At 46.7% G+C, this 70946-nt stretch overlaps 2 protein-coding genes and 1 long non-coding RNA gene across 3 annotated transcripts in view; 2 read left to right on the top strand and 1 right to left on the bottom strand.

Moving 5' to 3' along the window:
* Window positions 1–13914, top strand: part of LOC125507619 (CCR4-NOT transcription complex subunit 1-like) — a 16166-nt gene extending 2252 nt beyond the window's left edge. The window contains exons 5-36 of the mRNA XM_048672149.1: window positions 60–173; window positions 251–379; window positions 461–637; window positions 723–914; window positions 1218–1355; window positions 1866–1988; window positions 2079–2323; window positions 2841–2944; window positions 3546–3640; window positions 3727–3963; window positions 4161–4358; window positions 4721–4811; window positions 4921–5018; window positions 5113–5258; window positions 5340–5448; window positions 5530–5676; window positions 5932–5979; window positions 6050–6178; window positions 6266–6496; window positions 6592–6750; window positions 6838–6923; window positions 7002–7107; window positions 7185–7280; window positions 7406–7558; window positions 7867–8043; window positions 8140–8360; window positions 8448–8565; window positions 8652–8768; window positions 9567–9611; window positions 9990–10067; window positions 10148–10240; window positions 13834–13914. Of these exons, the coding sequence (XP_048528106.1) occupies window positions 60–173; window positions 251–379; window positions 461–637; window positions 723–914; window positions 1218–1355; window positions 1866–1988; window positions 2079–2323; window positions 2841–2944; window positions 3546–3640; window positions 3727–3963; window positions 4161–4358; window positions 4721–4811; window positions 4921–5018; window positions 5113–5258; window positions 5340–5448; window positions 5530–5676; window positions 5932–5979; window positions 6050–6178; window positions 6266–6496; window positions 6592–6750; window positions 6838–6923; window positions 7002–7107; window positions 7185–7280; window positions 7406–7558; window positions 7867–8043; window positions 8140–8360; window positions 8448–8565; window positions 8652–8768; window positions 9567–9611; window positions 9990–10067; window positions 10148–10240; window positions 13834–13914 (4281 nt within the window). The remainder of the gene's footprint in view (window positions 1–59; window positions 174–250; window positions 380–460; window positions 638–722; window positions 915–1217; window positions 1356–1865; window positions 1989–2078; window positions 2324–2840; window positions 2945–3545; window positions 3641–3726; window positions 3964–4160; window positions 4359–4720; window positions 4812–4920; window positions 5019–5112; window positions 5259–5339; window positions 5449–5529; window positions 5677–5931; window positions 5980–6049; window positions 6179–6265; window positions 6497–6591; window positions 6751–6837; window positions 6924–7001; window positions 7108–7184; window positions 7281–7405; window positions 7559–7866; window positions 8044–8139; window positions 8361–8447; window positions 8566–8651; window positions 8769–9566; window positions 9612–9989; window positions 10068–10147; window positions 10241–13833) is intronic.
* A 5786-nt stretch (window positions 13915–19700) lies between these two features.
* LOC125506458 (transcription factor WRKY45-2-like) lies at window positions 19701–36073 on the bottom strand. Its single transcript, XM_048671269.1, has 4 exons — window positions 35787–36073; window positions 35584–35706; window positions 20873–20923; window positions 19701–20370 (listed from the first exon to the last, which is right to left on the bottom strand). The coding sequence occupies exons 1-4, from the start codon at window positions 36071–36073 to the stop codon at window positions 19701–19703; spliced, it is 1131 nt and encodes a 376-aa protein (XP_048527226.1).
* A 9593-nt stretch (window positions 36074–45666) lies between these two features.
* On the top strand, window positions 45667–46705 carry LOC125506457. Its single transcript, XR_007282665.1, has 3 exons — window positions 45667–45747; window positions 45829–45910; window positions 46444–46705. It is a non-coding gene; the product is annotated as an uncharacterized LOC125506457 (long non-coding RNA).
* Window positions 46706–70946: the final 24241 nt, after the last annotated feature.

Genomic DNA, 70946 nt, shown 5'->3' with positions numbered 1-70946 from the left:
TATTCTTTTCCTTTGCCTCATGCTTTTGCATTTTAACTTGGTTGTTCTTTCCCATGTAGGCCCCAAGTACTAATTGGGTGCATGTTATGGAAAGCCTTGATCATGAGGGTTTCAGTATTCCTGATGAAGCAGCTTTCTGTTTACTGATGAATATATATGGCCGCGCTTGCAAGGTAAACATATATGTGCTCATTTTCAGGCATTTCAACAGACACACATGCTTGGCTGACAAATTTCTTGAATAATACAGGATCCCTTTCCGCTTCATGCTGTTTGTGGGTCAATGTGGACAAATACAGAAGGCCAGATATCATTTTTAAAGCATGCAATTTCTGCCCCTGCTACTATTTTTACATTTGCACATAGTTCGAGGCTGCTGGTACTATTTTCATAACATGTGGCTTTACTCATGACAAGATCGTGTACAATTCATACATCTAACAGTTGTAATTTCTTGTAGGCACTTCCGGACTTTGCAAGTCTTGGTCCAGGTAATCATGCTTGGTTTTGCCTTGACCTTCTAGAGGTTTTGTGCCAGCTTGCTGAAGTTGGACACACTGTGTCGGTGCGGTCCATGCTCGATTATCCTTTGGGACATTGCCCTGAACTCCTACTTGTTGGTCTTGGACACATCAACGTATGACATTCTTCTAGTCCTACTTAACAAGCTACATTCAGTTCAATCATTTTACTACTGTTAATTCCCATGCTCTGCTATGCAGACTGCATATAATCTCCTCCAATTTGAAGTGCTGTCCTGTGCATTTTCTGCTATTCTGAAGGACACCACAAAGAGAAATGTGGTGAATTATCTCTGGCATATTAACCCATGCCTCACCCTTCGAGGATTTGTTGATGCTCATTCTGATCCAAGTTGTCTCCTGAGAATTGTGGATGTGTGTCACGACCTGAAGGTTTGTATAGACACAGTAACATTGACAGTTGTCAAAGTTATTGTTGCAACTTCTTCAGTGTTAATTTTATTTCTGGAAGTTAGGGGTAATATTGGGCTCTTTACAACTACAACAAATAGTAAGCTTTTCCTGAAGAAAGAAACCATTAATGTTGCTGGTGTACCTTGCACGATGATCATTCCATACACTTCTGATATAGAATATTTGGTTATTGCCACCATTTGAAACTGTAATGTTGTAATGTTATCTCTATTTTGTCATCTTGTGTGTCATTCATCCACATTTTATTTCCATTTGAAACAGATCCTATCTGCTGTCCTCGAGTCCACTCCATTCGCATTTAGCATTAGATTGGTGGCTGCTGCTTGTAGGAAAGATCATAGCCATCTTGAGAAATGGCTCACTGAGAAGTTAACTGTATACAAGGACGGTTTTGTCGAGGTAATATGCATGATTATATGCCTAAATTACTATCTCTTGATGGTGCATGCTTAGCCATTTTCCATACTCGTTCAGGAGTTTTAAATCTGCTATTGTATTCTTCAATACTTGCCCCCATTTTTATTAGATCTCGTTCTAGTACGCGTGCAGTCAATGTTTTTTTTTTTCACTTTGATGGCTAATTTCTTTATTTTTCATTTGCAAATGCTATTGTTAGGCTTCTCATAAAAATCTCTTTTGAATCAGTACAGTATTCATGCTTTCCAAACTGTGATTCAAAGAGTTGTGTTCAGATGTGTATAGCTAATGTTTATACTTTATATGTATTTGTTAAAAGTGTGATTCAAAGAGTTGTGGTCAAATATGTATATTGAGACTGTTTTCTTTAAACTTGAGTATATTGAGACTGTTGATGTCCAAAGCGACAAGTAAAAAAGAATGAATTTAGTCTTTTCATTGCCATCTAAAGTTTTAGTTTCCCCTATTTACACTCTGAGCTCTGACTCCCAGGACTGCGTTAATTTCCTGAAAGAAGCTATGAATGCCGCATCTTATGCAGTAGAGGGTACCACGGAACAACCTCAATTTAGTGTTGTGGACACGTATTGGGAAGCTTGTCCTCCCTTTATAAAGGTTTGACCGATTCTTGGTTATTGTGCTTCTGCAATTTGTTAGTAGCTCTATCTTTCTGCGACTCGTAAATATTGTCACACGCATTTGCAGGTTCTCCAGTCTCACTTGGGACAGCTCTTATCCAACCAACTCTCGGATGAACTAAGGGAGTTGTGTGCTCTGTATGAATCGAGAAATCAGGGTCCTGTAGCAAGGGACATACCTACCTCGGAGGGAGGTTCAGATGATGTTGAAGTAGAAGCAAATGCGTATTTTCACCAGATGTTTTCTGGACAGATAAACATTGATGTGATGATACAAATGCTCACTCGCTTCAAAGAATCTCCAGATAAGAGGTGCATTTCTGAGATCAATTTGAAAATGACTTGTTATTGCCTGTTTAACTCAACTTGTGGTTTACGTAGTCACATAGAAACACTGCAAAAAACTGTATGCACAAGGAACTTACAAGCAACTGATGGTAATAAGCTGAAGTGTTGGATATTCAAGATTATAGCTAACCCAAGCACGGAAATACAATATTATTGGTCTCTTTTACAGTGTAGGACATGATTTAATTACACCATCCTGTCTTTTAGTTATCTGGCTTTCTAGAAATTATTGTTATTTTAACTTGTTTAGTTCAGTTTTGGATAGACAGCCCGCGCAACATTGATTGTTTTGAGAAGTTTTCTGATTGAACCACTGACTGCATTTATTTCCTCCAAAGTTTGTTTTGCCAACGTTGTATGAGATGATAAACACACGCCACTAACTAGTATGCTCTGTTTGTTCTCCAACCTCGTCTAGCAAAGTTTTTCCTGCACTGATAGTTGTTGACAAATGGGTTACATGAATGTTATGGATTTCCAGGGAGCAATCAATTTTTAATTGTATGATCTCAAATCTGTTTGAGGAATACAAGTTCTTTACGAAGTATCCGGATAAGCAGCTTAAACTAGCTGCTGTGCTATTTGGTAAGTATATCTTCACTTTGCTACACCTTCATAAGCCACTTATTATATTGAATCGTGACCTGAGGTTACCTTTCTCATTAAAGCACTGTTTTCTGGTTCTCTATCTTGTTGCTTAAACTGCTCGTGACTTAGCTGGGCTTGATATAACATAATCTTTTTCCACACAAGTACAGATCTACTACCCAGTCTTGAAAATTACAGCTTGAAAGGGTTGCTGTGTTTTAGGCTTTAACTGTGTTAGATTTGGTTAGAACAATTCACACGTTCTTCCATCAAGACCTTATATTACTTTGCTATTTGATGCTATCCAAACAATACAAGCTTAGGTTGCATTGTATTTTTATGGGGGTTATGATAACTCTCTGACTGCAAAATGCCCACATGTTCTACGTTATTTCATTATGGATCCATGTTTAGTTGCCTGTAACGTACAATAGTGTTCCACACTCTGTTTGTTTCTGCTACATCAAGATTTGAATTAAGGTTATAGTAGTCCATTAGTAGTCTATATGCCTGGAACATGCTCAGCTGAGGCGCAAAAGTCATCATCTGCTCCACTCAATTGTGCTGTTGTCTAATCCAATTCCATCTTTTGAAACAGGATCCCTTATCAAACATGAACTTGTGGCCCACCTCGGACTTGGGATTGCTCTACGCGCTGTTCTTGATGCCTTACGCAAGTCTGTTGATTCAAAGGTAGCTCAAATCTGTTTTATTTTGGTATCCACATATGTTCACTGATCTGTGCAATCTGTAGTCCTGATCGTGTTATTTGGATGCAGATGTTTATGTTTGGTACGACAGCATTGGAACAATTCATGGATCGTGTAATAGAGTGGCCACAGTACTGCAATCACATATTGCAGATTTCACATCTTCGAGCTACTCATGCTGAAATGGTCTCTGCAATTGAGCGAGCACTTGCCCGAATTTCATCAAGTCAAAATGAGCCCAACGCTGGCAACTTGCTTTCTACGGAGCAGCTTGTTTCTGGATCGTCATCTATTGAAGCCATGGAGGTAAATCATCACAAAAACTTAAATGAGGGTAAATAATCTTGGCAACTGTTGAATCGGAACTGAAGGTGGATTGGCCACCAGGAATGTATTGTTCGGCAATTTTCAGGATAATAAGATCCTGCCACTTTCCTACTGTTTTGATATGTTCTGCTGTGACCTAATCCCTTTTCATCATTGACATGGTTGGATTTCTTTAGGCATCTGAACCATCATGGCAGTTAATGGGTACATCTCCAACTCAGCTAGGAAGGACACCTTACCCGTTGCAGCAAAGGCAACCAAGTGTCCTTGGAGACAGGTCCAAGATCTCCATCGGCACCTCTCAGAATAAGAGCATTTTACCTAGTCAGCCTTCGGTTCCTTCAGCATCTGCTGATTCAGCCTTTAATTTAAAGGTACTTTTCTAAGGCATCTGGGGGTATTAAAGATTTTCTACTCCCTACGTTCCTAAATATTTGTCTTTCTAGAGATTTCAACAAGTGACTACATACAGAGCAAAATGAGTGAATCTACACTCTAAAATATGTCTATATACATCCGTATGTGATAGTCCATTTGAAATCTCTAAAAAGACAAATATTTAGGAATGGAGGGAGTAGATGCTTTCCTGTTACCTTGCCTGTTCATATTTCCAAAAGTGAGATGCTTGGATGCAGTGCTGGTTTCTGATCTTTTTTTCTTTCTTTTATGTTATTTGTGTAACTTAGCCACCAGTAACTGTCTCTCTTTGACCTACTGTGAAAATATTCAATTGCAGACTACTGTTCCACCTTCATTAGCTCACTCTATGAGCATGTCAAATAGTGCTCATTCCACTAGTTTTCTGCGCCCCCGGAATACCTCGACAGGTGACTTGATTACTTGTTATTTTCACAAGAAGAGTGGTGATTACATTTTATTTGTTCTATAATCTCTATGCTACCGCTCCATGAATTATTTTCTGGTCCCTTTTTATAGTTTTGCCCCGGCAACATTCCTACACTACGGGATTTGGAAATGCTTTAAATATTGAGACACTTGTAGCTGCAGCGGAGCAAAGAGATAATCCAATTGAGGTTGGTATTGGCGTATCACTATTGTTTTCCATGGTGTGCTCTCATGGGAGAATACACAATGTGGTTGGGCTAATTGATTTTCCTCTCCATCTAGACTCCCCCATCTGAAGTTCAGGACAAGATCTTGTTTATGATTAACAATATATCCACCTCTAATATGGAAGCCAAGGCGAAAGAATTTAATGAAGTGCTTCAGGAACAATATTATCCTTGGTTTGCACAGTACATGGTCATGAAAAGGTACAATACCCATTCATTTCCTCTCTTTTTTGCACCAGTTTTTCTAACGTTGAAGCACTAATTCCATGTCCATCTTTGCAGGGCAAGCATCGAGCCAAATTTTCATGATTTATACCTGAAATTCTTTGACAAACTTAACTCAAGATCCTTGAGTAAGGAGATGCTGAAAGCTACATATGAGAACTGCAAGGTTGTGGTCACTCTAACTTGTCTACCTTTTCTGCCTTGACCATAAAACAAGCTTGTTGAACCTTAAGATTTTCCTGTGCAGGTTTTGTTAAGATCAGATCTTATCAAATCTAGTTCCGAGGAACGTTCCTTGCTAAAAAATTTGGGCAGTTGGTTGGGAAAATTTACCATTGGAAGAAACCAGACATTAAGAGCCAAGGAAATTGACCCGAAATCTCTTATTGTGGAGGTACTTGTTTTGTACCAGATTCTGCATTTTAGATCTTTTTTGACTGCATACTCTGCCAAATATTCTTTGCTGAGTTCAGTTTCTGAGTTCTCCCTCCCTTCTACAGACCGTTCGGCCATGCCTGACTTGTTTTGGGTCTTATTTATTTCTAAAACTTGCATTTTACCTATATTTGCGTGCATGTATCGGTGGCGTGATTCTGCCAAGTGGTATTAAGCAATTATGCTTGACAATCTTTTGAAATTATCATTTCAGGCTTATGAGAGAGGACTTATGATTGCTGTAATTCCATTCACTTCAAAGGTGTGTATTTGCAGCATTCTCATTTGTATAAAACATGCTGCCTGGTATCTGACCAGTGCTTGCTCTGCAGATTCTCGAACCTTGCCATTCAAGTATAGCATATCGTCCTCCAAATCCGTGGACAATGGGAATTCTTAGTCTACTTTCTGAGATCTATAATCTACCAAACCTGAAGATGAATCTAAAATTTGACATTGAGGTTGTCAACTTTTTTGGTTAGACTGTCTTGTTGACTATCTTTTGTTCTATTGTTACACTCTATAACTCTTATTATGTGGGATTTTAGGTCCTGTTTAAGAACCTCAGTGTGGACATGAAAGATGTGAAACCGACTTCCCTTCTTAAAGATCGAGGACGTGAAGTTGAGGGAAACCCAGATTTTTCAAACAAAGATGTTGCTTCGTCCCAAACCCCAGTGGCTGCAGAAGTCTCTTCAGGTGTCAACCCCCCAATAAAACATGTAGACCTGCAGCCTGAGGTCAATAGCACTTCCCGTACCCTGAGCCTTCCAACTTTGGTGAGTCAAGATGGCTTGGGCATGCGTTATCAATTCAATCATGTTAGGGGGTGCAGTCTTGTTCTATTATATTTACACATTTTTTATGCATGCAGTATACTGCTCCTGTTCGTCTCCCTCCTAACAGTATGGTGGAGGATGATAAAATTGCTCTAATGATGCCTGAGCAAGTTCCCTCTCACACCTTGACCCAGGTCTCATCTTCACAAACACCATTAGTATCACTATCGCCATCGCCACTCTCTCTAACTCAGGTGTGCCATGCTACCATTTTCACCCATCTTTTGCTGGGTTACTAGATTTTATATGTTATTGTGCAATTTCTCATCTGTTGTTTGCAGCTTTTGTCGCTGATTCCACATGATGAGATACGCTTCAAAATAAGCTCAAAACTTTTGCCTTTTGGCTCACAGTTGCAGTTCAGCAAGTATGTTTGATGCTTCTAAACATAAATATCTGACACAATTTGGATTTGACTAGCTGATAAACTCCTGTTATTCCATAGAATCATGGGTGTGGCTTTGGATAAGGCTATCAAAGAGATAATACTCCCGGTCATTGAAAGAAGTGTCTCAATAGCAAGCAAAACTACAAAAGAAATTATTCTAAAGGTTTCCTTGTGTTCTTTCTCAAAGTTTTTTGTCATAGTGAAATTGTTGTTATGTTACTGATATTTTAATTCCTGAAGGATTATGCAACGGAATCTGATTACAGTGCCGCAAATCGCTCGGCTCGTTTGATGGTCGGAACATTAGCTGGAAGTCTAGCCCATGTTACTTGCAAGGTACCTCTTGCTTGTTTTTAAGCCCTATAAGCAGTGACGTTCTTCTGTTTTGTCTTGTGGTTGTTTTTATTGTTTTTAATCTTTTGTGCAACCTATTATATTATTTCCTTTTCCCTCTCGTGTAGGAACCGCTTCGTGTTGCGCTACTGTCTCATCTCCGAAGCCTTACTCAAAACCTTGCTAGCAACAGCGAAACTCTTGAGCAAGTAGTACAGGTTCTGATCAACGACAATTTGGATCTTGGCTGTGCAAGTATCGAGTCTGTAGCGGCGCGCAAGGTAGCTCTTTGACATGCTATCGTGTCCCTTGTCCTACTCAACAAGACAGTAACATATACTTTATTTGCTGTTTCTTAAAAGTCTAGACACATTTTCTTGAGTTTCCATGCATTATGTGATCTTCTATAGTCTAGTTCAGCAATTTGAGTGCCAATATCTACCAGTGATTTACTTTCATACTGTGGAACTTGCCTCCTCTCCTTTTCTAATCACCCTGAGCATGTCCCCATTAGCATTTTGCCAACAATGAGCTACAATCGCGAAGTTGGTCAAGTTCACTGCCTCATGACATGTACGCCATTTTGCAGGCTGTTGATTCGATTGAGGGTGAAATAACTCAATCCTTTTCACAACAAAGGAAGAAAAGAGAGGCAGCTGGTCCTACATATTATGACTCTTTTACTTATGCTCAAGGTCCATTTGCCCCTGTACCTGAAGTATTCCATACCAAGGCAGAGTCTCCTGCCCAACAACGAGTATATGAGGTGTAGCACCAGGACTTCAAATTGTCAATTGGAATTAACACACGATGTTTCTGTACTGTACATGTGACTAGCTGCATCTTGTGTTGTTGATTTCAGGAGTTTGGTCATGTATGGCAGAGTCATGGCCAAAGTGTTGGTGCTGCAGGTTCTGGTACAGCTGCTGTATCGAGCAATTTTGGTGTACCTCGAGCTTACAGCCCAAGTTTAGCACAAGCTTCCAGTGCTTTCTTGTCTGCTCAAACAGCTCCACTTACATTAACTCAGCCTACAGAGCTGGTGTATGAGGAATTGATTCCTGGCGCTGCACAACTTTCTAGGTACACATACTTTGGTACCTTTTGGTTTTGAAATGTGGTTTGCTCGAACTGCTATCCCTAGATTGATGAACACCTTGTGCCTCGTAGTGATTCTCCTGCTCAAGTTGGGATCAGCGACTCTTCTGGCTGGCTTGGTGGAACCATTGGTGATGCATCCACATCTCCACCCTTGATGTCTAATGACTTACCTGCGGGTGGAATAATGGTCACGACCAACATAACATTTCTTCTTCACTTCATGTGTACATGATATATGACAGACTTCTGAAACCTGTTTCAATCATGTACCAGGATTTAAATGTTATGACGCCACCTCCAGCTACATTTTCTGACAATCTAGGATCTGGTTTACCTGATACTTTGAGCACTGGTGATGCTATGGAGAGATACGAACAGGTTTCACAAAAGGTAAATTTGGAGATATATATATGCGAACTGATAATCAGCAACACATGAACTATCATTCAATTTTGTCATGATTTGATGGCTGCTTTCTATCAGAATGAATACCTAAATTTATATTCTATGATCCAAAGGCCAACATATAACAGACAGGTCTGGGTAATAACAGAAAACACCTTATATTTTAAAATGTATTAGCCATGTGAGTCAGTAACTCTATTGTCTTTTATTTAGGACTTGTTATCATATGTTCTATTAATTTTATTATTATCATGTGGAGTTTTTGTTGAATGTATCTGATAATTTATCTTAGTTTCTAACCAAAGCAGCCCTGTTCTTCGCTTCGGATACGAGTATATAAACTGGCTCACTAGTCTGGTTCTGCCTAGGCATGTATATGCCTCCACTTTGTGCTTCGTCTACAGACTGCCCACACCACACGTGCTTCTTTGTCACCTGTGCCATGCTTCATTTTTGTTGGAGACTCTTTAGTAGTTGGTTTGTTGGAGACTCTTTATTTATTTAACAGTAGATAGAAATATTTAGGTTAGTTTCATTTTGAAGATGCCATCACGTACATGTGGGGTTGTCAAGTGGGCCCACATTTCAGTGGCACATTGTTGATATGTCTTTGTGATGGTGCAGAGCGATCTGCATTCATTTTGTTTCTTATGTTTATATATCTCATAGTGTAAATAATTTGAACTTCACTATAAATTCCGACCTTCTGTACTTTCTGATTTAAAATCTCAATTCCATGTACATATCTCTGTTTTGCTTAACTGATTTGTTGTTACCCTCCAGCTGGAAGTCTTGATTGCCAAGGATGGTAAAGATGTGGAAATCCAGGTTAACCCTCATTACTTCCCTCATTACTTCTACTCTGTAGGAATTCAGTGCTTCCACTTTAGGCAACGTGTGGCCTCTGCCACTGCTCCTGTAGTCCTGTGTTGTGAACCAAAACAATAGGTGTGAATACTGTGGCAAGAGAAACAATATGTCATCATCCCGTGTAGCAACTAAGAAGTGTAGGAACTATCGAGTGTGGTGCACCACTGTGTTTTTAGGCAATATTTGCTGTGAACCAAACAGCTCATCGATCTGTCGCTGTAACATTTTGTGAAGTTAATCACACCGTGCATGGTTTCATTGTTTAGTATATTAAAGACTCATATACCTTATCTAATTGTTACTAACATGTCTTCTTCATTGTGTTCTCTTGTTCAGTCTGTTGTAGCGGAAGTTCCTGATATCTTACTCAAATGTGTTAACCGGGATGAGGCTGCATTAGCTGTTGCACAAAAGGTAAATCATGGTCATTTGTTATTCACAATACTCTGTCAATTGTTCTTCTAACATATTTTTCTTGGTGTCTTTGGTCTCAGGTTTTCAAAAGTTTGTATGACAACACATCAAATAGCGGTTTTGTCATGTGGTCTCTAGCAACCTTAGTTGCGATAAGAGATGTATGCAAGCTTGTGCAACATGTTCATGATCAAGTTGCTTAAAATTTATAATATCGTTTCTAAGGGAGATGATCTTAGCGGGAGGAAAATACTTAGAGATAAAAGCATCTTTGCACTTATTTCATGAATCAATACTATTTTTAGGCAAAGACAAAAACCAAGCTTTAGCACGATCTCTAAGCGAAAAAGGAAATAGCTTCAATTTAACAATATTGTTATCCACATCTTTCTTATTTTGCATATCACACAAATCAACGAAGCTATTTAGATGGGTAGCGGCATCTTCACTAGGAAGGCCGGAAAAAGGATCTTTCATGACAAGATTTAGCAAGGCAGCATTAATTTCACAAGATTCAGCATCGGTAAGAGGAGCAATCGGAGTGCTAATAAAATCATTGTTGCTGGTATTGGTAAAGTCACACAATTTAGTGTTAACTTGAGCCATCGTGACAAGCAAGCAATCCAACACACAATCAAACAAATATCAAGAGGGCAAAAAGAGACAAGTAGAGAAAGAGAGGGAGGATAGAGAGAGGGAGAGAGAGAGGGTGAATAAAACGGCAAGGGTGAAGTGTGGGAGAGGAAAATGAGTTGCAAATGGTAAATAATGTAATGCATGAGATAAGGATTGTGATGGGTACTTGGTATATTGACTTTTGCGTAGACTCCCCGGCAACGACGCCAGAAATACTTCTTGCTACCTCTTGAGCACTGTGTTGGTTTTCCCCGAAGAGGAAGGGATGATGCAGCAAAGTAGTGTAAGTATTTCCCTCAGTTTTTGAGAACCAAGGTATCAATCCAGTAGGAGGCTACGTGCGAGTCCCTCGCACCTGCACAAAACAAATAAATCCTCGCAACCAACGCGATAAGGGGTTGTCAATCCCTACACGGCCACTTACGAGAGTGAGATCTGATATATATGATAAGATAATATTTTTGGTATTTTTATGATAAAGATGCAAAGTAAAATAAAAGCAAAGGAAATAACTGAGTATTGGAAGATTAATATGATGAAGATAGACCCGGGGGCCATAGGTTTCACTAGTGGCTTCTCTCAAGAGCATAGGTATTTTACGGTGGGTGAACAAATTACTGTTGAGCAATTGACAGAATTGAGCATAGTTATGAGAATATCTAGGTATGGTCATGTATATAGGCATCACGTCCGAGACAACTAGACCGACTCCTGCCTGCATCTACTACTATTACTCCACTCATCGACCACTATCCAGCATGCATCTAGAGTATTAAGTTAATGAAAACAGAGTAACGCCTTAAGCAAGCTGACATGATGTAGAGGGATAAACTCATGCAATATGATGAAAACCACATCTTGTTATCCTCGATGGCAACAATACAATACGTGCCTTGCTTCCCCTACTGTCACTGGGAAAGGACATCGCAAGATTGAACCCAAATCTAAGCACTTCTCCTGTTGCAAGAAAGATCAATCTAGTAGGCCAAACCAAACTGATAATTCGAAGAGACTTGCAAAGATAACCAATCATACATAAAAGAATTCAGAGAAGATTCATATATTGTTCATAGATAGACTTGATCATAAACCCACAATTCATCGATCTCAACAAACACACCACAAAAATAAGATTACATCGAATAGATCTCCACAAGAGAGGGGGAGTACATTGTATTGAGATCCAAAAAGAGAGAAGAAGCCATCTAGCTAATAACTATGGACCCGTAGGTCTGAGGTAAACTACTCACACTTCATCGGAGGGGCTATGGTGTTGATGTAGAAGCCTCCGTGATAGATGCCCCCTCTGGCGGAGCTTCGAAACAGCCCCCAAGATGGGATCTCGTGGATACAGAAAGTTGCGGCAGTGGAATTAGGATTTTGGCTCCATATCTGATCGTTTGGGGGTACGTATGTATATATAGGAGGAAGGAGTACGACAGTGGAGCAACAGGGGGCCCATGAGGGTGGAGGGCGCGCCTGGGGGGGTAGGCGCGCCCCCTACCTCGTGGCCTCCTCCTTTGTTTCTTGACGTAGGGTCCAAGTCTCCTGCATCATGTTCGGTGAGAAAATCACGTTCCCGAAGGTTTCATTCTGTTTGGACTCCGTTTGATATTCCTTTTCTTCGAAACACTAAAATAGGCAAAAAAACAACAATTCTGGGTTGGGCCTCCGGTTAATAGGTTAGTCCCAAAAATAATATAAAAGTGGATAATAAAGCCCAATAATGTCCAAAACAGTAGATAATATAGCATGGAGCAATCAAAAATTATAGATACGTTGGAGACGTATCAATTATAAAGGTGCTCTACAGGTGTCTCCAATGGTATTTGTTGAGTTGGCATAGATCGAGATTAGGATTTATCACTCCGATTGTCGGAGAGGTATCTCTGGGCCCTCTCGGTAATGCACATCAATATAAGCCTTGCAAGAAATGTGACTAATGAGTTAGTTGCGGGATGATGCATTACAGAACGAGTAAAGGGTCTTGCTGGTAACAAGATTGAACTAGGTATTCAGATACCGATGATCGAATCTTGGGCAAGTAACATACCGATGACAAAGGGAACAATGCATATCATGCAGTTTGACCGATAAAGATCTTCGTAGAATATGTGGGAGCCAATATGAACATCCAGGTTCTACTATTGGTTATTGACCGGAGACATGTCTCGGTCATGTCTACATAGTTCTCGAACCCGTAGGGTCCGCACGCTTAATGTTCGGTGACGATCGGTATTATGAGTTTATGCGTTTTGATGCACCAAAGGTAGTTCGGAGTCCCAGATGTGATCACAGACATGACCAGGAGTCTCGAAATGGTCAAGACATAAAGATCGATATATTGGATGACTATGTTTGCACATCGGAGAGGATTCGAGAGAGTTCGGGCATATACCGGAGTACCAGGGGGTTACCGGAACCCCCCGGGGAGTCAATGGGCCTTAATGGGCCATAGTGGAAAGGAGGAGGAGGTGGCCAAGGTGGGGGCACCCCCCCCCATAGCCCAATCCGAATTAGGAGGGGGGGCGGCCCCCCTTTCCTTCTCTCCCTCTCCCCCTTCCTTCCCTCTCCTACTCCAACTAGGGAAGGGGGGATCCTACTCCCACCGGGAGTAGGACTCCCCCCTTGGGGCGCCTAGGAGGCCGGCCCTCTCCCCCTCCTCCACTCCTTTATATACAGGGAGGGGAGCACCCCATAGACACACATGTTGATCATTGATCCCTTAGCCGTGTGCGGTGCCCCCCTCCACCATAATACACCTCGGTCATATCATCGTAGTGCTTAGGCGAAGCCCTGCGCTGGTAGCTTCATCATCACTGTCATCACGCCGTCATGCTGACGAAGCTCTCCCTCGACACTTAGCTGGATCGAGAGTTCATGGGACGTCACCCAGCCGAACATGTGCAGATCATGGAGGTGAGGTACTTTCGGTACTAGGATCGGTCGGATCGTGAAGACGTACGACTACATCAACCACGTTGTCATAGAGCTTTCGCTTACGGTCTACGAGGGTACGTGGACAACACTCTTCCCCTCTCTTTGCTATGCATCACCATGATAGATCTTGCGTGTGCATAGGAATTTTTTTGAAATTACTGCGTTCCCCAACACAGATGACGGATCCCAGGAGCCAGATGTCACCACCGCCGACTACTACTACCCTGACGGAGCCTACTACTACATGGAGACCGTCGACGACCAAGAGTAGTTAGGAGGCTCCTCGGCAGGAGGTCTTGCCTTTTTGATCGTTCCTTCATTTTTGCTAGCCTTCTTAAGGCATCTTGTTTAACTTATGTCTGTACTTAGATATTGTTGCTTCCGTTGACTCGTTTGTATTCGAACTGATAATTCGAGCCGTCGAGGCCCCTGGCTTGTAATATGAAGCTTGTATGACTTTAATTTGTGTCTAGAGTTGTGTTGTGATATCTTCCCGTGAGTCTCTGATCTTGATCGTACACATTTGCATGTATGACTAGTGTACGATTGAATCGGGGGCATTGCATTCGTATTTTTTTCGCCCTCTCGTAGCCAGGTAAATCTTGATATTTGGCGCGATATGATTTCCTCTCTGTTCAGATATTTATCTAGCTCAAGAGACTTCCTACGAATCAGTTTGTTTCTCTAGGCCGAAGGAGCTCTGTCCCATAAGTTGGAGAGTTTTTTCCAAAGGAATTGCACATGCCTGGTAATATACCCCTTTTTTACTGCTCCAGTACTGAAGGCCTCACTTCACATTAGTCAAATTCTAGGCAACCCCCTGCAGACCCGAATTTGGCACATTATTCTTCTTCCAAGCTTATTCAATTTCAGCTGAAAGTGTTTTATTTCTCTCACACATGGCATCATACCAGAATAATCTTGAGATTCTTCACCTTTCAGGTGTGCCTTCATAGTTTGTAATAACTTAAAGTGATCAAATCATGAGGAAATAATATGTGTGAGCTGAGTGTTTTTGAATATGTCACTCTAACAGGGAGAGCCCATAACTCTATTAATTCTGGCTTTAACATTCTTCTGCCCATCCCTTTTATTGTCATTAAGTCCAGGGCTTTCCTTTTGATCTGATATCATGAAGATTGGGGCATCTCCAACGTTGACCCGCAAATAGACACCATAAATGTTCGTTTTTATGTGTGGACGTGGTCCGCGAACATGATGTGGGAGAGAGCCATCCAATGCTATTCACAAATTAATCCAGTTGGGAGGAGAGATAGTAGAGAGGGACCATGCATATGGTGGGATATGTGGTGTGGTGTCCGTTTGAGAGGAGAGAGAGGAGATCGGGACCGTGCATGAAAAGAGAGAAAAGAGAGGAGGACTATGCAGAGGCTTTGTGTTGGTCAAATGGAAGTCCGGACTCCGCAAAACTCCCCATGTATGTTACTAGGATACCGGAATTTGTACGTCCAGACTGCTAAGGGAATCTCCAATGCTGACCCGCAAATTTGCTCCGGCATCCGTCCATGGACAGAGGGGACCAGTCCGTAGACACGGATGCGGGAGCCGACCATCCAACGCCTCCCACATATATTTCAACCACGGTTTGAATCAATCGGACAAAAATCATGCAAACAGTGCAGCTTTCATAAAACCGGACGAAATTCATGACATATTGGACTTTCATATAAACTGGATGAAATTCATTACATTTCTCATATAAACCAGACTAAACCCTACACTAAACCTAATCTAAATGATTGCTAGCGCCTGTTCCCCATGTCTAGCCATGTGCCCCGAGAAATAAAGCTCCAGCTCTTGCCTTCGTCTTCTCCAGTTCTAACCCGGCACTCTCCAGCTCTGCCTCCGTAACATCCGGCTCCGGAACCCAGGAAGTGAAGTTGTCCGCCTCCATGTCGCTGCTAAGCGGCTAATCGACTGTCAATGTTCAGCCTGCCAATCTTGGCTTAATTGGGAGGGGAGCAACGGTGGCCTTCTTAGGACCCGAGAGGTGGGGACCTACCATGCACTACTATTCCCCGCTACCGGCTGTGCCCGCGGACATGTCGGCTTCATGGTCTTGGTGGCGAGGCACGCCCGGGGCGGAGCTGGCGATCGCCTCCTCCTTGTCGCTATTGCCCCACACCTCATCCTCCTCCTCGTCGAACTCCTTGTAGGCGATGTCCAATTATGCTTGATAGAGGCGATACCGCCAACGGTCACGGCAGATGTCGCGGGTGGAGCGGTAGGAGTTGACCAGCGCTTTCTACTCCGCCACGTCCACGTCCGGCACGATGGCCGTGTTGGCCACTAGTTGCTCCTCCACACGCCAGTGCTCCTCGAGGAGGATGAGGTTGTAGGCCTGGTTGGCCTGCACCTGTCGAAACTTGGCCGCCTGCTCCTGTCGCAGAATGTCAATGTAGTGTGCATGGACCTCACTAATGGTGAGGTCGGCATGCACCGACGAGGAGGGTGGCACCGACTCATCCTCCATTGTGCCATCGTCGTCCTCTATCTGTTGGCTGACCTACCAGCTGGTACCAATGGCCGGTCATCTCCTTCTATGCTCCGAGGAGAGGGTGTACCAGAGGGATTTGGAGTGTGATGAGGCCATGGCAGGCGTGATTTAGAGAGGAGGAAGGGATCAAAGGAGGATGACTATGGCTATGGTCGGGCCTGGAGTTTATATAGTGGGCAGATGGCAATGGGGTGCGGTGGTGTGGTTAATGGTGGGCTGCAGACGGATGGGTGGCGTCGGAGTAAGTTCCTCGGCCACCACATATCATTAATGTAGGGCAATGGACTGACGGGGTGTCATTTGAACACAAAGCAGTTGCCTATACCGGGAAGCGGCGCAGGCGGCGCTCCATCGGTCGACGCGCCGCTTTAATGCTGAGAGTAGTGAGAGGTCGCGTCCGCTCTGGTCCAGCATGAATGCGGCATTGCCACTCTGGAGCGGTGCTGAATGTTTCAAGAAGGAAGCACGCATGGGCTAGGGAGTGGGTTAATGATGAGCCAGGGCAGTGAGAAGAGGATATGGTAGCGGTCTGGACCGTCGAGCAGACCGATACAGACCCGCATTGGATGGCACAACACGTCCGGACCGCGCGGTCCGGACGGTTGCAGATGGTTTGAGGGTTGATGTTGGAGATGCCCTAAATGGACATATAAGGGTCCTCATTGGATGGAAAAAGTGGTATGGACAGTGTGTCCGCTTTGGAGATGCCCTTGCAAAAATATAACATATCACTGAACCTAGCCATTTGCCCTTCCGATCTTCGGGAACACGAGAATGTTCAGCTTGCCACATGGTTTCATTAAAATCCCCCATCGCCATCCAAGGTTCACTCGCAACCTAACTGTTTTATGGCTTGTTTGCTAACCAAGTAACTAAATAAACTCAACACAACTCAGTTCAACTTCAACACGACAAAGAATATCTAAGGCAAACTTCTCTTGTGTCTGATAATTTATCCATGCCACCCTTCACAGTGTTATCATTTTGATTTTCTCCATTTCATGACTTTCTAAATATTGTGGTCTTATGTTACATTTACGGTTTAGCCTTCATCAAACACTCGGTCACGCACTGTCTAGTTTCTCTAAAAAAAGCCATGACAAAGAATATTAAGACCGGAATGAAAATGATGCGTACTGTTGGAAATATGCCCTAGAGGCAATAATAAAATGGTTATTATTATATTTCCTTGTTCATGATAATTGTCTATTGTTCATGCTATAATTGTGTTATCCAGAAATCGTAACACATGTGTGAATACATAGACCACAACACGTCCCTAGTGAGCCTCTAGTTGACTAGCTCGTTGATCAAAAGATGGTCATGGTTTCCTGACTATGGACATTAGATGTCATTGATAACAGGATCACATCATTAGGAGAATAATGTGATGGACAAGACCCAATCCTAAGCATAGCTCAAAGATCGTGTAGTTCGTTTGCTAAAGCTTTTCTGAATGTCAAGTATCATTTCCTTAGGCCATGAGATTGTGCAACTCCAGGATACCGTAGGAGTGCTTTGGGTGTGCCAAACGTCACAACATAACTGGGTGACTATAAAGGTGCACTACGGGTATCTCCGAAAGTGTCTGTTGGGTTGGCACGAATCGAGACTGGGATTTGTCACTCCGTATGACGGAGAGGTATCTCTGGGCCCACTCGGTAATGCATCATCATAATGAGCTTAATGTGACCAAGTGGTTGATCACGGGATCATGCATTACGGTACGAGTAAAGTGACTTGCCGGCAACGAGATTGAACGAGGTATTGGGATACCGACGATCGAGTCTCGGGCAAGTAACGTACCGATTGACAAAGGGAATTGTATACGGGATTGATTGAATCCTCGACATCGTGGTTCATCCAATGAGATCATCAAGGAGCATGTGGGAGCCAACATGGGTATCCAGATCCCGCTGTTGGTTATTGACCGGAGAGTCGTCTCGGTCATGTCTGCGTGTCTCCCGAACCCGTAGGCTCTACACACTTAAGGTTCGGTGACGCTAGGGTTGTTGAGATATTAGTATACGGTAACCTGAAAGTTGTTCGGAGTCCCGGATGAGATCCCGGACGTCACGAGGAGTTCCGGAATGGTCCGGAGGTGAAGATTTATATATGGGAAGTCAAGTTTCGGCCATCGGGAAAGTTTCGGGGGTAATCGGTATTGTACCAGGACCACCGAAAGGGTCCCGGGGGTCCACTGGGTGGGGCCACCTATCCCGGAGGGCCCCATGGGCTGAAGTGGGAGGGGAACCAGCCCCTAGTGGGCTGGTGCGCCCCCCCTTGGGCCTCACCCTGCGCCTAGGGTTGGAAACCCTAGGGGTGGGGGCACCCCACTTGGCTTGGGGGGCACTCCACCCCCCTTGGCCGCCGCCCCCCTTTGGAGATCCCATCTCCTAGGGCCGGCGCCCCCCTAGGGGTCCTATATATACTGGGGGGAGGGAGGGCAGCCGCACCCTAGCCCCTGGCGCCTCCCTAGCCCCTGGCACCTGTATGTGGTGCGCCATTCCTATATAGCAATGGCGCACCACATACGTGATGCGCCATTAGTGTCCATATTATCTTTAGCCCTTTTCCTAGTAGTGGGATCACGACGAGTACGACTCCATCAACCTCGTTCTCTTGAACGCTTCCGCTCGCGATCTACAAGGGTATGATGCACTCCCCTCTCCCTCGTTGCTAGATGACTCCATAGATTGATCTTGGTGATGCGTAGAAAATTTTAAAATTCTGCTACATTCCCCAACACGTACCCCGCATCGTCCTCAATCGGGCGACACGAGGGAACCCAATCTCCACTCGCTGGCGGCCCCTCCCTCACCTCCTTCCCTACCCTTGTTGCCGCCCGAGGAGGTCGTCCTCAGTTTTTCCTTCCTTTTTTCTCTCGCCCTTGCTCATTCTCATATCCCTACATTCGTTGTTGATCTGATTTGATCTGCCGAGACAACATGGACAAGATCGTGGCACCGATCACGACGTGTACAACGGCGTTCGGTCACAATCTAGCGAGGCGTGCTCCCCTCCAGCTCCGGTCGTACACAGTGAGGCGAGGGGCGTGATGCCATCCATGGCTGCCCCCTAATGTTCCTTGTCTAGTACCGTTGTCTGGCCATTACCCGAGATCTTCGGCGCTGCGCACGGATCAACGTGACGAGGTACAAGCAGCTGCGCCACCACATCGCATTACCCACCTCAAGTTGAATTCATCAACATCAAGTTTCATCACGAAAGTAAAGTTTTCATCACTAAAGTAAAGCAGGACACCCTAGCTAGCTAGCTACTTACGAGCTAGTCACAGACTATGAGTCGCCGTTTAAGCCGTGCGTCTGAACAAAGATCTGTATCTGAACTCACTGCATATTACGACTAACTTTCACACGGAGATGCACGTCCCTTCCATGTGACTAATCACTAATTACTGTATGTTTTGCTTGTACCACTCACTGCTCGCTTGTACTCTGGCCATGCTGACGCTGTGTCCATGAACCGGCCGGCGACACCGTTGGGCGCCGTGGCTGATTGGCTGCGCTGCAGCTGCGTCAACGTGGAGAAAATAGCGGGCTGCTCCAGAGAAAAATCTCCGCCATCGTCATCGCGTCCAGGCTCAGTGAGTGTCCACCGCGGGACGGCATGTACGCCGCCGGATCAATCGAGCTCGCTTCTATGGGCGGCGGCGGCGGCGGTGGCAAGGACGACAACGACCATGGAGCTGCGGGTGCCTCGACCGGACGAAATGGCGAACCGCACGAGAAATACATCTCGTCCATCATCGTCTCGTCGAGGCACATGCTCAAGTCCAGCAGGCTCGGCGACTGTCCGCCACCCGTGTCGTACGACGCCGGATCGCTCGGGCTCGCTTCCACGGGAGGCGGCGACTGCAAGGGCGACAACGACGGAGCAGCAGGGGCAGCTCCGCCGATGACCGTGCTGAAGGTCGAGGTCATGATTCTGTCCTCTAACTCGCCGTTCCCGCCGACGTGGAGGTGGCGGCGTGCATGATCAAAGTCGGCGCCGTTCCTTGTCGTAGTGCTCGTCGCGGGTACATTTGCATTGGTGATGTTCACGTTGGGAAACGCTTGGTGGCATGTGTGCTCGTTCAGGTAAATGACCTTGTACAATGGAGGACTGCCGATGCTGCTATCCTGCTGCTGCACCTGCTTCTTCGCCCTGCAGCCGCGCTCATGGCTATGCATGCATCGGAAGTACAACCTGCATTGCATATACAGGTAGAGAGTCGGTCGATCAGCTGGGCCACGCAAAGAACGTACGGGTACACGAATGTGAGGAACTGACGACGAGGATGTAATTATTGCCTGGTCCCAATCAAAATTATTGTACTGTATCTACATGTACCATCCTTTTTTGGACACCGGTACGCTGTTCACGAGCTTAATTAGCTATCTTGACGTTTTTGGCAAGTCGTTGGCATGGCGCATGCATGTCATTCGTTCCTGAAAGCGATTCATGCAACTTGCTCGCTGAGTTTAGATTCCATTGTACTCACTCAGATTGGCAGACTAGCAAATTCATTACTCTGAGGTGGCTTGGGCACCATGTTGCAGCTCCTAGGACGTAGGTGGCCAGTCTAGCTAGCGGGCGAGGCCGAAAATAAGGCACATGCATGCATGTTCATTTGCTACATATACTTATTCCGGGTAAGCAAATCCATCGCAAAAAGGAAGCGTTTTTTGTGTCTTGATTTCCCATGTACCTTTTGTTGGTTGACAGCTTATTGACTATGAAGTCATTACTGAATATACCGCTGTTAGTTGAAAATACCATTTTACTCTCAGTATTTCCACAACATTCTGGCAACATTTCAGCATCATTAAGTATGTACTTTGATAGCTTTTGTTTGTATTTTGAAACAAGTCAACATTATTTTTAAATATGAGAAATTTCCCACTCACACAAATATCTGTTACGAGAATGCGTGAGTATCTTAAGGTTTCTAGATAACTTATAAGGTTCGACCTCAATAAAGAAATATTTGCATATTGGGAGTAAATGAGGAAACTTTGATGGCACATTCGGATCTGGATAAAAAAATCTATCACACACGAGTCCCCTCAATTAATGGATTTGGCGGAAATATAAACGAACACAAGTTTATAGAATTGTAAGTTGAAAATTTTCAAGAAATACCTAAGATAATGAGATTTGCGCAAGCAGGGGTGTTATGTTCCATGTCTCCATGAAATTCCCTAACCATTGGCAACATATGAAAAGGACTACAAGGTTCTTTTAACGCTACTGTTTTATTTTAACTTTTATAAATAAATGAATGATAATACATAGAAAGGGCATGTTATCTTTAGCAAGATGATTCTAATTCACTTCGCCAAAAAAAGATGATTCTAATTCACTCTTGGTCCGTAAATCAATGTGCTCTGTGAAGTTAGCTATAGGTCCAGCCCTCAACTCTATCTTAGTTCACACCTCATCCAAAAGTGCTGGTCTTCTATGATATGAATGGGGTATTCGGAAAACTATTTGCGGTAAAAAAATTTGTTAGAGTTTGGTCTTGACGTTTTGTCGGGTGGTAGGTGGGACATATGCCAGCGCGTGGCTTATCATTGTGGGAGCCAGTAAAATATCGCCGGTGCCTGGAAACGGGATGAGGCGAAGACATGCACGCCGGCGAATCTTACCCAGCTTCGGGGCTCTCCGTGGAGATAACACCCCTACTGCTGCTCTGCGGGGTCTCCGCATGATCACTAGATGAACAAGTAGCTACACGAATGCTCCTTGAGCTGTTTGGCGAGAGGAGGAAGAAGGGCTCTGCTTGCTCTCTTCTCCTCCCTACGTGGTGTCTAAAACTAGCAGGGATCCACCCTTTGCATGGGTGTCCCGGGGGGTTTATATAGGCCTACCCCCCGGGGGTACAACGGTAATCCGGCTGGGCGTGGGGCCCAGCCGTCTGTGTCTTCGCTCTCCGCCTTCTGCGCCGGCTGCTGGGGCCCGCCGGCTGCCGGCTCCCTGGTCGATAGGCAGGCCCCACTGTCCAGGGCCTTGTCGGTGGCTAGTTACTGTTGCTCAATCTTGATGACGAGGGCTTCGTCGAGGTAAGCATGGCTACAGTGCTGCCGTCCGGCGGGTGACCACTGTAGCCTCACCGCGTATTGTCTCCTTAATGGGGCGTCTCCTTTGAGGGGGTGGCAAGCCGGCTGGAGAGAGCCGGCTCCATCTCGGGCCGACTGGGGGAGGCCAGGCCACCTTCAGGTGTCTCTCTGACTGAAGGGGCCCACCGCCCGTGGGCCGTACTAGGAGCCCGTCGTGGATGACATCAGGGTCAGTGTGGCAACAGTGCCGCGCCGGACGGGTCATGGCCACCCGTATGGCGCACTGTGCCAGGCGCACTCCGCGATTCGGGGGTGGCAGGCTTCACTGCAGCCACGCCCCGTCACATCGCCGTTATGTGGATGCAGACTTCGGGGGTACGGTCTTGACCTCTTTATGGGAGCCGGCTCCTCAGAGTCGGCCTTCTCGCAGCCGGCTCCTTGGAGCCGGCCCTCCTGCGGCTTTCTTCATGAGGGCTGAAGTCGGGCCGCCTTCCAATAGCCGGCCTGGGAGACAGCCGGCCAGGGGAAGGCGGCCCCATGTCTTGGATTCTTAAGAGCCGGATCGGCTCGTAATTTTTTCAGAAAGGCCAGGGGGAGCCGGCTAGGCTACCCGTGGTCACTTACTCCGACAGTAGTCCCCGAAGCTGAGCGAGCTTCGAGGCTGATAAAGGGACGAGAAGCTTGGTCAGCTTCCTATCCTGAGGGGCCGGCTTTGCTTGTGCGCGCCGACTTCGGAGAGCTCCGTTTCTTGTAGGCGGGAACGCGGGCCTACCAACGCACGCGCACGACGGGATGCCGCCGCAGGCCCGGGCCCGCCACTCACAGGCCTCGGTCCGAGCACGGATCTTCCGCGGCCCACATGGACCGCTCGCCTTCCCGCGGCGGTTTTATTCTGCCATCAAGGCACAGTAATAGCGGGACATGGGGGAGTGGGCGCAGTTGATCCCCACGTTCCCCCACGCCGCGCCTCGTCGGCTCCGCCGTGCGGTCTATAAGTAGGAGGAGGAGGGGGAGCGGCAGAGGCTCGCGCGCTCTCCCTCACTCCGCCCCCTTCTCGCCCTCCTTCTTCTTCTCTTCCCCGCAGCAGCTCTTTGCCGCGCCGTTCCGCCGCCGCATCGTCTTGCTTCTCGCCGCGCTGCCCCATGGCGCTGTCAAGCTCGTGGGATGGCTCCAACGTCCATGAGGACCACGTCGCGTTCCTCCGCCAGACGCGATGCCTGCCCGGCGAGAACTTCGTTCGGGTTCGTCTAGCGCCGGAGAAGGAGATTTTGCCGGCACCGGAGGAAGGCGAGCGGGTGATCTTCCGCTCGCACTACCTGCGCGGCTTTGGCCTTCCGGCGAGCGGGTTCCTCCGGGCCTTCCTCGAATTCTACAACCTCCAGCCGCATCACCTCACGCCCAACGCGGTGATGCTGCTGTCGGCCTTCGTCACGCTGTGCGAGGGCTTCCTTGGGGTCCTCCCCACGCTCGAGCTCTGGGCGGAATTCTTCCAGAGCAAACTCGGCACCGTCGTCGCGGGCGTGCCCGCCCCCTGCGGAGCCTTCATCGCCATGAGGCGGGCGAGCGAGAACAATCCGTTCCCGTCCATTCCACTGATCCAGTCGGTGAAGCTTTGGCAGAAGTCTTATTTCTACGTGAGGAACGTCGCCCAGCAAGGCGACTACGTCAACCTGCCGGATTATGTAGCCGGCCCGCCGGCTGGGAGGCAGCCTTCGTGGAGCTACCGGGCCAGGTCGCTGTCTCAGGCCGGGAACGCAGCCGTCTCCCGGCTTCGGGTGATGATCCAGTCGGAGGGCCTGACCGGAGCCGACTTGGTGGCCGCCTTCGTGGAGAGCCGGGTTCTTCCCCTCCAAAGCCGGCCTCACATGGTTTGTCAGATGAGCGGCCGCTTCGACCCATGCCGGCTGAGCACCAGGGAGATGCCTCATGCGGAGGTCTCCTACATGGTGAACTATATCTCCAACTGCAAGCTCGCCGAGGATTGGCGGTACGGCAAGGGGCCGTACTCTCGGGCCAACCCTCCGCCCGTCGTAAGTTTTTTCTTCTTTTCTTCCTTTTGTAGCCGGCCTCATGATAGCCGACTCTTGATCAGTTCGTTTGCCTTTTGCAGAACCCTCTTCTCCCGCCGACAGCCGGGGCCGCGGGGGTAGAGCGCCAGCTCCTCCCCGACTGCACGGTGGACGACGCCGACGACCCGGACTTGGGAGTGGCCGCCATGGAAGACGCCATCGTGGGGGAAAGCGACGGGTCCGGAGGTGCGGGGCTCATGGCCGGCTTCGAGGACTGGCCGGATGATGCCGAGGTTGAAGTCGCCCCGCGCCGCCAGCCGGCGCCTGATCATCAAAGCACGAGCTCGTCCGCCGCGCCGGCTGCTGGCGGCGGCGCCCAGAAGCACCGGGCCGTGTCGATCCTCTTCGGTAGCCGTCCGAAGAAGTCCAAGGCTTCCATAGCGGCGACCAAGCGAGATGAGGCGGCCGCGAAGGCGGCCCGCTTCCGCAAGGCGGTGAAGCAGCCGCAGGCGATCTCAGCGTAAGTCGTCGAATGCTTGGATATATTTTTTGTTGTTCTTCTTTTCGATTGAAAACTCTTCTAAACCTTTCTTTGCTCGCCGGACAGGGCGCCGCTTTCCCTTGAGCGGGGTCCGTGCGGCTCCGTAGTCGGGCCGACTGAAGGGTCTTCAGGCTCCCGCCGCATGGATCCCCGTGCCGACCTCAGGGAGGCCACGGAGCGGAACGCACGAGAGGCGCGGGAGGAGCGGGAGGCGGCGGAGCGAAGGGCCGCCCAGGCGATGAAGGAGCAGGCCGACGCAGCAGCCAAGGCTCGGACGGAGGCGGCAGCTGCGGAGACGGAGGCGGAGGCTTCGCACAACCAGCCTCCGCTGCTAGTCATTCCCCTCCGTGCCGTGGCCCCCAACATTCCTGTGCCTCCGCTGGAGGAGGTCGACCAAGAACCGCCGGTGATGGAGTGGAGGGAGGACTCCGTGATCTTCGTGGAGAGGGCGCCGCCGGCAGCGCCAACCGGAGCGGGCCAAGGCGGCCAGTCGGCTGCGGGGCCAGAGTAGCCGGCTGGGGGTGAGCCGGAAGCGGGAGCCGGCCTCGAGGTGCAGCCGGCAGTGCGCCAGCGCGCAGGGGGAGGCACCGCTGCGCCCCAGCCGCACTGAGCTTCGGGTGCCCGCCGGACGGCGGAGGCCTTGGAGGCGGCCAGCACCGGCACGTCCGAGAGGACTCCCAGCGGCGGGACGGGCGAGCTGAATGTGGCGGCCCAAGAGGTTCGAACCGGCTTCAGGCCCAAGCCGCCTCGCTGCAGCAATACACCCAGGAGTTCCTTGCGACGCGGGCCATCATCCGGGTGAGTCTTCTATCTTTGGTTGCATTGTTCTCTTAATTTCTTCCGTGGGGGCGCGTAAGCGCACCCACTAGGTGTAGTCCCCGAGATTCGGGCCGACTGCTGAGCAGTCGGGTCGGATCTTCCTTGACGACTACCTTATTCTCGCCTCCTGTCTAATCTTCCAGGAGTATCATAACCTCTGCGCTGCTGCCTTCAACTCCCAGGCCCAGGAGCTGGGTCGGAGAACCGAAGACCTGATCAGCAGCCGGAGTACGTACTTGGTTTCGTTCATCTCCTGTGGGGGCGCGTCAGTGCACCCACTGGGTGTAGTCCCCGAGATTCGGGCCGACTGCTGAGCAGTCGGGTCGGATCTTTCCTGACGACTTCACCTTACTGGTTTTTCTTTTGTCTTTCGTGCTCGCAGAAGCCAATGCCGACTTAAGGGGGAAGCTCAGCGAGGCGCAGGCCACCCTTCGTGCCAAGGAAACCGAGTACGACGCCTTGGTCCTGGAGCGTGACCGCATGGCCAAGAAGCTGGCTGACCAGGAGGAGAGCCACAAGGCGGCTCTGAAGAAGGCGCAGGATAACGAAGCCGCCCTGAAGGCTGAGTTCGAGACTGAAGCGGCGGGCTGGGCTGAGACTAGGCAAGCGCTGAATGAAGGCTTCGGCCGTATTGAGGATTTGATCGACGGTAAGCCGCCTTCCTCGCTCCTTGCCTGCCCCTTGCCGCCTGACTTGTGTTCTGACTTGAGCTGCTTTTTATTCTCTATGCAGGCTACTTTCCTGGCTACTCCGTCCTCGCCGCCCAAACCATCGAGGCCCATCACGAAGCGCGCCGGCAGGCGGGGGCTGAAGTCGCGCCGGACGCGAGTCAGTCGCTTGAAGAGCAACTCTTGGCAGTCCAAGCGCGGCTGTAGCCGTCTCATCGTATGCTCCGCCGCCTCCAGCGCGCCAGAGCGTAGGTGTTGGCCGCCCTCTGGCCAGGCGAGGCGATTCCCCGCACCCCGAGTCGGACTGCTGACTGGCTGGAGGTTGCGGTTGGCCGCTTCGAGGCCTGGAAGGCGTCGGCGGCCCGGCTTGGAGCAGGGCGGGCGCTGGAGTTCGTCCGAGCTTGGTATCCGGGGCTGAACCTGGACCAGCTGCGCACCTGGCGGCTGGAGGCCGACGAGGAGCTAGCGGAGGTGCGGCCGGCTATCGCTCAGCGCGCATCGACAATCGCCGAGTGTACTGACATCAGCGTCTTCGCTCCCGAGATTAATGATGACGGCGTTGCCCAGGCGGAGGAGTGGTTCGGGCTGGATCTGGCGGCGGGTGAAGACTTGGCAGAAGAAATCGCCTCTAGCGACGAAGGCGAAGACGACGAAGTAGAGGAAGACGAAGACGTCGAGCCGGCCGGTGGAACAGCCAGCCAGCCTCAGCCTGACCGTGCCTCGAGCAACGAGGCGCGCGCAAGCGCGCCCTCTGCGGGGGGCGGTGATCATGCCGAGGTTCGCCAGCCGGCCGCTCCTCCAGCCGGCACTGCCGTCTCCACCGACCTGCCCGGCTCTTCGGTCGCTCCGCCAGCTTAATCTGCCGTCCTTGTTTTTTCCTGCTTGTTGCCTTCTGAACAATTTTATTAAGCTTTCGTAGTTCCACCCACTGGGGGTGTATCCAAACTATGTTGAATGCTGGCCTTTTGAAGGTCTTTTATGTAAATATTATTGTGTGCATGTTTGGTTTCCATTCACGTATGCTTTTTATCCTTAGGCTGTTTCCTTTGCCGTCTTCCCCTTCTGGGAAGGCAAGTACTCGAGCTTTCTTAGATTGGAGCGAGGTGAATGGAAGCCGGCCGGCTGGCTACTTTGGTAGCCGGTCGGCGGTGGGAGAAAAACCGGCTTTTGTTATATTAGTCCATTAGTCCCTAGCCGTTTTTCGTGTGGGCACCCGTTCCTGCCCTTAACTCTTGCCAGCCGGACAGCCGGTTCTTCGAACTGCGACTTTTGGCAAGAGAAGGCTTGGGAGCCGGCACACTACTTGTCTGACTGCGGGTAGGACTTCTAATATAACTCCAGGCGGCCAGTCCCTGGGCCGACTAGTCGAACCCGGTGCCGGACGGAAAAAGTAAATGCAATGACAAGGCCATAAGCATGATACTTTTCATTTATAGACAAAAGATGGCAGTCCCCGAGCTCTCCTCGGGGGCCCTATTGTCTCGTACTTAGTACAAAAGTTAGCGTGATACATACTGCATTTCAGCTGTAAAACCTTCGGAGGAGGTTGGCGTTCCATGGTCGTTCCGACTCCTTGCCGGAGTCGTCTCTCTTTCGTGCCTTCGGCTTCTGCGCGTCGATCAGGTAGTAGGAGTCATTGCCTAAGGCTCTGCTAATGACGAAGGGGCCCTCCCAAGGGGCCGAGAGCTTGTGCTGGACGGCTGTTCACTGGATCAGCCGGAGCACAAGATCGCCCTCTTGGAAGGATCTTGGCTTGACCTTCCGGCTGTGGTAGCGGCGCGGGCCCTGCTGATAGATGGCGGACCGGCTGAGGGCTAACAGCCGGCTGTCTTCTAGCAGGTCGATGCCGTCTTCTCGTGCTTCCTTGGCCTCCGCTTCCGTGTACATGGTTACTCGAGGCGAGTCGAACTCGATGTCAGTTGGGATGACCGCCTCGGCACCATACACGAGGAAGAAAGGGGTGAAGCCGGTTGACTTGTTTGGTGTAGTGCGCAGACTCCAGAGGACAGCCAGCAGCTCATTGAGCCAACAGCCGGCTGAACGCTCCAGTGGTACGATCAGTCAAGGCTTGATGCTGGAAAGGATGAGGCCGTTGGCTCGCTCGACCTGGCCGTTTGACTGTGGGTGGGCGACGGATGCTAGATCCAACCGGATGCCTTGCGTCGCGCAGAAACGTGCCAAGGATCCCTTGGCGAAATTTGTGCCATTGTCGGTGATGATGCTGTGTGGCACGCCGTACCGAGTTGTTATATCTGCGATAAATGTGACGGTAGTCGGCCCATTCAGCTTCTTTATCGGCTTTGCTTCAATCCATTTGGTGAATTTGTCCACGGCGACAAGCAGATGTGTCATGCCGCCGCGCGCCGTCTTGAATGGGCCCACCATGTCCAGTCCCCAAACGGCGAAGGGCCGGGTGAGGGGAATGGTCTTGAGTGCTGAAGCCGGCATGTGTTGCTTGGAGCTGAAGAGTTGGCACCCTTTGCAATGTTTAACTAACTCCTTGGCGTCATCCAAAGTAGTCGGTCAAAAGAAACCATGGCGGAAGGCTTTGGTGACGAGTGATCTTGAGGTCGCATGGTGGCCGCATTCTCCTTGGTGGATGTCTCTGAGGATTGCAATGCCCTTCTCTTGCTCGACGCATCGCTGGAGGACTCCAGTGACACTGCGCTTGACGAGCTCTCTGTTGACGATTGTGTATGCTCCGGCTCGGCGTTGGACTTGTCTTGCCTCTACTTCGTCAGCCGGCAGATCTTGGTTTATTAGGAAGTTGAGGATGGATTGAGCCCATGACGGAGCTGCGACTTCTTCTATTGCCAAAACGGCTACTGTGACTAGGGCGGGCGGGCTGGGCGGTGAAATGCTAGAGTCGGCCGCCGCCTGTTGTGTTGGTGTAGTCTCCGGGCCGACTACCGTAGTCCCCGTGCCGGGTGAGGCAGTCCCCGGGTTGGGCGTAACTACGGAAGTCCCCGAGCCACCTGCTAATACCCCCTGGCCGACTATCGAAGTCCCCGGGCCACCTGCTTGGTTCTTCGAGCCAGACCCGGCCGCGCCGGGGTCAGACGGGACAAAGATGGAATCGGACTCTGGAGACGGCTTGATAGACGGCTTGAGGAGGCGTTGTAGAGAGACGCCGGTTGGTATTGCTTGCCGGGTGGAGCCTATTCGAGCCAGAGCATCAGCTTGCTCGTTGTCGGCTCGCGGTACGTGGAGGAATTCGCATCCTTCAAAATACCCGTTGATCTGCTGAACGAGGAAGCGGTAGCTTGCCATATTTGCGTCCTTGGCATCCCAGTCGCCGGATGATTGCTGGACCACCAAGTCCGAGTCGCCATAACATAGGATCCGGCGAATGCCGAGTTCTTTGGCAAGTCGGAGCCCGTGTATGAGCGCCTCGTACTCGGCCACGTTGTTGGAGGCGGCAAAGTGAATTTGCAGCGTGTATCTGAGCTTGTCGCCTTTGGGAGAGGTGAGGATGATGCCGGCTCCCAAGCCGGTGCGCATCTTGGACCCATCGAAGTGCATGCGCCAATGAGTGGAGTCGGGAGCCGGCGGTAGGTAGTGGGTCTCAGCCCAGTCGACGAGGAAGTCTGCCAATGCTTGGGACTTGATGGCAGTGCGAGGCTGGTAGAAGATTGTGTAAGGGGCCAGCTCGATGGCCCATTTCGCCACCCGTCCGGATGCATCCCGGCTGCCTATGATCTCGGCCAGCGGGGCGGTGCATACGACCGTGATGGGATGCTCTTGGAAGTAGGGCTTCAGCTTCTTGGCGGCGAAGTACACGCCATAGCACATCTTCTGGTAGTGCGGGTAGTTCTGCTTCGAGGTAGACAGCACCTCGCTCAAATAATACACCGGCCTCTGGACCGGCTGGGCTCGGCCTTCTTCTGGGCGTTGGACTACGATGACGGTGCTGACCACCCGGCTGGTTGCGGCAATGTAGAGGAGCATGGGCTCTTTCTCAGTCGGCGCCGCTAGGACTGGCGGGGTGGCCAGCATCTTCTTCAGCTCGTGGAAAGCTTGGTCAGCTTGGTCGTTCCACTCGAAGTGAGTGGTCTTCTTCATGAGGCGGTAGAGGGGGAGAGCTTTCTCTCCGAGCCGGCTGATGAAGCGGTTTAGGGAGGCCAAGCATCCGGTAAACTTCTGGACGTCTTGAAGTTTGGTGGGAATTGCCATTCTCTCAATGGCCTTGATCTTTACTGGGTTGCATTCGATGCCGCGTCCGGAGACCAGGAAGCCTAGGAGCTGGCCGGCTGGTACTCCGAACACGCATTTCTTGGGGTTAAGCTTGATTTGGAACCGGCGTAGGTTCTCAAATGTTTCCTTGAGGTCTTCCAGCAATGTGCCGCGCTTCTCCATCTTCACCACAATGTCGTCTATGTAGACATGGGCATTCCTGCCGAGTTGCTTGAGGAGGCACTTCTGCATGCAACGCTGAAAAGTGGCACCGGCATTTCTCAAGCCGAATGTCATAGTCAGGTAGCAGAAGGCTCCGAATGGCGTGATGAAGGCGGTCTTCAGGCAGTCTGCCGGATCCAACTTTATCTGGTGATACCCTGAGTAAGCATCCAAGAAACTCAATAGCTCGCATCCGGCCGTGGAGTCTATCACTTGGTCAATCCTCGGCAGGGCAAAGGGATCTTTGAGGCAGGCCTTGTTGAGGCTCGTGTAGTCTATACACATGCGCCACTTGTTGTTCTTCTTTAGCACGAGGACCGGGTTGGCGAGCCACTCTGGAAAGAAAACTTCCATAATGAAGCCGGCTGCCAGAAGCCGGGCTATCTCCTCTCCCACAATCCTGCGTTTCTCCTCCGACAGTCGGCGAAGGGGTTGTTTGACTGGCTTTGCGTCTTCTCGGACGTGTAGTTTGTGCTCGGCGAATTCCTTCGGGACGCCCGGCATGTCCTTGCGGGACCATGCAAAGATGTCCCGATTCTCATGGAGGAAATCAGCGAGCTCGCCTTCCTATTTGCTGTTTAGGTTTGCCCCGATGACGGCAAACCTCTCTGGGTGCTCGGGGTCAAGAGGTATCTTCTTCGTCTCCTTGGCCGACTGGAAAGATCCTTGAGCATCATGCTCCTTAGGATCGGGGGACAAGGCCGACTGCTTGCTGCTGCGCACTCAGAGGACTTCTTGTAATCGCCGGCTACGGTGATGGCGCCTTTTGTGCTTGGTATCTTCATCTTGAGGTATGCATAGTGGGGAACTGCCATGAATTTGGCCAAGGCAGGTCGGCCAAGCAATGCATGGTAAGGGCTCTCCAGGTCCACCACTTCAAACCAGATCGCTTCCCGACGGAAATGCTCCTTGTCCCCAAAAAGTACATCAATCTTGATCTTGCCAATGGGGGCGCAGGACAGGCCGGGTACGATGCATGGAACACTGTTCGAGTAGGCATGAGTTGCTTTGTCATGACGTTCAGCTTCTCCAGGGTGTCGCAGTACAAGATGTTGATGCTGCTCCCGCCGTCTATCAACACACGGGAGAAGCAGGTGGCGCGTCTGTCCGTTGCAAGGGTGGCATCCAGAACCAACGCATAAGAGCCGGGAGATGGCATCACCTCTGGGTGATCGGCCCGGCTCCAGCTGATAGGTTTTTCTGACTAGTGCATGTGCTCGGCGGGGTTGGCAGCAACCATGCTGACTTCCTGGTTCTCTCGGCGTTTGCTGCGCCGGTCTTCGGGCTGGCTTGTAAAGACGATATAGGCGGCATGCTCGTCGGGGAACTCATCATGCACAGCTCCGACTGCGGGCCGAGCGGCCGGCACCGGCGGAACCGGAGGCGGCGGGCCGGCAGGCGGAGGCGGCGCGAGCCCTTCGCCTTTGGAGATTCGGGTGAGCCAATGGCACTTCCGGGTTGTGTGGTTGGACGGCTTCGCGCCGCTGTGGAACTTGCACGGGGCGTCGAGAGTTTGCTCGTAGGAGAAGGCCGGCTACCAAGCCGGCCTGCCGCCCTTGGGTTTCTTGGGCGCGGGCCGCCCTTCGGGTGGCACCTCTTCGACTGTGGCCACCTGCCGACTGGCGGGAGGCGGCGCGGGGCCCTTGCGCTTGTGGTCGTTCGAGTGTGGGCGTCGGCCGGAATCCCCAGCAGGTGTCTTGGGCGCCGGGTTGAGTACTTTTCCGGACGCGTCTACCCGGAGCTCGGTCTTCATTGAGGAGTCGGCGGTGGCGTACTTGTCCGCTATGTCCAGAAGCTCGTCGAGGGTAGTTGGCTCGTCGCAGAGAAGCTTGTACTTGAGGAGGGTGCCTTCTCGGCACCCGGCTGTGAACTATTCGATGGCTTGCACCTCGTGCACCCCTTCGCAAGAGTTGCGGAGCTCGGCCCAACGCGTGAGGTAGTCGCGAGTTGACTCGGTGGGGCCTTGTACTCACAAGGAGAGCTGTCTGGGCTTGGGAGCCCGCTTGTAGGTGCTGGTGAAGTTGCGGATGAAGGCTTCTGTAAAGTCTAGCCAGCTGTTGATGCTACGTGGTTTGAGGCTGTTGAGCCAGGTCCGCGCCGTGCCTTGCAGCATGAGGGGCACGCACTTCACGGCAACGCGCCGGTTGCCGTTGGCTATGCTAACCGCTGTGGAGTAGTCGATCAGCCAATCTTTCGGCTTCACGGGGCCGTTGTACTTGGGCGTGTCTCTTGGGAGCGAGAACCCTCTGGGGAAGGGCTCGTCGCGGATGCGGGGGCCGAAGCAAGGCGGACAGACATCGTCTTCTTCTTCCAGCGCCAGGGATCGCGCCAGGCGGTCGATCCGATGGCGGGCATTGTTTTCGCCGACTCCTTCGCGGCGACCTAGTCGGCCGCTGAGAGTCGGATGCGCCACCGGCGGAGGGGTGGGATATCTCTCTCCATGGGGCCGAGGCGGAGGCGGGTTGCCCTGCCACTCCACGGCCCGAGGGTGGCCTTCTGCGTCTCGCTCAATGGAAATCCGGGTTTGGCTTCGGCTGGCAGCCGGCTCTTTCTCGCGCCGCGCGCGGTCTCTACCCGCAGTGGGCGTCCGAGACGTCGCGCCGTGATCTCGGCACGGCGGAGGGCTTTCCGCGCGGGCGTCGGCTTCGTGCCCCTGCGCGACTGCATCGATCAGCTGCTGGATGCGTCGGGTCATGTGGGGGAGTTCTTCGGCCCCCAGTCCGTCTAGCTCATCTACGGCCGCCTGGGCGGCGCACAGGTTCTCGAGTGGAGTGGCGTAGACTGGGCGGTCGACTCCTAACGTGCCGGCAACGACAGCACCGCGCTGTTTGACAACGCCGACCCGGCTGGGCCTGTCTGGGGGCGGCATGCCAAAGGCGGCGCGGTCAGCCTCGCGTCGGTGGGCCTCAGCGAGGCGTCTCATGGAAACAAATTTCCGGCCTTCCGCGAGGAGGGCGAGGCGGCGAGCCTCCAGTGCTTCAGCGTCGGCGTCGGCCGGGAGGGGGATGGACAAGTCATGGACCGCCGCGTGCGGGGCATCGTGGGCGCTCTCGTCAGCAGCGCTGTCGTGGCCGATGACCATCACCTCGGTGGTGACAGCGTCGCAGCCATCGGCTCGGGGAAGCGGGTCGTTGTAGATCGTGACGTTGGTGGGGAAGGTGTCGAACGAGGCCGTGTCGGAGTCGACAGGCATCGGATTGGTGGAGCCAACCGACTCCAAGTCCACAGCAGGCTTGCCGGAGACATGGAGCCGGCCGAGGAGGTTGACGAGGTGGTCGGTGCCCGCGTCGGAGGCGAGCTCGTCGGAGATGAGGGTCTTGTCGAGGAGATCAGCGAGGCTGCTCGCTGCGCAGGCGTTGGTGACGCCTTGCAGCGCGTCGTGGCAAGCGCCATCGGGCGTGCCGGACTGGCTACGCTCGCGAGGGAGGAAGAGGGTTCCCGTCCAGAACAGGTTTCTGGACGACGGTGCACCTGGCCCCAAGGTGGGCGCCAAATGTCGGGTGGTAGGTGCGACATATGCCAGCGGTTGGCTTATCATTGTGGGAGCCAGTAAAACATCGCCGGTGCCTGGAAACGGGATGAGGCGAAGACATGCACGCCGGCGAATCTTACCCAGCTTCGGGGCTCTCCGTGGAGATAACACCCCTACTGCTGCTCTGCGGGGTCTCTGCATGATCACTAGATGAACAAGTAGCTACACGATGCTCCGTGAGCTGTTTGGCGAGAGGAGGAAGAAGGGCTCTGCTTGCTCTCTTCTCCTCCCTACGTGGTGTCTAAAACTAGCAGGGATCCACCCTTTGCATGGGTGTCCCGGGGGGTTTATATAGGCCTACCCCCGGGATTACAACGGTAATCCGGCTGAGCGTGGGGCCCAGCCGTCTGTGTCTTCGCTCTTCGCCTTCTGCGCCGGCTGCTGGGGCCCGCCGGCTGGTGGGTCCCGCCGGCTGCCGGCTCCCTGGTCGACAGGCAGGCCCCACTGTCCAGGGCCTTGTCGATGGCTGGTTACTGTTGCTCAATCTTGGTGACGAGGGCCTCGCCGAGGTAAGCATGGCTACAGTGCTGCCGTCCGGCAGGTGACCACTGTAGCCTCACCGCGTCTTGTCTCCTTAATGGGGCGTCTCCTTCGAGGGGGTGGCAAGCTGGCTGGAGAGAGCCGGCTCCGTCTCGGGCCGACTGGGGGAGGCCAGGCCGCCTTCAGGTGTCTCTCTGCCTGAAGGGGCCCACCGCCCATGGGCCGTACTGGGAGCCCGTCGTGGATGACATCAGGGTCAGTGTGGCAACAGTGCCGCGCCGGACGGGTCATGGCCACCCGTACGGCGCACTGTGCCAGGCGCGCTCCGGGATTCGGGGGTGGCAGGCTTCACTATAGCCACGCCCCGTCACATCGCCGTTATGTGGATGCAGACTTCGGGGGTACGGTCTTGACCGCTTTATGGGAGCCAGCTCCTTGGAGTCGGCCTTCTCGCAGCCGGCTCCTCGGAGCCGGCCCTCCCGCGGCTTTCTTCATGAGGGCTGAAATCGGGCCGCCTTCCAATAGCAGGCCTAGGAGACAGCCGACCAGGGGAAGGCGGCCCCATGTCTTGGATTCTTAAGAGCCGGATCGGCTCGTAATTTTTTTAGAAAGGCCAAAGGGAGCCAGCAGGCTACCCGTGGTCACTCACTCCGACACGTTTTCATATGTATTGAAAATGTATTGCATAGTCTTAACGTGTGGAAAGTCCTTATGTTTGTAAACATAACCATTGCTCAAACACTTATATACTATTCGTCCAACAATGTATGTGCTTCATTAATTTGTATTAGTTCTTGTTACTGATGTACTTAAACAAAAAAGTAAATGGCTCTGTGATTTGGCTACAGTTGCAGTAAGTACCATGCATGATATTTGCGGATAAATAGGAGAACTCGCATCAAGAAAACAACTTCACCTTGCAAACTTCCTGTTCTTAATGTTCTTTTGCCCATATTTTTTCCATTTGTAACCATCCTTGTAAGGCTCGGCTGTAATCTCCTCTTCTTTACCTATTCTTGGGGGAGTAACCTCTTCCCCACTAAATTGGTTCATGGAAACAACAGAGTAAGGAAGCAGTGCTAATCGAGATGGATCAGTGTTAGTAAATCAGTAGTGCACCTGATGATCGCCGGAGTGGCCTGGCTGATGCTACCCTCCATGATCGCAGCCTCGGGCGCTGTCGCCCTGCCTTCCACCATCCTACCACTGTTGCCGGGGTTGAACATCGACAGAGACGCCCTGAACACCTGAGAAAGCTCTTGGCTTATGGCCACAGCCATCTCCTGGCAATGGCTATCGAGGAGGTGGCTGGGTTGGCTGAGCAAAGCCAGAAGCTTGGCGCTGAGATTGTAGCCGCGGCCGAGCTCCTCCCACAGCTTTCCTACGGCCTCTTGCTGAAATGCCATCCTGATCTCGTGAGTTGCAGGAGGTTACAGCAAGAGAGTGGATTTTCTTGAGCTGAGATGTAGCCACTCTGTTAGGAGGTGTTTAGTTTGTGGAGTACCTACCGATATTGGTGGAGCTAGTTTTATAGACGGACGCTCCTCTGCCGTCAGCCAACTACGTAATCGTTTAGAGGTTCCATTTCATCTTCTTTATCCACGTCCAGAGACGGTGTATTAAAAGAATCCAACCTTTACCAGGCAATTCTAAAATAAAATAACGAATCAACCTGTGATGGGATAGTTAGAGGGACAGTGGTATCCGAGCCCACCAGGGTTCAAGTCCACGATGCGCTTTTAGTGAAAGGAGACGTTCGCTCATAGTGGTAGGGTATGCGTGTGCGCGTTTATAGGAGTGAGTGTATGCGCGTATGTATGAGCATTTGCGTCTGTACTGTGTTCAATTTTTTTTAAAAAAATTCCAAGAATCTTTCAATCTATTCGGCTTCAGTCATGGCAGTACAAACAACAACAGAGGTAATAAATATTACAATCATGTTCGTGGACCGTTTAGCGACGACTACGAGCACTGGAGCAAGTCGAAGGCGCGCCTCCTTCATCGCCCCTCCCTAATTGGAGCCGGACAAACCTTGTTATAGTAGACAGTCAAGAATTCATCGTGCTAAGACCTCATAGGACCAGCGCACCTAAGCAACAATCATCACCGATGATGAAAGTCGTCGATCAGAAGGATCAAACTTGTAAACACTCAAACGAAGACGAATGAAGATCAGATCCAAACATATCCACCAAAGACTAGCACCGATCGAATCCCGCGAGATCTGACGAAGACACGCTTCCACACGTCCTTCGACGATGCTAGACGCACCATTAAAACAAGGATAGAACTTAAAAGATATTATTCCTACTAAGAGACATCGCTGGATCACTCTCTCTTTCTCTCTCTCCAAAGCAGACTATGGTGTCTAGGTTAGACCATCTCCACCAATTACTGTGAGTTAATTCACCGGAGCAGACTATGGCGTCCCCAACAATTACTGTGAGTTAACTCATCGTAAAAGTGGTTTAAGGGATGCCCATATAACCTAAGGGGAAGTTCACAGGTGAGGTCTTTTCTTAGTTTCCAAAAAAAAATCTCTAAAAGTGATTTTTTGCGGTAACGCAACACCGGCACCGGGTTTCATCAGCGGCCTAGAGAGCAGAAGATGGTGGTCGACGGCAGCGGCCAGCGGTGGTCAGTGATGGCGGCACAGCAGCAGATGCTGCCCAGCGACGCAGTGCATATGGCGACGGCGTGCTGCTGTGGCATTTTATGGGAAGGGTCATCTCTAAAATATTTAGGAAGTTGGGCGGATTACACCAAATTCCTAAAAAAACCCGCGTTTATTTTGGGATCACTTGTGCTTTTATTGTCCAACTTCCCCTAAACCAAAGATTTTACGGATATGAAAACCGTTGGCGATGCTCGTAGGCGAAGACATTGTATTACATTCACCTTCGTGCCAAACTCTGTTCACGTTCAGAGATATGTTTACGCTGATCATAATTGTCAACGGTAGGGGCATTATTCGATTTTGCTGGTCCACGATCTGACAAGCGGGCCCACAGATTGATTTTCTTCGTCCTTGATATAGGTTGACGGGTGCGTCTTGTGGCATATGGTATATGCAGGTACGTACAAGAAAAATTATTAGGAAGGTTGACTGGTGTTGCTTTCTATACTAGAAATGTTCGGGATCTGCCTCCGGACTCCGGTCGTGTCAACACGTCGTCTCATGTATGTATAGTGTGATGCAAGGTTGATACAGGTAGTGCGAGTTGTTCCAGAACCTGCAATAAACATAGACCGCGGAAGCGTGTGCATTGATGTACTACGGTGACTCCCGGAAGAGACGTCGGACAGGGACGCCCTAGGATACACTGCGCGGAGCGGGTCAAGAGGAGACCAGGCAGATTATGATTTTTATCCTGCAGGATTATGGTACGGCTCCAGAGCTAATGCCCGATGCGAAGTTGACTACCTAACAAGAAGAAGCTGCTCGATCGTCTGACAGTCAAAGAGGGTGACCTCTGCCCTTGGATTGCCATTTTTATCAGACGACAATGCCCTTTAATTATGAGATATGCAAGAATATGTCACCATTAGTGCTACATTTTTATTTTATTTTTGCATATGAGAGCTGGATCATTTTCATGCTATATTTCTTGTCATAACGTGTGCTCCCTCTGTAACATTTTATAAGATGTTTTTAGAGTTCATTTTATAAGGTGTTTTTAGAGTCCAGTGTCAAACTCCGTATACTTCCTCCGTTTTTATTTAGTCTGTGTATTAGCTTTGATCAAACTTAATCTTTGTAAATTTTGACAATGTTTATAAACAAAAATATTAACATATACAATAACAAATCAATACCATTAAATTTAATATTGAATCTACTTTCACATCATATAGATATGTTATGGTATATGTTTATATTATTTTTCTATATACTTGGTCAAACTTTATGAAGTTTGACTTCAGTTAAACCTAATATGCAGATCAAATAAACGGAGAGAGTATTAAATACAGAGAAAGTACTATTTATGATCTTTGGACTAAGATATTAGTAGAGTGTAATAAAAGCCAGTTTTCTATCTTCGTGTCTATGCTTCCAAAAAATTACAAAGTTATAAATCAAAATAAAATAAAATGCGTCGGTACAAGAAATGTGGGACCTAAGGCACCTGCCAAATCACGGCATGGGAGGAGCCCTATGGGCCCACATGGGTGCCCCATGCCCCCCACCCCTCCTCCTTGGGCCGCCTCGCTATGGTGGTAGAGATTCACAAAGGTGTAACGCCTCGGCCAAACCCACCGATTCCTGGGTGTTACATCTGGATTTAGACTGGTCCTACAGACCAACACTACTCTTTTCTGTGCATTTTGTCCCCACTAGTGCGCAACTGAGACATTACAAGAAATATGTCAACTAGTGACCTTCTGTCAGTGACCCTGTAAGAATTGGTCATAGATCTATGACCATTTTAGACCAATTGGTCAAAAGCTGTTCGGGGGGCTCCAAACCCTAAACTATAACGACCATTTTGGTCAGAAAGGTCGTAATTTCCTTACACGAAATGGTCATAAAGCAGATAGCACTGGTCTGCTGCCTTACTTCTAGCTGATCATGACTAATATAGATGGTCATAACCTTGTAAATTGTGGTGGGTTGCTATGACTAGGCGCGACCTCATCAGTTTTGCCTATGTGTCATGTCCATGTGGCGGTTTTTGCCCTAGGTTATGAAGCAACCTATATTTCTGCCATTCCCAAAATTCCCAAAACAATCTCATAAATTCTTTGGGTCATATCTTCATCAAATATGTAAAAATCCTTCCTTGCCTAGTTCAAAACTAATTCAACAATATTCATTTTCTTATTCTGTTCACAACAACACTTTATGAAGGAAGTGCTATTTATATATTCTTGATTGCCCTTGGATTTTTTGGGCACTCTTTCCTATCCAAATAATTACCGCATGACAAAATTCAGCTCCATTTGCCTAGCAAATCTTCCTCGGCAAATTTCCAAAGTTTTTGTCCACCTAGAAGCATTGTGAAGGAAGTACCTTTTTTATATATCGAAATGACATGAAATTTTTACAGTTCCTTCATATGCCCAAATTATCACCCTCCTCCAAATTTTAGCTCAGTCAAATCATCTATGTGAGCCCATGTTCAATTTATATTTTATGGCCAAATTGGCATGTTGCAAAGCAAGTGTTATCTAGACCCCTCCTATTACCCTCAAATTTTTTGGGCACTCTTCCATACCAAAATCATTGCCACATGATAATATTCAGCTCAATTTTCCTAGTAAATCTTTCTCAGGAAATTTCCAAAGTTTCTACCTCGAGAGAAGATTTGTGAAGTAAGTACTGGCTAGGCTTACCCAAATGATCTGAAAATTTACCAGCGCATGACCATACCTATGTAACTTACCTACACCAATTTTGAGCTCATTTCATTCATCCAATCTCTCTCACTAGTTTTCCTAAGTTTCTGTCCATAGAAGAGCATTGTGAAGGAAGTACTACTTTGGCATGTCCAAATGGTATCAATTTTCTAAAATGATTTCCTATGCCCAAATAACCATCCTCCACCAAATTTCAGCTCAATCCATTCATTATTTTGAGCCCAGCTTCAACATTCATATTTTTGTCCAGCGTGGTACTTTGCAAAGCAAGTACCACCTAGGATCCTCCTTTTGAGCTAAAAATTTGTGAAGACATTCTCCTTAGTAGATGATCATCCTCAGCCAAAACTCACGCCCATTGGCCATGTGCATTTCCCGTACTACTAATCAAACACTTGGCTGCTAATTCATCTTTGAGCATAGGTCAGTCTCCTCGTGAGATTCTTCTGTTGTAATTGTATTCCTAGCACCTACCTGGGGAGTTCCCAACCCACTAGACATGCCTAGGCCTCCCAGAACGCATGTCAACGCCAAGGTCATGCGGTGACCACACGGCGGGCATGCAAGTTTACGCACTTTGGAGGTGGGGCCCTGGGCCACATCCAAACCTCGACGTATCGCCACCAAACCATGTATTTATGATTAAATAGATACTTATGTAACTAGAAATGATTTTTGGAAAAAATAAAGAGCAAACAATAAGGTAGATGCAGTTCAAAATTGACCCGCTTCCTAATGAATCGGCAGAAATTTGTCTTTTTCACAAGTGGTGGATCAAAACTTTTGACACCAAACCATTTTGTCAATTATGCATTAAATATGGCATAATATTTTATAAAAATGATTTGGTAAAATTTTGCAACAAATATATGGTAGTTCCTTCACAAAAAAACTCATTTTGGGCATTCAAAAAATGGAAAATGAATTTTTCGTGCAAAGAAAAATGAAAACTCCCTTAGGCAACATTGTTTGGAATTCTAAGATGCACCCTTGTGCACAATATGAGATCATTTGAACAAACTATGCCATGAATGTGGCCATAAGTTTGATCATTTGGCTTGAAAGCCCTGAATCTTCACGCATGATACCTCATTTCTGAGAACATTTTTTTTTAAATAATTGCCGTATTACAAGTTTGTTATTTTTTCTAGAAACTTGGTCACATATAATGACACAATGCGAAGGTTTCCCAATTTTTTAATATTTTTTGAATTTTTATGTCCGTTTCGAAATGCGATGAAAACGATGGGTTTGACCGTTCCTAGCTAGTGGTTGAATCTTGGAAAAATTTTGATGTTTCTCTGATTAAATAGATACTTATGTATCTAGAAATGATTTTTAAAAAAAATAAAGAGCAAACTATGAGGTAGCTGCAGTTCAAATTTGACCCGCTTCCTACTGAATCGGCGAGAATTTGTCTTTTTCACCAGAGGTGGATCGACACCTAACCATTTGGTCAATTGTGAATCAAATATGGCCTAGTATTTTAAAAAAATGATTTGGTCCAATTTTACAACAAATATATGGTAGGTCCTTCACAAAAAAGACTCAATTCGGGCACTCGGAAAATGGAAAATGAATTTTCCGTGCAAAGAAAATAAAAAGTCCCTTAGGAAACTTTGTTTGTAATTCCAAGATGCACCCTTGTGCATGATATTAGATCATTTGAACAAACTATGCCATGAATGTGGCCATAAGTTTGATCATTTGACTTGAAAGCCATGAATCTTCACGCATGATAGCTCATTTCTGATAACACTTTTTTAAAATAATTGCCGTATTACAAGTTTATTATTTTTTATGGAAACTTGGTCACATATAATGACACAATGCGAATGTTTTCCATTTTTTGATTTTATTTGAATTTTTTATGCCCGTTTCAAAATGCGGTCAAAAAGGCGGGTTTGACCGTTCCTAACTAGTGGTTGAATCTTGGAAAACTTTTGATGTTTATCTGATTAAAGAGATACTTATGTACCTATAAATGATTTTTGGAAAAAATAAATAGCAAACTATGAGGCAGCTACAGTTCAAATTTGACCCGCTTCCTACTGAATCGGCGGAAATTTGTCTTTTTCACCACAATTGTGAATCAAATATGGCCTAGTATTTTAGAAAAATGATTTGGTCCAATTTTGCAACAAATATATGGCAGGTCCTTCACAAAAAAACTCATTTCGGGCACTCGTAAAATGGAAAATGAATTTTCTGTGCAAAGAAAGTGTAAACTTCCTTAGGAAACATTGTTTGGAATTACAAGATGCACCTTTGTGCACAATGCAAAATCATTTGAACAAATTTTCATTCAAATTTTCCCCCGCTTCCTACTGAATGGGGTGAAATTTGTTTTTTTATAAGAGGTGGATCAAAAGCTTTTGACATGTAACTATTTGGTCAATTTTACATAAAATCTAGTCTAATATTTTTGAAAAATGGAGTTGTGCTATTTTGGAACAAATATTTGGTAGATTCTTCACAAAAAAACTTTTTATGCACTTGAAAAATGGAAAATCATCTTTTTGTGCAAAGAAAATGAAAGCCGTCGAACTATGGCATCGTTTGCCATTCTAAGATGCACACTTATGAAAAAAACGAGATCATTTTGACAAACTATGTCATTGTTATGTTTAAAAAAATTCAAAGTTTTGGGTTCAAAATTTTGAAATTCAAGTGCGAGATAGCCGGCCAATGAGACGCGAGGAACCGCTTTCACGCGGATCACCAAATTGGACGCAATCTGAGCCATCCATCACACATCCATCCAACGGTGGAGCTTCTCCAGAGAATCAAAAACCCTAACCCACCCACCCACCCTCCCCCGACTGAATGGGGTGAAATTTGTTTTTTTATAAGAGGTGGATCAAAAGCTTTTGACATGTAACTATTTGGTCAATTTTACATAAAATCTAGTCTAATATTTTTGAAAAATGGAGTTGTGCTATTTTGGAACAAATATTTGGTAGCTTCTTCACAAAAAAAACTTTTTATGCACTCGAAAAATGGAAAATCATCTTTTTGTGCAAAGAAAATGAAAGCCGTCGAACTATGGCATCGTTTGCCATTCTAAGATGCACACTTATGAAAAAAACGAGATCATTTTGACAAACTATGTCATTGTTATGTTTAAAAAAATTCAAAGTTTTGGGTTCAAAATTTTGAAATTCAAGTGCGAGATAGCCGGCCAATGAGACGTGAGGAACCGCTTTCATGCGGATCACCAAATTGGACGCAATCTGAGCCATCCGTCACACATCCATCCAACGGTGGAGCTTCTCCAAAGAATCAAAAACCCTAACCCACCCACGCACCCTCCCCCCGACCCCCGCCCGCCGCCACCCCCACTCACCCACTCCCCCTCCCCTCGGTCCCCCAGATCCATCCTCTCCTCTCCCGCAACCCCAAACCCGGCCCCGCCGCCGATCTCCACTCCCCCAAACCCAGCCCCAGCCCCGCCGGCGACCTCCGCCTTCCACTCCACCCTCTCCTTCTCTCCACGCCGAAACCCTAGATCGACACCATGGCAACCCCCCTTCCACCCCCACCGTTGACCCACCCTCTCCCTCTACCTCTCCCCTCGATCCCCAGATCCATCCTAGCGCTCGGTCGCGCCGCTCTGTGCTCCATGGCCGGCACCGTATCCTCTCACGCTTGCTCCGCTCCGCTCCTTCCTCCCATCAGTTCGGATCCGGTGCGCGCGTCCCCAACCCCTGATGGCTCTCACGCCGCACCCGCCACTCCAGCTCCGCAGGCCCCCCCCCCCCCCCCCCGCGGTCGCCGCGGCCCACCAGCGTCGTGCGCTCCTCTCACCTCGCCGCACCAGCGCCGTGCGCTCCTCTCGCCCCGCGGTTTCCGGATAGCTCTTCGGCTAGGTGTATCTATTATATAACAACATGGCAATCAGATAATGTCATTCTATCAGTCCACACTCCACAGGCTGACATATATCACTTCCAGTAATCTGATAATTATACTCTGGATGGGATAATGTGCTATAGTGCTACAGTTAGGCAATCTGTGAATTGATAGGGTTGTGATGTTGATGCCACACAAAATTAGTGGGGCATGCACATTGTGTAAGTTAATTTTTCAGAGGGACTATGGAACCACACATCTGAATTCCGAAACCATCACAACTTTGTATGATAATTCAGACCAAAACCAACCTTGGTTCCACTTGCTACCCAGTAACTCAAAGTTGCTCTGGGCTTTTAGTATCGTGGTGAGACTATATGTGCTGCATCAACGCGTTAAATGCATGGCAGCACATTTGAACGTTGTGTCCTATTGTGTTACATTAGTCATAGTTTCGTTACAGATATTTCAGTGCCACTGTTTCCACAATCGTCGCATCTTCTGAAATAGAGTGATTGGTTTGAATTCAAGTGCAGAATATAGGCAAATGGGTGCTAGCTGTACATATTAATTGCCTCCGTTCAGTGTCGATTTCTTCAGTGTACTACTGCTAGTGTCGATTGATGCATTGGTTTGAGTTTGATTTAGTCAGGCAGGTTTAGTAATTCATTTTTTAGATTAATTTGACATGGGTTTGATGAACTATGTAATACTCCCTCTGTCTCAAAATATAAAATGTCTTTTGGTCTAAATATTATCCAGTACTATTGCCTACATGCTTCTAGCGACTGATGCTTTTAATTTTGCTCAGTTTTTATGCTTCAGATCGCTTCCTCCATGACACCCCGATCCGGGCGGCGGCACAGCGATGGCATCGACAATCGAGTGTGCCTAACTCTGCATCTATAACTGGCCTGTCTTCTTTGGACGGTCAGCTGCTTCCTCCCCACATTGAAATCTCGACCCCTTTCTTATTGATGGACTCGTTGACTGATTCGTATGTGCGTGGATGCAGGGTGCAGGTGCTCTACTACGCGCTACTCCGAACGGGTCACCTGGACAGATGTTTTGCTTGTTTTTGAGCTACTGCCACTTTTTTAGCTACTGCCACTTGTTTTTGTCGGTAATCTGAGCACTTGTTAGTTTAGTCAGGTAGGAGATTAGAGTGAAATGATCCTGTAGGAGGTCCTGGACGATGATGTGCAAACAATTATTTTCTCTAGCATTAGTATGTCAAATTTGTCTAAGTTAGTACATGAGGATTCTGCTAGCTGACATACTAATGTTGGTCAATGAGTGATGCTTCATAGCGGACAACTACTGGTTTTAATATGCAAACAACAACAGTGCTAGAGATGCTATGTAATAATTAATGTGTACTTGTTGAAAGTTCTTGCTTATATTAGTGTCTCTTATTTCTTTTCTAATTAATGTCTCTCATTTTTGTTCTAGTTAATGTGTAACTGAGAATGAACATACTTCTCTCTTTTTAGACTGCTAGATTGCACAAGTTGAACGATCTGCTCTAGTTTAAACAAGTTGGGATACATCAATATAATAGGACTTTGTTTGCACTTCACCTAGCTTGTAACCAATATCCTTATTGCTAATTTACCTCAAGTTTATCTAACATGGTTGAAATGAGCGCTGTAAAGTTTCATGTCTAAGATCAATTTTATCCTAAGTCCTAAAGTAATTATTTTGGTGTTACATCATAGTTTGCTGAGAATATTAACTTGAACATTGTATGTATGCCCTGATGCATGTACACACACGGCATCAAATATTGAGCTGCAGCGAAACAACCTGGAGTTAGAGAACATCAAGGATAAGATCAAGGAAGTTCTTGGCTTGTTGGCAACATTGTGAGGTTCATGCATCATTAGGATTGCTTGAGTGATCTCAGTACTGTCATTGTGATGTTCCTAACCTCCCTCTTTTTGCTATCCAGATCATGACCAAGCATGACAAGAAGGGAGGCTCGTCAACCACCTACCAGCACACCTATCATGACCGATGATGAGACGCTGAAGGTGCGCTTCTTGTTTGTACATTCCTTGCTTGGTTGGTGTCATGGAGATATGCACGTGCCATGTGTTGTACGACCTCTTTGTTTTTGTTTCTTGTCATATGTACTTATCTGTTGGCTTGTCCCTGATGTAATACCCACATGGACTATCATATTGGTGGTTGGCTAACGAATTGCATTGAAAATGTACTGTTCTTCATCGCCTAATGCTTTTGGTTGCCGATAACAGGACCTATAGTTAGTAAACCTGTAATTAGCAAGTTATGTTTATGGTCTATCATGCTGAAATACAAAAATGTTTTGTGTCACATGCTTCACAGACTTTGAACTATATACCTAGTTCGGCTGTAGAGAAAAATGCACCTGGTTGTTTAACACATTGAACTATTCAGCCTACCTACTCAAACTACCATCAGTATCCAACAAACGGCTATGGAAATAATTTTTGCCATCAATCCTTTGTTTTAAACAAGTATTAATATTTTGGCATGACAAAAAGTTGCAAATTCTGATGATGGTTTATGTTCCTTCTTTTAGGTTACGAGAGATGATGCTGGAGAGATGCCCTTCCTGTAGGTCTGCACATAAGCGGAAGTTCCTAGGTATGCAAGATTTGATGGTTAAAATGGTTGATGTGATGTGAATGAGTGTATGGAAACTGGTTGTTGTGATGTGAATGACTGTATGTAGTTTCACGTGTTCTGTTCTGTATAGCATATTGTAATAAACTTATTTTAGCTGTTATTTGAAGATTTTCATATGCTTTCTCTCTTCTGTCTATTTGATATATACATATATATTGCTTATTAATAAGCTGTGAAAAATCTGACATTTGGGACCCATCTGTAAACTGGAGCTGGGAAAAAAGCTGGAAATAAAAAATAAATTGACTGCAAAATGTTGTGCGCTAGAAAATAAAAAGGCCAAATTGTAGGCCAGGCCCATGTAGCTAACCAAAATTAACATAAAATACATATATTAAAAGGGCTTGCCTAAACAAATACATGGGCCGAATTACTGGGTCAGACCCATGTAGCTAATAAAAGCACATGAAAAAAATACATTAAAAAGGCCGAATTGTTGGGCTAGGCCCATGTAGAAAATCGAGTTGGACCGGGCTGATTCTTGTGCCACATCAGATTGCCACGTCGGATGCCTACATGGCCTGAGGAGGCTGCTAGTGACCAAAACAAAACAATAGGCATGTTTTGGTCGTAAACGTCTACGACCTTCTCTGTACCTTCTCACAGAGAAGGTCGTTAATTTTAGTTTACGACCGCCAGCTTTTGACCTTCTGTTTTTAGTCACAAAAAGGTCGCAAATAAAAAATAATGACCTTTCAGTGACCAATAGTCAAGGTCACAAGTTGACATATTTCTTGTAGTGGATCAACTTCCTAGTCAACCATCCATCCTTAAATAGCCCCAAGCCAAGCACGCTTAACTTTGAGATTCCTTTCAGATGGGCTCTCAGAAAAGAAGGTCCATCTTATTTCTATGAATAGTTAATGTCGGTGTCAAAACCGGCGGATCTCGGGTAGGGGGTCCCGAACTGTGCATCTAGGCCGGATGGTAACAGGAGGCAAGGAACACGATGTTTTACACAGGTTCGGGCCCTCTTGATGGAGGTAAAACCCTACGTCCTGCTTGATTAATATTGATGATATGGGTAGTACAAGAGTAGATCTACCACGAGATCAAGGAGGCTAAACCCTAGAAGCTAGCCTATGGTATGATTGTTGTATGATGAAGTTGTCCTACGGACTAAAACCCTCCGGTTTATATAGACATCGGAGAGGGTTAGGGTTACACAAAGTCGGTTACAATGGTAGGAGATCTTGAATATCCGCATCGCCAAGCTTTCCTTCCACGCCAAGGAAAGTCCCATCCGGACACGGGACGAACTGTTCAATCTTGTATCTTCATAGTCCTGGAGTCCGGCTGAAGGTATAGTCCGGCTACCCGAACACCCCCTAATCTAGGACTCCCTCAGTAGCCCCCGAACCAGGCTTCAATGGCGACGAGTCCGGCGCGCAGATTGTCCTCGGCATTGCAAGGCGGGTTCTTCTCCAAATTCCGTGTACCTGCTAAATAATGTCCGATTTTCGTAATGTAGCGCACCTTGGCTTCCACACCCAATAATGGCCATCTTCCACGTGTCAAACGAATGCGAAAAGTCGGGGTGTTTTTACATTCACACCCCTAGCCGCATAAATGAGCCGCCTATTTAATGGGATGGGGATTCAGATCCAAACCACACCTTCTTCTCCCCGCGAGTAATCATCAGAGCGCCTCCAACAAAGGTCCATTCCAATATGGCCAGCCATCGCAGCTCCTCCCCTCGCCCTTCCAGTGCTAAACCTGGAGACTGGGAGAGGTGCTCCATCCCGCACAGCGAGCTAGTGTCGCTTCAGGTCAAGGGATTTCTCCCTCAGGCCTATATGGTCCCGGTCCGAGCCGGACTCGCCACCTATAATGGTGGAGAGCAAGCGGAGAGCACCCCCAATCCCTCCAAAGGAGAGCGGGTGTGCCTCGTCCCTTATCTAATAAGAGGACTTGGATTTCCAATTCATCCATTTCTCTGTGGGCTTCTGGAGTTCTACGGCCTCCAGCTGCACAATCTCACGCCCGCCTCTATATTGCATATCGCGGGCTTCGTCGCCCTTTGCGAGCTATTCTTGGGTGTTGAGGCTCATTTCGCGCTGTGGAAGAGGTTATTCTGCTTGGTGCCCCGCTCTCAAGAGGGGTCTATATATCAAGTGGGCGGAGCCGAAGTGTGGCGTATCGCCGGGACCAGATATCTATCCGGAACTCCAAAGAAGGCATCCGAGGACTGGCCTTCGGAATGGTTTTATATAGATGATGTCCCACTGCCGGATCCTATCCGGGTCGGTCTCCCCGAATTCAACAGTGCTCCCTTAAAGAAACGCCTAAGCCGGCATCCGCGGAGCTCTCAGAGAGAAGGCGACAGGGATGTCCTTCACCTGATGGGTCGGATAAGACTATTGGCTCATTCCGGACTAACCATGATTGGAGTCATGGCCGCATGCATTATGCGGGGGGTGCAGCCGCTTCAATATAGAGGCCACCCCATGTGGGATTTTAACGGGGAGGATGACGCCACCCGTTACGGTCGTAAGGGGCCAGCCTCAGCTGCCGCTCTAGTAAAGATCTTATCCTCTTTGTACAAGGGAGAAGAGGAGGAATTCCTCCGCGTCAACCCGCAGGGCGGATTTACTATGTACAACCCTCCGAGTTGGGTAAGTGGACAATTGTGCTTACCCATCCGTTTTATATTCCCATGATTAAATATGTAGTCTAACGATTTCAACGCAGGAACTGCATCAGGAAGTAAAGGATATAAACAGCCGTCCCCCACAGCCCGAGGATCCGGAACGGTCCCTCGATCCGGACTCCGAAGAGGATCCGAACATATCGGTGGAGCTGATTGACGGGGTGTTTCATCAGCTAAGCAAGGACAATACCTTGGTGGCCATTACGGCTGATTACCCAGGGTTAATCCCGGCCTCCCAGGTAACAGAGAGCGGAGTCTCATCCCCTTGAGAAGGAATACATTCTCACGCATTTCAGTTTTCCTGACAACGACCGTGTTTTGCAGGGGAGGTTTCCGAGGCGGGAGGCCGAACCTGCGGCGGCTAGCCAACGAGGGGCCGCAGGGCCCCGTGGGGTAAAAAGGAATGTAGTCCGGACTGAGACGCCGGTGCAAAGGTATAGCGCACCCTCTTTTTCCCTGGTGTTATTCCTTCAGGGCATATTAACGTTCATGCTATCTTCATGACGAAGAGACCTCGCCGGACTATATCCGGAGAGGTTGCCAATCGTGCCTCCACCAGCCAGGCTCCAACGCCTAGCCCGGAAGCGGAAGCGAACACAAGGCGCGCACCGGACGCTCCTCCGACAGAGGATGCGGACAGGCTGTCTGCCACCAATTCCGAGGTGGAGAGTGCCATGAACCACCGGCGTCGCCGGACAGTTCTCCGCGACACTTGTTTCTCCCAAGAGGCATTAGATGCCTTCAATTTGGGAGATGCGTACCTCCGTGCCGCTCAAAATGGTTTAGCTAGAGCCATGGAGCAATATGTAAAAGACATACGGGTAAGAAAATTTTGGTAAATATATATATACCAGTAGCCCCCGAGACATGAAACAGTTAGAGTAACTGATTTAAGGATCATTTGTTATGCAGGTTCTTACAGAGAAGAATACCGTACTGTCCCAGGAGCTGGAAGAGTGCAAAGCCCAACTCGAGGCCACACTAGCCGCGGCAGGGGAGCCCAAAGAGACCCCCTCTGGTAAGATATACTTTGAAAGATTAGTATTTTGCAAAGTGCGGCGTGGGTGTAAATCTGACAAATCATATTGCAGATGGCGCCGGACTGGATCCGGAGAGGCAACAACTCTTACGCCGGCTAAAGGCCGGTGAGAGTATGCTGACAAGGGTGAGGCGGGAGAAGAATGATCTTCAGGATGCCAACACCAAGCTGGACGTTGAGCTTAAAGATGTTCGTGGCCAGCTGTCGGACTCTACTAAGGAGAATTAACGGCTTCGACGCGGCATATTTAGTAAGTGCTTAAGCAAATCTTTGAAAGAGAAGAGTTCGGCGAGGAAGTCGACTAACAGAGTAATGTCTAGAGGTATGCTAACGGGTCGTCCTGCAGAGGAGATGCCCGGTTCTACGGGTGACCATCTTCCCGAGCTCTCGCAACTGCACGGGCGAGTTCGGCAGGCGATGCGAGGCGTTGCCCAAGCCTTATGGCCTTCCCACTCCATGCCCGAGGGCCTTGGAGAGCTTTCAGAGAAGCTTAAGGGAGCTCGGCGGCGCTTCCGGTTGTGGAAGATATCGGCCTGCCGACAAGGCGCTAGGGAGGCCTGGGCCATGGTGAAGACGCGGTACATGAAGTCTGACCCAAACCACATGGCCGAGGTCGGACCTGTGGGGCCTGACGGGAAGGAGATCCCTGTAAGCTTAGTGTACGGCCAAGTAGAATTGGCCGCAAAGTATTCCCAGTAGGACTATAAGTTAGACAGCCTGTTAGATGGTATTGAAGAGGAATACAATCAGTCAGAGTGACTATGTAATTTTTAATTGACATGTGTAATGCCTTCTAGCCGGATTGTAGATCGTTTGTCGTTGCCAACCTTTTCGCTTCAACCTCAGGACCTGACGGTCCGGAGTGTGTCCGAATACCCTACCGGTTATGTAAGAACCGGGGTATGCATGGAGACCAAGCGTAGGGGTCATTAGTGCTTTATCAGACAAGTGCCCAACTAGTTATGTTATATTACATGGTTAGTAAGAAACATCTTCCAGAGAGAATAGTTCCGTCAGGGGTTCCTTTCTCTGGGAGGCATGCCCTAAAGTGCATGTCCAGACTGCAAACACAGGAAAATCATCTGGGGGCATATATATAAGTAAATAAAAAGGTCATCTTTTAGTTCACCGACCGAATATTCCCTTAAGAACGCTAGCTTTCGGCTTCACCCAGTCTGAGGTACACATCTGGCTGATCCGGCAGTAACAATCGCAGAGGTGCTCCCTTTACCACCTAGCCGAACAATCGGGAACATAGGGGTAAGCACAGGAGCCAGGCAACCCAGCTTGGCCAAAAATTAAGTCATATCGATGCATATAATGGTGAAGAAAAGGTACATGCAGAAGTTTGACACATGTGGTGGGCGTGAAGCCCGTATAAATAAGCTTCTATTAAAGAAGCCCCCAGGTTTAATGAGCGCGAGTAGCACATCACTTGAGGAGCCTTTAAGGGCTATAAAAGAAAAGAGGGGAAGGAGAGAAATGTAAGACAGAAAATTTAAAAAATGGACAGAGGAAGGAGACAAACACAGAGTTCGGCGCTAGGCATAGAATCTTCGGAGACGGGCTGCCTTCCATGGGTTCGGCTCGAGTCGGTTATCCGACGCATCTCGCAGGCGGTATGCTCCACTAGTCAGGACTTGGTCGATTATGAAGGGACCTTCCCACTTGGGCTTCAGATTGTCCTTTTTCTTGTCCGGCAGGCGTAGAACTAATTCACCAACGTTGTAGTTTTTGGCCCGCACTTCTCTGCTTTGATATCTTCGAGCCTGCTGTTGATAGAATGCGGAACGGGCTTTTGCCACATCGCGCTCCTCCTCTAAGGCGTCCAAACTGTCCTGCCGATCGAGCTCGGCTTCCCTTTCGTCGTACATGCGCACTCGAGGTGAGTCATGAATTATGTCGCAGGGCAAGACTGCCTCTGCGCCATACACCATAAAAATGGTGTGTATCCGGTGGTGCGATTCGGCGTGGTCCGCAGCCCCCAGAGTACGGAGTCGAGCTCCTCTACCTAGTGCGTGTTAGATTCCTTGAGGGAGCGCACTAATCTGGGTTTGATGCCGCTCATGATGAGACCATTTGCACGTTCGACCTGACCGTTAGTTTGTGGGTGATAGACGGAAGCATAATCGAGCTTGATGCCCATGTTTTTGCACCAGAGTTTTACCTCATCGGTCGTAAAGTTCGTGTCGTTATCGGTGATGATGTTGTGGGGGATGTCATAACGGTGTACGACCCTGGATATAAAGACTATCACAGGTCCGGATTCGGCCGTCTTAACAGGCTTGGCTTCTATCCATTTGGTGAACTTATCCACCATGACCAGTAAGTATTTTTTCTTGTGGGTTCTGCCTTTAAGGGGTCCCACCATGTCAAGCCCCGAGACCGCGAAAGGCCAAGTGATGGGGATAGTTTGGAGGGCGGTGGGTGGATATGGCTTTGGTTTGCAAAAAGCTGGCAACCGACGCATCGTTGGACCAAGTCCTGAGCGTCCGCTCGGGGCGTCGGCCAATAAAAGCCTATACGGAAAGCCTTGCTTACAAGGGACAGGGCTGCGGCGTGATGGCCATCGAGTCTGGCATGAATTTCAGCCAGCAGGTTCCGCCCTTCCTCTTCGGAGATGCACCTTTGAAGGACTCTGGTAGTGCTTTTCTTATAAAGTTCTCCCTCATGGACTTTATAGGCTTTAGATCGCCGCACTATACAGCGTGCCTCGTTTTGGTCCTCTGGGAGTTCCTGCCTAGTAAGGTAGCCTAGGAATGGTTCTGTCCACGGGGCGATAACGGCTATTAGTACGTGGGCTGAGGTTGTGATTTCATTGGCAGAGCCTCCGGTTATGTCAGATTGTTCGGCGTCGGACAGTGCGGTTGGGTCCGGGCTAATATTGCCATGTTCCCCTTCCCATACTACGGATGGCTTGAACAGCCTTTCCAGGAAGATGTTGGGGGGGACCGCATCGCGTTTTGCGCCGATGCATGCTAGGACATCTGCCGCCTGATTGTTTTCTTGGGCTATATGGTGAAATTCGAGCGCCTCAAACCGAGCTGACATTTTGAGGACGGCGTTGCGGTAAGCTGCCATTTTTGGATCCTTGGCATCGAAGTCTCCATTTATTTGGGATATCGCAAGGTTCGAATCCCCGCGCACCTCTAGTCGTTGAATGCCCATGGATACTGCTATCCGGAGACCATGTAAAAGGGCCTCATATTCGGCTGCATTGTTGGAGTCCGTGTACATAATCTGGAGTACATATTGAACTGTGTCTCCTGTGAGGGACGTCAAAACGACGCCGGCCCCTAGTCCGGCCAACATTTTGGAACCGTCGAAGTGCATGATCCAGTTTGAATATGTGCCGTACTCTTTAGGGAGTTCGGCCTCCGTCCATTCTGTGACGAAGTCGGCCAAAACTTGTGACTTGATAGCTCGCCGTGGACTATAAGTTATGTCGAACTGGAGGAGCTCGATGGCCCATTTTGCAATCCGGCCCATTGCGTCACGGTTGTTTATAAAATCGTTGAGTGGTATTTCCGATGCTACTGTGATTGAACACTCTTGAAAGTAGTGTCGTAGCTTCCGGGATGCCATGAATACCGCATATGCAATCTTTTCATAATGTGGGTACCGTGATTTGCATGTGGTGAGGACAGTGGACACATAGTAAACCGGCTTTTGAAGGGGGAATTTGTGTCCGTCCGTTTCCCGCTCAACGACGAGTACTGCGCTGACAACTTGATGGGTTGCTGCAATGTACAATAGCATTGGTTCGCCGATGTTTGGCGCGGCCGGGACAGGGTTTGTTGCCAATATGGCTTTTATTTCGTCGAATCCGGCCGTGGCGGCATCCGTCCACTCGAAGTGTTCGATGCACCGAAGGAGGCGGTAGAGGGGTAGCGCCTTTTCTCCCAAACGAGAGATAAAGCGGCTTAGAGCCGCCACGCATCCGGTTAATTTTTGTATTTGTTTGAGGTCCTTTGGGATATCTAGTGACAAAGCTCGGATCTTGGCTGGATTTGCTTCGATTCCTCTACCGGATACGATGAAGCCCAAGAGCTTTCCGGCTGGAACGCCGAAAACGCATTTTTCCGGATTTTGCTGGATGTCATATGCTCGGAGGTTGTTAAATGTAAGCCTCAAGTCGTCTACTAGAGATTCGACATGTCTTGTTTTTATGACCACATCATCCACGTATGCCTCTACTGTTTTGCCGATCTGGTTTGCCAGACATGTCTGAATCATGCGCTGATATGTTGCGCCGGCGTTTTTGAGCCCGAAAGGCATTGTGTTGAAGCAGAATGGGCCGTATGGGGTGATGAATGCCGTTGCGGCTTGGTCTGACTCGGCCATCTTGATTTGATGGTAACCGGAGTATGCGTCGAGGAAGCACAACGAATCGTGTCCTGCAGTGGCATCGATAATTTGATCGATGCGGGGGAGGGGGAAGGGATCCTTTGGGAAAGCCTTGTTAATGTCTTTGAAGTCAACGCACAGGCGCCAGGATTTGTCCTTCTTTGGTACCATCACCAAGCTTGCTAGCCAGTCCGGATGTTTTATATCTCTGATAAATCCGGCCTCCAATAGTTTGGCTAGCTCCTCTCCCATTGCCTGTCTCTTGGGCTCAGAGAAACGCCGAAGGGCTTGTTTGACAGGTTTGAATCCTTTTAGGATATTTAAGCTGTGTTCGGCCAGCCTGCGTGGGATTCCTGGCATGTCTGAAGGGTGCCAGGCAAAAATGTCCCAGTTCTCCCGTAGGAATTCTCGCAGTGCGGCGTCTACATCGGGGTTTAATTGTGCCCCGATGGAAGCTGTTTTATTGGGGTCCGTTGGATGGACCTGGAATTTGACTATTTCATCCGCTGGTTTAAAGGAGGTGGACTTGGATCTTTTGTCGAGTATCACATCGTCCCTGTTTACCGTGGAGCGCAGTGTAGTCAGTTCCTCAGCCACTAGGGTTTCGGACAGTGCCTCAAGGGCCAATGCGGCTGTCTTGTTTTCGGCGCGGAGTGCTATGTCCGGATCACTAGCGAGAGTGATGATTCCGTTCGGCCCGGGCATCTTGAGCTTCATGTACCCGTAATGGGGTATTGCTTGGAAGATTGTAAATGCTTCCCGCCCCAGCAGAGCGTGGTATCCGCTACTGAACGGGGCCACTTGGAATGTGACCTCTTCGGACCTATAATTATCCGGCGTGCCGAACACCACATCTAGTGTGATTTTTCCTGCACAGCGCGCTTCCCGACTGGGGATTATTCCTCTAAAGGTTGTGCTGCTTCGCTCAATGTGGTTCCAGTCTATTCCCATTTTTTGAAGGGTTTCCTCATAAATGAGGTTCAATCCGCTGCCTCCGTCCATGAGTACCTTGGTGAGGCGAAAGCCGTCCACTATAGGACTAAGTACCAATGCGGCTGGTGCTCGAGCTGTTCGGAATTTAGGTTCATCATTGGCATAAAAGTAATTGCCGTGTCACTCCATGGGTTTATTGTTGCTACTTGATAGACTTCGGCGAGGCTGCAGAGTATTCTTTTTCGCATATTATTTGATGCGAAAGTCTCGAAGACTATTAAGACTGTACTGGAGTCCCTCAGGTGGCTTTCTGTGGCCTCCAGAATTAGGAGATCTTCGCCCCTATTGGCCACCTGCCAGAGTATCCAACATGCTCTAAGGCTATGAGTTGGTGTGGCATCCTCTGTACTATGAATTTTACAGGGTCCATTAAGCCATCCCTCCAGTACGGTTCCATGCCCTGTAGAGGGTTTTGGTTTTTTGGTTTTTAACCCGGGTTTCTGATGGCGATGCACCCTTTTATTTCGGACGAGGTTTCTATTCAGGGCCGGATTGTCCCAAAATTTAGCTTCGGTTTTCCAGGCGCTTTCCATCGCACAGTACTTTTGTACTATGGACGCCAAGTCAGCGAAGTGTGTAATATCATGACGACCTGTGGCGTTGAGGATTCCCTTGTCCGTGCAATTATTGCAGAAGATTGAGATTGCGTCTTCCTCGCGGCAGTCCTTTATCCTGTTCATAACCAGGAGGAACCTCGCCCAATAATGATGTACTGTTTCTTCGGGCTTTTGCCTGATTTGGGATAGATCGCTTATGTTCGGGTGGGTGGGTGGAATTAAATCCGGAACTTCACCCAATCTAAGACTCAGAGGCCATGTAGTTTTCGAACTCTGAAGTTTGGATTCTTGGATGTTGTCCAGTGAATCTAGCCCGTTGCCTGATTCTAAGTTTAGGTCTTGAGTTACATCCTCCCCTCCGCGGGTGTCCGGCTTGGAGGGATCGGGAATCCGGATGTAGCTAGTCCTTAAGATAGATGAAGAGTCGCCGCACTGTGCCTGTACCACGGCAACGTGATGGGTGACTTGGGGAGAATTAATTTCTCTTAGATCGGGTTTAAGCCCAACCTGGTCATAATCCGTAGTGACCCCAAGGCGGCGATGCGATCCAAGAGCTCGTTTACGAAAGAGAGCTCCATTGGATCTAACTGCTCGACAAGTTCCGAGCTGACGTGAAGATTGCTTTTGATGACCCGAGAGGTCATCGTCGGCGCAACGGCCGAACAGGCGGTCATGAGAAAACCGCCTAGCCGGAGAGTTTGGCTGACAGCCAAGGCTCCCTTAGTAACGGCACCGTCTTTAAAGACAGGAAGAGGCATCCTTCCTGATTGCGACGGCACAGAGGAACTCTCAATGAAAGCACCAATGTCGGTGTCAAAACCGGCGGATCTCGGGTAGGGGGTCCCGAACTGTGCGTCTAGGCCGGATGGTAACAGGAGGCAAGGAACACGATGTTTTACCCAGGTTCGGGCCCTCTTGATGGAGGTAAAACCCTACGTCGTGCTTGATTAATATTGATGATATGGGTAGTACAAGAGTAGATCTACCACGAGATCAAGGAGGCTAAACCCTAGAAGCTAGCCTATGGTATGATTGTTGTATGATGAAGTTGTCCTACGGACTAAAACCCTCCGGTTTATATAGACACCGGAGAGGGTTAGGGTTACACAAAGTCGGTTACAATGGTAGGAGATCTTGAATATCCGCATCGCCAAGCTTGCCTTCCATGCCAAGGAAAGTCCCATACGGACACGGGACGAAGTGTTCAATCTTGTATCTTCATAGTCCTGGAGTCCGGCTGAAGGTATAGTCCGGCTACCCGAACAACCCCTAATCCAGGACTCCCTCAGTTACCATTCCTATTAAGCCGAAATGTCACAAGAGGCCCCCTCGTTTGCTACCTTTGCCTCGGCGCTTATATATACCTCACGAGTCGCAACATACTTATTATGTAACTTTTTCCGTCGTCACAAGTTCGCGGTCCGAGGCAGAACTCATCTCTATTTCACATTCCGACACTCTGCCAAAGCGAAGTTCTATGCCCTCTTCTTCTACATCAATCGCTACTCCCATGATGAGGTGCGAGTAATCCATCCACTGAACTATGTATTCGTAGTAGTACAAAGACGAACTAGTCTGGAGTCCTCTTGTAGTCCGCCAGAAGGGGGAAATTGTTGTCAAAGTTATCTACCTCAACTTTTTTGCTCTGATTATCATGTGCGAGTAGTTAAAAGTACAACCATATCCTCACATATTTTGATGTTGATGACAATACATATTAAGGGACTAATTATGTTTGCTAAGTGTATCACAAGTTTTAGTCCCCATGTGACTACTGTGTGTGGATCATGGACCCATTGAAATGAATATAGCTCAAGAAAGGAGATCAACAATATTAAAGCGTAGCTTTTCTCGTTTCGCTCTTGAGTATAGGGATCATCCACTATTAAGAGGGGATCAATGGGGTTCGTAAAGGAATTTCTCAAATTCACAAGTTTCTAACTTGGACCAATCCATATCCATACCAACAATACCCAAGGCCATATACCCTACTGAATACCCACGTGACTTATGCGAAAAGGATGCACAAGTATATATGGACGGATGTCCGGACCTCTGGCCAAAACTCCGACCAGAAATCAATAGCTTCTGTTAACATCGTCGGATGTCCGGGCCCTCAACCAAATGTCTCGGCTTTCACTACTTTGCCAGATCTCCGAGATCTTGGTCGGATGTTTGGGGTCTCACTAGGTTGCCGGATGTCCCAACCCTTGGCTATAAATCTGGCAAACTTCTAGTAGCTTGTGCCGCTATTGCTGGATACCTAGTTTCATGCCCGGATGTATGGGTCTGTGCCCTCTACCTGAGAAAATACTCTATAGCCTATGTGTACACAAATCGAGGGGGCAGACAACCGGGCTTATATCCGGACATCCTCAACACTGTCACTTTCTATCAAATGGATAATTCTAGGCCTCCACTATATATACCCCTCTAACACTTCAGTAGAGTGTTGACCACTCATTTTGAATAAACCCTAGAACACACAAGTGCTCCCTCTCATTGTCACTTGCACCAAATCTTCCCCAACTCTTGACCAAAGGAATTCGTGATTTGAGTTAGTTTTGAGATTTTCCCTTCGATCTTGTTATTCTTGGAGGTTGGGGACTCCTAGGCGGTGGGAGTGCTCCGGTGAGGAGTCGGTTATTTTGATTCACACCGAAAATTTTGTGAAGGCTTGGAGTCTGCCTCAAGGTCTACCACTAGTTCTTGAGAATCACATTCATTGTGATATCTTAAGGAGAATTGGGTGAGCCTTCATGGTAACACCCATCTGTCCAACGGTGACTAGTTTCCCTCCAAGGAAGTGAACATCGGGATACATCCTTGTCTTTGGAATTTCGGTTATCCCTAACCCTAGTTCCTTACTTGTGGTTACTTTGTGTCCTTGTCCTCTACTTGTTTATCATATTATTGTTGTTCGTTATATTCCTAACACTAGAGTCACCTTTACAATTATTGGGCTCATTTTCATATTCCGCATATAGCCTAAAATTGCTAAGTAGTTATTAAAATTTGTAATTGTACCTATTCACCCCCTCTAGGTCCATCTCAATCCTTTGAATTGCTAATAGAACCTCGTGGAGAAGGAGGTTGCTAGGACCTCAGAGCTAGGTGATGTACTATCGAAAGTTGAAAAGATATTTAGCTCTTGGGATTTAGCTAATAAAATAGACGAACATGGAATTATCTACAAGTTCAGGTTGATCAAGACATGGAAGCAAAAATGGCATTTTGACCTCGGTGGTGTATCTATCACTACGGTTGACATTACACCGTTCACGGCGATGCTGATGTCACTCCTCCCATCCAAAATTTAGGTGCCAATCCCACTAGGATTGGGTGGATTTATCCAAAGTCTAAAATTAATAAACCCAAATATAACAGTGCCAAAAGCACCTTCCTGCGCCATACGGGGTTGGTTGTTAAGGTAACCTTGTCGAAGCCACCTCATGAACAAGATCTTCAAGCTCGACAAAATGATATATATATATGCTCCAGATACGTGTGATTTTGAGCTTTGAAAAAAGATATATATGCTCCACAAGTTCAATCCCTAACTAAGACCATTTGAAAAAAGATCACACAAGGATAAACCATTTTAAACAAGATACGTGTGATTTTGAAACTAGATTATTAGATAGTTTCTTTGTTGTTCAATATCACATGGGAAAACAAGACAAAGAATATGGTGCTCCACCAGATTTCTACATCATGAAACCCTACCAATAAGGTCAAATGATTTGTGCTTTTGAGCTTCTTGTGGTACATTTATCTGCTCGTGCTATCAAATTTTATGCCAACCGGACTTTTGTTGTTATTTAATTTATTTTGTATGTGTAATTTCATTTGTTGTGATGTATCATTTGTCTCGAACAGTCCACTAACGGTTCGAGAAAATAGTGGGGCACAACTGGGCCAACATAACTATGTAACGTTAACCGGCGCAAAGCACCACATAACATTAAAAGTCCGAACACACCATAGGCCATTTGAAAGGATTGGTATGGTCGACTAGAAGGGGTTTGAATAGGTGACTAACAGTGTTTAACTTTGTTTGCAAATGTTAGGCTCAACAATAAAATAGGTTGACTAGATATGCAACTAGGTGGACAGCCTATTGATATGTCTCCGTTATATCTACTTTTCCATACACTTGCTCTTGGTTTGGACTCTAATTTATATGATTTGAATTGAACTAACCCAGACTGGCGTTGTTTTCAGTAGAATTGCCATGGTGCTGTTTTTGTGCAGAAATAAAAGTTCTCGGATTGAGCTGAAACTTTATGGAGAATTCTTTTAGAATATATAAAAAATACTGGCGAAGAGAAATACCAAAGGGGGCCCACCAGGCCGCCACAAGCCCAGGGGAGCGCCACCCCCTAGCGTGCCTGGTAGGCTTGTGGGCCTGTGGAAGCTCCCGCAACCCTAACTTCAACTCCATGCTAATGCTTTCCTGTGATTACCGTAGTTTGAGTTCATGTATTCACTAAGCGCTAATGCTTTGTTCCGATTCTCTATTAAAAGGAGGTCTTAATATCCCTTAGTTTCCTTATGGACCCCGCTGCCACTGGAGGGTAGGACAAAAGATGACATGCAAGTTCTTATTACAAGCATATATGACTATATACAGAATACATGCCTAAATTACATTGATGAATTGGAGCTAGTTCTGTGTCGCCCTAGGTTATAACTAGTACATGATGAATGTCATCCAACAAAATTATCCATCACTGATCCAATGCCTACGACTTTCACATATTGATCTTTGCTAAGTTAGTTTCGCTGCTACTGTTGTTATAGTCACTATAAAACTGCTATTGCTACTTCTATTGTTACTATTGCTATTGTTACCGCTGCTATCAAACTATCATACAACTGTTCTACCGATCACTTTGCCGTAGATATTTAGTTCTCCAGGTGTGGTTCAATTGACAACTTAACTGCCAATACTTGCAAACATTCTTTGCTTCCCCTTGTGTCGAATTAATAAATTTGGGTTGAATACTACACCCTTGAAAACTGTTGTGATCCCCTATACTTGTGGATTATCAAGACCTTTTTGTAGCGCCGTTGCCGGGGAGCATAGCTCAATTTGCTGAGTCACTTGGGAGTTATATATGTTGATCACTATGAAGAATCTTAAAGATGATAGAACCAAGATCGTTCCCTCTAAGACGAGGGGAGGTAAGGAACTACCATCACACTATGCACTTGTTTCACATTCTGTTTTGAGTAGGCTTGCAACACCACCACCTGCTATTAATTCTGAAATGTCGCAACTAATTGATGATGCTACTTCTATATGAATGATGCTACTGATGATGCTAGTACTTTGTGAAACTATGCTACTAGGTGAATTTCTTGATGAATAATTTGCTAGAGCTAAAGAAATTGAGAATGTTAAATTGATGAAATTGCTGAAACTACTGAAAAATATGATACACCTATTAGATCTAGCTCTCCTAGAATTGAGTTTCCTAAGATACCCGGGGGTTATGTTATGGATGGAGAGATAGCTAGGGAATTTCTTGCTTGTAATGATAGAGATGATGTTAAGAAACTACTATGTAAGCTAAAAGAAAAATCTTTGAATGCAAGAATGAAATATGATCCCAAGTTTGCTAATTCTCCTATCTTTGTCACTGATTAGGATTATGAATTCTCTATCGATCCTGAGTTAATTACTTTGGTTGAATCTAACCATTTTCATGATTATGAAACTGAAACTGTTGTGGCACACCTTACTAAATTAAATGATATAGCCACCCTATTTGCTCCTGAGGAAAAGATCCTCTACTACTATATTCTTCAGTTGTTTCCTTGGGTAATGCTAAGATAGGGTTTTATACTCTTGATCCTGGTTGTGTGTAGTCCCCATGATATGATATATTACTTCTTTGGAGAATATTTTCCTGCTTATAAGAAACAAGCTGCCTTACAGAAAATATTTAACTTTGTGAAAATTGAAGAAGAGAATCTCCCTCAAGTTTGGGAGATGCTTCTCCAATTACTTAATGCTTTGCCTGATCATCCTCTTAATAAAAATGAAATTCTTGATATCTTTTATAATGGACTAAATGATGATTCTACGGAATACCTAGGTAGTTGTGCTGGTTGGGTTTTTAGGGAAAGAACTATTGAACAGGCCGAAGAACTATTGAATAATGTATTGAGAAATGATAATGATTGGACCCTTCCTGAACCACTACCTAAACCAACACCAAAGAAGAGAGGTATTCTATTCCTCAATCCTGAAGATATGCAAGAGGCAAAGAAATCTATGAAAGAAAAAGGTATTAAAGCTGAAAATGTTAAGAATTTACAGCATATTGAAGAGATACATGGTATTGACACCCCGACACAGGTAGTAGAGGTAAATTGACTTATTGGATTTGATGAAGGTGATATTCCTTATAATAAATCTGCTAGTCAATGCTTGGATGAATTTGATAATTACATTGTTAAGCAAGAACATTTCAATGCTTTCATGATTGATCATTTGAGTGACTTGATTTTAGAATTGCTAATGATGTTAAAGGTCTGGGTAAACATGCTTCCATGGTTCAAACTCAGTTAGAACAAGTTGCTAAGTCACAAAATGATTTGCTTAATGAGATGAAGAATAATATGAATGATCATGTTGTTAGGGTTATGACTAGAGGAGGTAAAATGAGTCAAGAGCCACTTTATCCTAAAGGTTGCCCTAAAAGAATTGAGCAACATTCTCAGAGAATTAATATTGATACACCTAGTCCATCCAAGAAGAAAAAGAAAAAACGATATGACTTTGCATGCTTCTAGTGAAGCTGCGGTAGAAAAACCGTTTGAGAATAGTAATGATGTTTCTATTTTCTGATGTTGAGAAATAATCTGGTGATGAACATACACCTAGTGATAATGATAATGATGCTCATGTAGATGCATAACCAGATTATGATGTAGAAATAGAATCTGTTGTTGATCTTGATAAGCCACCTCCTAAGAACATAACATATGATGAAAGTGATTTCCTTGCTATAAAACATGGTCGGGAAAGAGAGCCATGGGTTCATAAACCCATGCCATTCCCAACTAAACCACCTAGGAACAAGAATGAGGAACAATTTGAACATTTTGTTGAAATACTTAGACTTGTTTTCTTGTGTACTCGTTCGATTGATATATTGAAAATGCCTCCATATGCTAAATACATGAAGGATATTGTCACTAATAAAATAAAGATACCTGAAGTTGAAATTTCCACCATGCTTGCAAATTATTCTTTTAAGGATGGAGTACCTAAGAAACTAGGAGATCCAGGAATACCCACTGCACTATGCTCCATTAAACAAAATAATGTCAAAACTGCTTTATTTGATTTAGGAGCTAGTGTTAGTGTTATGCCTTTTTCTTTATACAGAAGACTTGATTTGAATAAGCTCATGCCTACTAAAATATCTTTGCAAATGGATGATAAATCTACTGCTATACCTATTGTAATTTGTGAGGATGTGCATGTTGTAGTTGCAAATGTTACTATCCTTACAGACTTTGTCATACTTGATATGTCCGAGGACGACAACATGTCGATTATCCTTGGTAGACACTTTTGAATATTGCAGGGGCTGTTATTGATCACAACAAAAGCAAGGTCACTTTTCTAGTAATGAGCATATTCCGAAGCAACAATTCCAAGTGAATTGTATCAATATTATTGAAAAAGTTTCGACAATTATTATTGGAGGTTTTCAATTCCCTCTTCCTTCAGTCAAAAAGAAATATGAAACTCTTATTGTTGGGGAGATGCATATCCCCATTGAGGTAACCTAGTGTTATACGAAGCTTCTTCGGTTTCATGCCATTCAAAAATGGTTTGTTAATAAGACTTGATCAACATTATTAATGGATTCTCTTTTAGGGGCATGTGGTCGATGAATTTAGTAAGCACAACCTACTGCACTCACTATTTACTCTCCATTATTTAAAGTTAATAAAGTAGAAATGACATGATTATCCTATTTTCTGAATTTTCCATGCAATAAATAATGTCCCGAAAATAAAAGTTCTCAGAATGCCCTGAAAATTTAGTATGATTTTTTTGTAGAATATTTAAGAATTTTTAGCACTGAACACACCCCAAGGGGGTGCACCTGTGAGCCACAAGCTCATAGGGCGCGCCACCCAACAGGGCGCGCCTACTGGGCTTGTGGGTCCCACGGGGACCCACTCATTTATCCCAGCAGCCCTTTCCCTTCTTCTTCCTCCAGAAAAAATCACTAGCTTGTTCAAACCCGTGTTCTTGCTCGTTTGACTACAATTTTCAATCTCCTTGCTTAGAACTCTATTTCCAAAACTATTTTGGGAGATTATTCTTCCCTATGTGACTCGTCCAATATAATGATCCAATTAGTTTTTGTTCTAGTGCTTTATATATTGCAATTTTTTGCTGTTGTGGTGAACATGTTCTTGATCTTGCATGTTGAATTTAGATGGTCCAAAGTAGTTTCGGTGCATTATATAGCCTCTAGACACTTATGGGAGTAGTTGCTATCAATTTTGTTGTGTTTGGTCCACTTTTATTTTGAGTCACTAAAAAATTCAGAAACTTTTCAGAAGAAGATGCTTAGGAAAATGTTCCAAGGTGGTTCCTAGAGCAAGAGCTCTCCAAGCTTCGCTATACGTGAGCCGGACCTTGAACTGCCACGGGCAGTTCTTGTTCACCCGTGTGAATGGTCAATGGATCCATTCATGACTCGAGCTGGTATTATGGAGGAGTTTGACATGTACGTGCACAATGCCGGGCTGACGAACTTCATGTCAGATAAGTGCTTGCAATACTATAATCTCACTGGTTTTTGTGCTGAAATTTGAGTACGCGTCCCATCGAAATCCACATGTTGTTACTCCCTCCGTTTCTTTTTAGTCCGCATATAAGATTTGGCCAAAGTCAAACTTTGTAAAGTTTGACCAACTTTGTTGGAAAAAATATCAACATCTACAATACTAAAGTCATATGGTATGAAAATTAATTTCATGATGCATCTAACAAGTTCATATTGTGAATTTTATATTTTTTTTCTATAAACTTAGTCAAAGTGGACAAAGTTTTGACTTTGACCAAATCTTATATGCACACTAAAAAGGAACGGAGGGAGTATCCTCAACTTATATGAAAATCCTTTTCACATTGACATCGAAGAATTTTGTGATGCTTGTAAAATTCCCTTTTGGGGGATATGTACTGAGCCTCGTAAATCTGATTGCAATGAATTCTGGCTGAATATCGCTAGGGGTGAAACTACATGCATAGCACAAGCTACTATAGGAAGCATCCATTTTCCTGCTATACATTATTTTGCACTATTCATAGGAAGATGCGTTAATGGTAAACAAGATCCTAGTCATCTTTGTGCCCCTGATTTGAGCATTCTTAGGAATGCAATGTTGAGAGATTGACAATTTAACATTGGAGCCATTATTGCACCTCGTTTACATAATAATGCCTTAGTGGGTGATTTCTTTGGTGGAATCTATGTCACTCGTTTAACTGCTCATCTTGGCGTACCCATTAGAGAAAATGATTTCATGTCGCCAACTACTTTTCTTGATTATGATGCTATGGAACGCCACCAGTTCCTTGAGAGGAATGACCCTCCGCTCCTCTACAGGCTAATCTTTAACCGAAGTCGTGTTTTCCATATTACTTTTCCTGCTTCGTCCTTCTTTAACTTTCAGGAAAAATATAGACATTACGTACTTGAGGATGAGGCCGAGGAGTATGAGAGGGCGGTGGAGACCGCCCATCTTAATGAGGCAACATGTCAAGTTGTGGCAGTTCCACTTCAGTACAACCCGAACTATGACTACGGGTATTATCCAGGCTACCAGGCGCCATAGACCAACTTAGGTTAAAAGCCTAAGATTGGGGGAATACGTTGATACATCTCCAACGTACCTATAATTTTTTATTGTTCCATGTTGTTATTTTATCATTCTTGGATGTTTTACAATCATTTTATAGCAACTTTATATCATTTTTGGGACTAACTTATTGACATAGTTTCTTTCCTGGTGAGTTTTAATAAAATCTTGTGGGGTGTAAGCCCTGCAGTCTTCAAGGTAAAAAAAACTTATTGACATAGTGCCCAGGGCTAATTGTTGTTTTTTACTTCGCAGAAAATCAATACCAAACGGAGTCCAAACACAATGAAACTTTTTGGAGAATTTTTCTAGGCCAGAAGACACATAACGGGCAAAAGAAGTACCAGAGGGGTGCCACAAGGGGTGCACAACCCACCTGGGCGCGCCTGGGGGCCCAGGCGTGCCCTGGTGGGTTGTTCCAACCTCGCTGGCCTCCCGCACCGCCTCTTTGCTCTATAAATACCCCAATATTCCAGAAACCCTAGGGGAGTCGACGAAAAACAATTCCAGCCGCCGCAAGTTCCAGAAATCACATATCCAATCTAGACACCATCACGGAGGGGTTCATCATCCTCATTGGTGCCTCTCCGATGATGCGTGAGTAGTTCATTGTAGACCAACGGGTCCGTAGTTAGTAGCTAGGTGGCTTCCTCTCTCTCTCTTTTGATTCTCAATACAATGGTCTCTTGGAGATCTATTTGATGTAACTCTTTTTGCGGTGTGTTTGTTGTGATCCGATGAACTTTGAGTTTATGATCAGATCTATGTTTTTATCCATGAAAGTTATTTGAGTCTTTTGATCTCTTATATGCATGATTACTATAGCCTCGTATTTCTTCTTCAAATCTTTGGTTTAGTTAGGCCGACTAGATCGATTTTTCTTGCCATGGGAAGAGGTGCTTTGTGATGGGTTCGATCTTATGGTGCTCGATCCCAGTGATAGAAGGGGAAACGACACATATGTATCGTTGCGATTAAGGATAACAAGATGGGGTCTATTCCTATATGAGTAGATCTTTTCTACATCATGTCATCGTTCTTATAGCATTACTCTGTTTCTCCATGAACTTAATACACTAGATGCATGCTGCATAGCGGTCGATGTGTGGAGTAATAGTAGTAGATGCGTGCAGGAGTCGGTCTACTAATCTTGGACATGATGCCTATATAATGATCATTGCCTGGATATCGTCATGATTATTTGAAGTTCTGTTAATTTCCCAACAGTTATTTGTTTACCCACCGTATTATATTTTTCTCGAGAGAAGCCACTAGTGAAATCTACGGTCCCTGGGTCTCTTCTTTATCATATTTGCCTTCAAGATCTACTTTTACTTGGTTTTATTTTTCAGATCTATTAATCCAAAAACCAAAAAATACCTTGCTGCAATTTATTATTATTTATTTTATCTCACGTTCCTACGAGATCTATTTATCCAATCTACTACAATTTTACCTATCTTTTACCCGGGAGGGATTGACAACCCCTCTTTTACGTCGGGTTGCAAGTATTTGTTCTTTGTGTGCAGGTGATGTTCAAGTAGTGTTGCGTGGTTCTCCTACTGGTTCGATAACCTTGGTCTCATCACTAAGGGAAATACCTACCGTAGATGTGTTGCGTCATCCCTTCCTCTTTGGGGAAATACCGACATAGTTCAAGCCGAATCAAAAGGAATTTCTGGCGCTGTTGCCGGGGAGACGTCATCAACATCTATTAGGTTCCTAATCACAAACCTCGTCTCCTTGCAATTTACATTATTTGCCATTTGCCTCTCGTTTTCATCTCCCCGCTTCACAAAAATTTGTCGTTTTATTCGCCCTCTTTTTCATTCATCGTTTTCTCGTCAGATCCGTTTTTGAGTGCAATCTTGTTGCGTAGTTATGTGATTTCTCCAATACCAACAACAATGATTTTATTAGCACTCTGATTGCTCCTCCCGCCACTAGTGCGGAGTCTTGTGATATTAGTGTCGCTTTGTTGAATCTTGTCATTAAAGATCAATTTTGCGGTACACCTAATGAGGATGCCACGTCCCATCTTAACACATTCATGGAAGTATGCGATATGCAAATGAAAAATATGTGGACAATGATATTGTGAAGTTGAAATTATTCCCGTTTTCCTTGTGAGATCATGCAAATATTTCGTTTTCTTCTTTGCCTCGCAATAGTATCGATTCTTGGGATAAGTGCAAAGATGCTTTTATTACTAAGTATTTTATGCCCGTGAATTTTTTTCCCTTAGGACACAAATTATGAATTTTAAGAAACTTAACCATGAACATGTTGCGCAATCTTGGGAAAGAATTAAATTGATGCTAAGAAATTGTCCTACTCATGGTTTAAATCTTTGGATGGTCATATAGAATTTTTATGCGGGATTGAATTTTGTTTCTAGAAATCTTTTAGATTCCACCATGGGTGGTACTTGTATGGAAATTACTTTGGGTGAAGCTCCTAAATTGCTTGATAATATTATGGCAAATTATTCACAATGGTATACCGAAATAGCTCCTGCTAGTAAAAAGGTTAATTCGGTAGAAGAAATAAATTATTTAAGTGAAAAAGTTGATGCTCTTATGAAGTTGGTTTCTAATAAACATGCTCCTATTGATCTTAATGATGTTCCTTTGTCTACTTTGATTGAGCAAAATAGTGATTTTGTAGATGTCAATTTTGTTTTGCGAAACAATTTTAATAACAATGCTTATAGAGGTAATTTTAATCCTAGACCTTTTCCGGAAATTCCTCTAATAATGTTGGTAATTCCTATGGTAATCCTTCTTATAATAATAATAGGAACATCTCTGATCTTGAGAATAATATTAAAGAATTTATCAATGCTGAAAAGAATTTAAATAATCCTATAGAAGAAAAGTTGATTAAGATTGATGATATGTCTAGAAGTATTGATAGAATTTCTCATGATGTAGAAAATCTCAAGATGAATATTTTTGTGCCTAAGGTTGAGGAATCAATTGAAGCTTTATATGTTTCTATGGATGAAAGTAAGAAAGGAACCGCTATACTTAGAGCTAAAAGAGAATTTTTTGAAAAGGCGTTTTCTAGTGATTGGTTTCATAAAAATGATAAAGATCTTAAAATGATTGGTGTTTATTCAATTGATTCCTTGTTTAGTAAAATTAGAAGTGATGAAAAAGGGACTGAATAAGAGTCAACTTTAGTTAGAAGGCATCCCAATAATTTGGAGGGTGAAAATCTTGTTGAGAAAATTGATAAAAGTGGGTTGGAGAGGTTAGAACTTTAACTAGTGATGTGCCCATTCTTTTGGATTACAAAGACTTTAATTATGATAATTTCTCTTTGATTGATTGTATTTCTTATTTGCAATCCATGATTAATTCACCCCATGCTTATGAACAAAATAAAGCTTTTACTAAACATATCGTTGATGCTATGATGAAAGCTTTGGAAGAAAAGTTGGAATTAGAGATTTCAATTCCTAGAAAATTACATGATGAATGGGAACCTACTATCAAAGTAAAGATTAAAAATTATGAGTGTATTGCTTTATGCGACTTGGGTGCTAGTGTTTCTACAATTCTGAAATCTTTACGTGATGTGCTTGGTCTTACCGATATTGAAGAATGTTCTTTAAATTTGCACTTGGCAGATTCTACTATTAAAAAGCCTTTGGGAAGAATTAATTATGTTCTTATTCTTGCAAATAGGAATTATTTGCCTATATATTTTTTCGTTCTTGATATCGATTGCAAGCCGTCTTGTCCAATTATACTTGGTAGACCGTTTTTACATACTATTGGTGCCATTGTCGGATTTCGGGTTCTGACAAAACCCTTGAGGTTCAAACACTAGGGTGTGCATGAAGATCTCCCCCTCTCTAGCTCGCACACTCAACGATCTCACGGCCTAGCTTGATGGACCCAAAGAAAATGAGACACAAGATTTATACCAGTTCGGGCCAACGTTGTGGTGTAATATCCTACTCTGGTGTGGTGTGGTGGATTGCCTCTTGGGCTGAGGATAAACAGTTACAGGGGAAGAACAGCCTCCTGAGGAGAGGTGTTCTTTTGCTCGATGAACTTGTGTGAGGCTAAGGATGGAATGTCTCCGATCCAAGATCCGATCGATCCGCCCCCTAGCTATGGTGGTGGCTAGTCCTATTTATAGAAGCCCTGGTCCTCTTACCAAATATTGAGCGGGAAGGGATCCCACAACAGCCAATTTGAAGGGGGACAACTAGTACAAGCTATCTTGACAAAAGTAGTCTTTGCCTACCAAAGGCTCTGGTGGTGACGCCGTCTTGGGCTCCACGGTGACCTCCGTCCTGCCGTCCTGCTGGTCTTGGTCTTGTTGCACCGATATGGAAACCTTTTCCTGATGCCTTGGAACTCCTCGCCTGCGTTTGCCTCCTTAACAGCAAAGAGGAAACGAGGACACTGTGCACGCTGGCACCCGCCTGGCCCCGCCTAGTCTTGATCGTCATGGCTAGGGCTGGAATTCGAGTCGAGTCGAGCCAGCTCAGCTCGACTCGCTAGAGCTCGTTTCTTTAATGAGCTAGCTCGACTTGACTCATTATTATAACGAGCTCAAATCCAAGATTGGCTCGAATCATATAACTCGCGAGCTGGCTCATTTAGCTTGTTAGGCTCGTTAAAGATATGAACATAAAACCCTCAAATATTATAAAAATGATTATGTATATATTAAACATATATATCACAAAACAATAGTAATTTCCTTGTAACGCATGAGTCTGCTAGGCGGCTAGGCCTTTAATGGCTAGGACATGTGTTGTGCGCCTGGGACATAGCGCGCTGAGTGGCTAATATCTTTTTGTATTGAGAGTGGCTGATCTATTGTGCCGAGCCTAACGAGTTACACGAGTACTCGTGAGATTGGCTCGTTTAACCTGGTCTATAAAT

This window comes from Triticum urartu, chromosome 5, assembly GCF_003073215.2.
Source record: "Triticum urartu cultivar G1812 chromosome 5, Tu2.1, whole genome shotgun sequence".
NCBI classification, from domain to species: Eukaryota; Viridiplantae; Streptophyta; class Magnoliopsida; order Poales; family Poaceae; genus Triticum; species Triticum urartu.
The sequence above is the reverse complement of the archived record's forward strand: the minus strand, read 5'-3'. Positions and strand labels throughout refer to the sequence as shown.

What these genes read in the sequence shown, in the direction of transcription:
- LOC125506458 (XM_048671269.1), bottom strand. Translation starts at nt 36,073, where the DNA reads ATGGCATTTCAGCAAGAGGCCGTAGGAAAGCTGTGGGAGGAGCTCGGC. An exon ending in AAGAACAGGAAGTTTGCAAG is followed by an intron (nt 20,924 to 35,583) that starts GTGAAGTTGTTT and finishes TTCAACTAACAG; the next exon opens with CGGTATATTCAGTAATGACT. An exon ending in AAGCTGTCAACCAACAAAAG is followed by an intron (nt 20,371 to 20,872) that starts GTACATGGGAAA and finishes TATGCAATGCAG; the next exon opens with GTTGTACTTCCGATGCATGC.